Source organism: Martes martes (genome assembly GCF_963455335.1).
Source record: "Martes martes genome assembly, chromosome: 3".
Taxonomy (NCBI): Eukaryota; Metazoa; Chordata; class Mammalia; order Carnivora; family Mustelidae; genus Martes; species Martes martes.
In genome coordinates, this window is record NC_137890.1 from 83125677 (window position 1) to 83197765 (window position 72089).

The following is a 72089-nucleotide window of genomic DNA, read 5'->3' on the forward strand; positions in this document are numbered from 1 at the left end:
GGGGATTCCTCCTCCTAGTCATTTTGGTGAGAGATGACTGGACAGATGTAGCTGGATGTATCGACCGTGGTGCAGTCAAGGTGCACCCTGGAACACTTCTGAGCACTCAGGATTCCCCACCCAAACGAGAGAAAAAAGAAAAGAAAAAGAAAAAAGAGAGAGAGACAGGAAAAAAAGGGAAGATAAAAGAGAAGGTTCAGCCCAAATGGGCCCCAGGGTAAGATTTATGACGTATACAAACAAAAACAGACAAACAAAAAGACTGATAAAAGTATATGACGAGAGAAAATATATAGGCAAAAAAAGTAAGAACCTCGTCAAAAAGAACCCCAAGTATAATATTTATATACTATCAGGACAAACATAAATACACAGAGACACTGGCAGAAGAAAAAGATGGGAGCATGGTTATAGATTCTTGGTGTGGGCGAGGAAGGTTATTTTGATTCTTCCTGGATGTATCTTGATATCTTTGTTAAAGGACTCAACTTTCCTAAGATAAAAGGGGGATTAAAAATTAGTTTACCTATAGGGGTAGCATTGATTGGAGAAAGGGGGTTACCTTGAAGTTTAACTCTATATGAATATTAGAAAATAAAAATAAAAAAGGAATAAACTGGACTAAACTAAACTAAAATTTTTTTAAAAAATTAAAAAATAAAAAAGCAAAAGAAAAACACATGTGTATGTATCAAAAAATTCAGGTTAGAAGTTTATTATGGAATTTGATGTTCTGGACATCTCACTGTGATGGTAAATAGGTTAAAAAATTATCTATATAAAAAAAGAAAAAAAAATGAACCAGAATAGTGGGAATGAGTTAAAAGTAAATGTTGTATCTATGAAGTAGTGGTGGTTATTCTCTTGTAGTCTTTTTTTTTTTTTTCTTTCCTGATTTGTTTTCTGGGGGAGGGGGCTGCCACGTGGGTTTTCAGTCAGTGATGTTCCCTGAGTTAATTCCTCCAGCCCCCCTCAAGGGGGTGGGCTCTGAGGAATACAGTTTTTTTTCAGGCTTTTGTTCTCTGGAGGTTTTTGTTTGTTCACTTCTTTTCTCTTGCCTTGACAGCTTTTGATGGTTTTTGGAGGTTTAGAGGAAAACAAACTGCACCCCAACCTCCCTCTCAGAGAGAAGCCTCAGTCTGCTCCCCTGCAGGTGCTGCTGCCGCTGGGCCGCTGGCAGACAAGGTTCTGAGTCGCGGTCCCTGGGGACGCAGGATCTCCTGCCTGTATGCAAAACCACGGCGGCGGCGGCTGTCTGGACAGCTCCAGACCACCAGAGAGGTTCCAAGCAGCGATCACACACTGAGATTTTCCTGCTGGCTGGGGCTGGGACTGCCTGGTCTTTCCAGGTCTAAGGGTGCAGGGCTTGCGCGCACCTCTCCCAGGGGAGGTTGTGGGGTGCGGTCGTCTCCAGCTCTAGGACAGCGGGGGTCCCAGAGCACCAGGCTGGGCGTTCATGCACCTCTCTCAGGGGAGGGTGAGGCGCGTGCCCGCGTTATCTCAGGCAAGGTGCACTTTCTGCCATCTGGTGTGGCTCCCAGCCCCTCACAGGAGCCGGACTCCACTCGTTCTCGGGCACGCTGGCGGCTCAGGGACCAAGACCTGGTTTCTCCGCCGCACTCTCTGGCTCAGCGCCAGGGGAGGCTGTCCTGGGTCTGGGGACTTAAGCCCCTGTCCCTAGCTGCCCTGATTCCCACAATTTCCCCCTGCGATCCTTTGCTCTTTTGAGTGCTTTCAACCAGACTCCAAGTTAATGCTGGTCCCCAGATGCAGGGCACTCTCGTATTGGGGTATTATTTTCCAATTAGTTGCCTCTGGTGGCTCCCTCCCCCTTTTGTTTATCTTCCGATATCAATCCGACGTTCCCACTCCACTTTACCTGCCCACTGGCGTCTTCTGCCCCCCGTAGAGATCCAGACGTGTATAATTCTGTTCTCAGGCTGATTTCATGGGTGATCGGAGTTCTTTGGTAGGTAATCAGCTCACTTTAGGGTACAGGTTGAAAAGGCGCCTCCTCCTACTTCCCCGCCATCTTGTCTCCTGTAAATTACATTTTTAATTGATCCTTAGTTTTCGATTAAGTGCATATAGCTTGATTTGCTTAATCATTTTCCTAGTGCAGAACACAAATTATTTCCCTTTTTCAATTTTGCAAGTAACCCTTCAATGGACATGTCAGATTACAGAATTTTTCCTTAGGTTAGAATCTCTCAAGTGACATTACTTGGTCAGAGTTTGAACCTTTTGATTACTCGTTACACATGATTTTAACATTCACTGGTAGATCCTTCCTGAAACAACTCTTACTGTAGTATTGTAATGGCAATTTTCTATTTCCCTTATTTATTAGTTGTATTCTCCTTTTTAAAATTTATTCAGTCATTTATTCATATCAGTACAGACTTATGGATAGTTATTCTCTTCTTTGGGTTATAATTCAATAATATGGTTACTCAATTTTTTTACTAAAATTATTCCAAAATAGGGAGAATTGGCTTAATAGTAAGTAATAGTAAGTAATAGTGATATTATTAATATTAAGCAATACTAAGTCCTTAAATCCATGAAGAGCATACTTGCTTCATATATTTAGGTCTATTTGGATTTCTTTCATCAGTACTGATTAAAAAGCCATGCTGATGAAATACAGCCTATATTGGAGAGGGTATGTGCTATGGGGAGTGCTGTGAAATGTGTAAGCCTGATGATTCACAGACCTGTACCCCTGGGGCAAATAATATATCATGTGTTAATAAAAATTAAAAATAAAAATAAACAAACAAATAAAAACAAACAAACAAAAGAAATACAGCATACAGATCCTGATTATATTTCCTTAGATTTATACCTAGGGATATAAATTTTGACTACTATTATAAATGCTGTTATTTTATATCAAATTTGAATTGCTCAACCCTAGTATAAAAGTGCAATTTGTTTTGTTTCTTGCCCTTGTTGTCTTGGAACTTATTAAAATCACCTATTAATTCTAGGGGGAGTTTGTTTTGGGTTTTCTGGGTTTAGGATTTTCTATATAGAAAACAACACTTGGATTATTTAGTAAAACAACACATAGATAATTTAGTTTCTATCATTTTTTAAATTAATGAATTTATTTATTTTAATAAACATATAATGTATTTTTATCCCCAGGAGTACAGGATTGTGAATCGCCAGGTTTACACATTTCACAGCACTCATCATAGCACATACCCTCCCCAATGTCCATATCCCCACCACCCTCTCCCGTCCCCCCTTCCCCCAGCAATGCTCAGTCTATTTTTTGAGATTGAGTCTTTTATGGTTTATCTCCCTCCCAATCCCATCTTCTTTCATTTTTTCTTTTTCTATCCCCCCCCAACACCCCACATTGCATCTCAACTTCCTCATATCAGGGATATCATATGATAGTTGTCTTTCTCCGATTGACTTATTTCTCTAAACATAATACCCTCTTGTTCCATCCACGTCGTCGCAAATGGCAAGATTTCATGTCTTTTGATGGCTGCATAGTATTCCATTGTATATATATACCACCTCTTCTTTATCCATTCATCTGTTGATGGACATCTAGGTTCTTTCCATGGTTTGGCTATTGTGGACATCGCTGCTATAAACATTCGGGTGCACGTGCCCCTTCGGAGCACCACATTTGTGTCTTTAGGATATATACCCAGTAGTGCAATCACTGGGTCATAGGGTAACTCTATTTTCAGTTTTTTGAGGAACATCCACACTGTTTTCCAGAGTGGTTGCACCAGCTTGCATTCCCACCAGCAGTGTAGGAGGGTTCCCCTCTCTCCACATCCTCGCCAGCATCTGTCATTTCTTGATTTGTTAATTTTAGCTATTCTGACTTGTGTGAGGTGGTATCTCATTCTGGTTTTGATGTGTATTTCCCTGATGCTGAGTGATGTGGAGCATTTTTTCATGTGTCTGTTGGCCATCTGGATGTCTTCTTTGCAGAAATGTCTGTTCATGTCCTCTGCCCATTTCTTGATTAGATTATTTGTTCTTTGGGTGTTGAGGTTGCTAAGCTCTTTATAGATTTTGGATACTAGCCCTTTAACTGAGATGTCGTTTGCAAATATCTTCTCCCATTCTGTCAGTTGTCTCTTGGTTTTGTTAACTGTTTCCTTTGCTGGGCAAAAGCTTTTGATCTTGATGAAATCCCAATAGTTCATTTTTGCCCTTGCTTCCGTTGCCTTTGGTGATGTTCCTAGGAAGAAGTTGCTGCAGCTGAAGTCAAAGAGGTTGCTGCCTGCATTCTCCTCAAGGATTTTGATGGATTCCTTTCTCACATTGAAGTCCTTCATCCATTTTGAGTCTATTTTCGTGTGTGGTGTAAGGAAATAGTCCAATTTCATTTTTCTGCATGTGGCTGTCCAATTTTCTCAGCACCATTTGTTGAAGAGGCTGTCCTTTTTCCATTGGATATTCTTTCCTGCTTTGTCGAAGATTAGTTGACCATAGAGTTGAGGGTCTATTTCTGGGCTCTCTATTCTGTTCCATTGGTCTATATGTCTGTTTTTGTGACAGTACCATACTGTCTTAATGATGACAGCTTTGTAATAGAGCTTGAAGTCTGGAATTGTGATGCCACCGACTTTGGCTTTCTTTCTCAATATTCCTTTGGCTATTCGCGGTCTTTTCTGGTTGCATATAAATTTTAGGATTATTTGTTCTATTTCTTTGAAAAAAATGGGTGGGATTTTGATAGGGATTGCATTAAATGTGTAGATTGCTTTAGGTAGAATAGACATTTTCACAATATTTGTTCTTCCAATCCGTGAGCATGGAACATTTTTCCATTTCTTTGTGTCTTCCTCAATTTCTTTCATGAGTACTTTATAGTTTTCTGAATACAGATTCTTTGCCTCTTTGGTTAGGTTTATTCCTAGGTATCTTATCGTTTTGGGTGCAATTGTAAATGGGACTGACTCCTCAATTTCTCTTTCTTCTGTCTTGTTGTTAGTGTAAAGAAATGCAACTGATTTCTGTGCATTGATTTTATATCCTGACACTTTACTGAATTCCTGTACAAGTTCTAGCAGTTTTGGAGTGGAGCCTTTGGGTTTTCCACATATAGTATCATATCATCTGCAAAGAGTGATAGTTTGAATTCTTCTTTGCCAATTTGGATGCCTTTAATTTCTTTTTGTTGTCTGATTGCTGAGGCTAGGACTTCTAGTACTATGTTGAACAGCAGTGGTGATAACGGACATTCTTGCCGTGTTCCTGACCTTAGCAGAAAAGCTCTCAGTTTTTCTCCATTGAGAATGATATTTGCAGTGGGATTTTCATGGATGGCTTTGATAATATTGAGGTATGTGCCCTGTATCCCTACACTTTGAAGAGTTTTAATGAGGAAGGGGTGCTGTACTTTGTCAAATGCTTTTTCAGCATCTATTGAGAGTATCATATGGTTCTCGTTCTTTCTTTTATTAATGTATTGTATCACATTGATGGATTTGCAGATGTTGAACCAACCTTGTAGCCCTGGAATAAATCCCACTTGATTGTGGTGAATAATCCTTTTAATGTACTGTTGGATCCTATTGGCCAGTATTTTGGTGAGAATTTTCGCATCTGTGTTCATCAAGGATATTGGTCTGCAATTCTCTTTTTTGATGGGATCCTTGTCTGGTTTTGGGATCAAGGTGATGCTGGCCTCATAAGATGAGTTTGGAAGTTTTCCCTCCATTTCTATTTTTTGGAACAGTTTCAGGAGAATAGGAATTAATTCTTCTTTAAATGTTTGGTAGAATTCCCCTGGGAAGCCGTCTGGTCCTGGACTTTTGTTTGTTTGGAGATTTTTGATGACTGTTTCAATCTCCTTACTGGTTATGGGTCTGTTCAGGTTTTCTATTTCTTCCTGGTTCAGTTGTGGTCGTTTATATGTCTCTAGAAATGTATCCGTTTCTTCCAGGTTGTCGAATTTGTTGGCGTAGAGTTGCTCATAGTATGTTCTTATAATTGTTTGTATTTCTTTGGTGTTGGTTGTGATCTCTCCTCTTTCATTCATGATTTTATTTATTTGGGTCCTTTCTCTTTTCTTTTTGATAAGTCTGGCCACGGGTTTGTCAATCTTATTAATTCTTTCAAAGAATGAGCTCCTAGTTTTGTTGATTTGTTCTATTGTTTTTTAGTTTCTATTTCATTGATTTCTGCTCTGATCTTTATGATTTTTCTTCTCCTGCTGGGGTTAGGCTTTCTTTGTTCTCTCTCCAGCTCCTTTAGGTGTAGGGTTAGGTTGTGTATTTGAGACCTTTCTTGTTTCTTGAGAAAGGCTTGTATCGCTATATATTTTCCTCTCAGGACTGCCTTTGTTGTGTCCCACAGATTTTGAACTGTTGTGTTTTCATTATCATTTGTTTCCATGAATTTTTTCAATTCTTCTTTAATTTCCTTGTTGACCCATTCATTCTTTAGAAGGATGCTGTTTAGTCTCCATGTATTTGCGTTCTTTCCAAATTTCCTCTTGTGATTGAGTTCTAGCTTCAGAGCATTGTGGTCTGAAAATATGCAGGGAATGATCCCAATCTTTTGGTACCGGTTGAGACCTGATTTATGACCCAGGATGTGGTCTATTCTGGGGAATGTTCCATGTGCACTAGAGAAGAATGTATACTCTGTTGCTTTGGGATGGAATGTTCTGAAGATATCTGTGATGTCCATCTGGTCCAGTGTGTCATTTAAGGCCTTTATTTCCTTGTTGATCTTTTGCTTAGATGATCTGTCCAATTCAGTGCGGGGAGTGTTAAAGTCCCCTGTTATTATTGTATTACTGTCAATGTATTTCTTTGATTTTGTTATTAATTGGTTTATATAGTTGGCTGCTTCCATGTTAGGGGCATAGATATTTAAGATTGTTAAGTCTTCTTGTTGGACAGACCCTTTGAGTATGATATAGTGTCCTTCCTCATCCCTTATTATAGTCTTTGGCTTAAAATCTAATTAATCTGATATAAGGATTGCCACCCCAGCTTTCTTCTGATGTCCATTAGCATGGTACATTGTTCTCCACCCCCTCACTTTAAATCTGGAGGTGTCTTCGGGTCTAAAATGAGTTTCTTGTAGGAAGCATAATGATGGGTTTTGTTTTTTTATCCATTCTGATAACCTGTGTCTTTTGTTTGGGGCATTTAGCCCATTAACATTCAGGGTAACTATTGAGAGATATGAATTTAGTTACTGTATATTATCTCTGTTCCTTTCTTATCTACTAGTTTTAGGGTCTCTCTTTGCTTAGAGGACCGCTTTCAATATTTCCTGTAGAGCTGGTTTGGTGTTTGCAAGTTCTTTCAGTTTTTATTTGTTCTGGATGCTTTTTATCTCTCCTTCTCTTTTCAATGATAGCCTAGCTGGGTATAGTATTCTTGGCTGCATGTTTTTCTCCTTTAGTGCTCTGAATATATCATGCCAGTTCTTTCTGGCCTGCCAGGTCTCTGTGGATAGGTCCGCTGCCAATCTAATATTTTTACCCTTGTATGTTACAGACTTTTTTCCCGGGTTGCTTTTAGGATTTTCTCTTTGTCACTAAGACTTGTAAATTTTACTATCAGGTGACGATGTGTGGACCTATTTTTATTGACTTTGAGGGCGTTCTTAGCATCTCCTGGATTTTGATGTTTGTTCCCTTTGCCATATTGGGGAAATTCTCTCCAATAATTGTCTCCAATATACCTTCTGCTCCCTTCTCTCTTTCTTCTTCTTCTGGAATCCCAATTATTCTAATGTTGTGTCGTCTTATGGTGTCACTTATCTCTTGAATTCTCTCCTCGTGGTCCAGTATTTGTTTGTCTCTCTTTTGCTCAGCTTCTTTATTCTCTGTCATTTGGTCTTCTATGTCACTAATTCTTTCTTCTGCCTCATTTATCCTAGCTGTGAGAGCTTCCATTTTTGATTGCACCTCATTAATAGCTTTTTTGATTTCCACTTGGTTAGATTTTAGTTCTTTTATTTCTCCAGAAAGGGCTTTTATCTGTCCGGAGAGGGTTTCTCTAATATCTTCTATGCCTTTTTTGAGCCCGGCTAGAACCTTGAGAATTGTCATTCTGAACTCTAGATCTGTCATATTACCAATGTCCGTATTGATTAGGTCCCCAGCCTTCGGTACTGCCTCTTGTTCTATTTTTTGAGGTGAGTTTTTCCACCTTGTCATTTTGTCCAGAGATTTGCTTTCTCCTCCTCTGGAATTCCGCTGTTCTTGGTGAGTGAAGTTGGTCTTGGCTGGGTTTCTTGTTGATCTTCTGGGGGAGGGGCCTGTTGTAGTGATTCTCAAGTGTCTTTGCCCCAGGCGGAATTTCCCCGCCCTTACCAGGGGCCCGGCTAAGTAATCCGGTCGGGTTTGCTTTCGGGAGCTTTTGTTCCCTGAGTGCTTTCCGTAGAGTTCTGATGGATGGGAATGAAGATGGTGGCTCCAATCACTGGCCAGGAGGAGCCGAGAGCTTGGGGTCCTGCTCCTCAGTGCGCCTCAGAGAAAAGCACCCAACCGCCCCCACCATTCTGGCCTCCGGTTGTGCCTGGAGGAATGCGCTCAATTGCTCTCACTTGGAGAAAAGTGCCCTTTCGCTTCCTTTTCCTTGGCCTCTGGCCACGTTCTGAGCACACCCAGCCTGGGACCGGCTCAAGGTAACCCTGAGCTGAGAGCTCAGTCCTCGGCTTTGTCGCTGTAGCTGGCTTCCCTGCTCTAATACTTATGAGCTCTGCGACACTCAGACACCCCTGGTCCTTCTGTGACCCCGCGGGACCTGGGGTTACAGTGACCCACGTGGGCTTCCCTCCAGTTTAGTCTCTGGAGTGATGTCCGTGGAGCAGACTTTTAAAAGTCCTGATTTTGTGCTCTGTTGCTCTGCCACTTGCCGGGAGCCGGCTCCTCCCCCCGCAGTCTGTCTTCCTGTCACTTTGGATTCACTTCTCCGCAGGTCCTACCTTTCAGAAAGTGATTGATTTTCTGTTTCTAGAATTGTTGCTCTTCTTCTCTTCAATTTCCCTTTAGATTTGTAGGTGTTCACAATGGTTAGATAAGCTATCCAGCTGATCTCCTGCTACCCGATGTCATCTCAGCCTGCTACCTCTCCACCATCTTGACTCCCAACCAGTTTCTTCCATTTTAATCTGTATTCCTTTTTTTTTTTTTTTTGGTCTTATTACACTGGCTAGCACTCCCAGTGTTCAGTGGGAGTGATAAGAGAAAAGGCCTTGAAGTCTTAGAGAGAAAGTATTCAATCTTTCCCCATTTAGTATGAATTTAGCTTTAGGATTTTTTTTTTAATAGTTTCCCTTTTCAGGTCAAGAACATTCCTTCTGCTCCCAGTTTGCTCTCTTCATTTGTTTGTGTAGACTCTGCTATCATGTTCCTTCTGCCTGAAGAAGTTTTAAAATTTCCTATGTGGTATGTTTGCTGGAAATTAACTCCTCAATATTTGTTAAGAAAGTCTTTATTTTTCCTTCATGTTGAAAGATTCTTTGCTGGATATATTTTTTTCTCTCAGCTCTTTAAAGCCGTCACTCCACTGCAAACTGGTTTGCATGGTTTCTAATAATATTCTTCTTTAATTTTTCTTTATTTTTTACATTTCTTTTAAGTGTTCCAGAATTCATTGTTTATGCACCACACCCAGTGCTCCATGCAAAACATGCCCTCCACAATACCTACCACCAGTCTCACCCAACCTCCCACCCTCCTCCCCTCCAAAACACTCAGTTTATTTCTCTCATGGTTCATCTCCCCCTCCAATTTCCTCCAACTCCCTTCTCCTCTCTATCTCCCCATGTCCTCCATGTTATTCCTTATGCTCCACAAATAAGCGAAACCATATGGTAATTGACTCTCTCTGCTTGACTAATATTTTTGCTCTAATTCTTATCCTCATTTTTCTCTATGTGCTGCTTCTCTTTACTTTAGCTGCTTTCAAAGTCTTTGTCTCTGATTTTTCAACAGTTTCAGTATGACATGCCTACATGTGAGCTTTTTTTCTTTTATATTTATCCTACTTGAACTTTATGAATCTTTGTCTTAATATTGTCATTTATTTGGGGAAATTCTTGGGCTTCTTGCCTCAAATACTTTTTCTGCCCTGTTCTCTCTTTCCTTTCCTTCTAGGAATCTTATTATCCCATGTGTCAGATCATTTGAAATTAGTCTTGGATATTTGAGTTTCCTGTATCCCTGCAGATGCCTGTCTCTCTTCATATTTTGGGCCAGTATTTTGCTCTGCAACCTCAACTCCCAAATGGCTCCAAAAAAGTTGTGAATTTGAATCTAATTTGGCTATTTCATTGCAAGAGCTCATTTGTACCCCAGGGCAGAAGCTGCAGTCAGAATGCAGTCTTGGAAAATGATATTCTGGTCATATGACTTGTTTACAAATGAGGATACTGAGGCATAGAGAGGGGAAGTAAGTTTCATAACTCAAATTCTCATCACAATAAGATCACTAACTTTTTACCTCTCTAAGCCATGGTTAAATGCCTATTTCCCATTGGGGAGGGATTTTGGGCTAGTTTCTCAGGTGATCCAGTTCACAACTTAAAGCAGTTCACAAGGAGGGGAGAGGGTTGCAGGGGCCAATGTGAAGGCATGTAGCCAGATAATAGGGTGCCTTTGCTAGGTGCCCAGCAGTGAGACATTAGAGTCTAATAGAGAAGACAAGTAAAAAACTAAGTTAGCTTTCTGCCTGGCCAGGATGACTCTAAAGATACACCACATCATGTTACTCCCTGCCTTAAACTTTTTATTGGCTTCCTCTTTGAACTCAGAATGAGATCCAACTCTTCAGCCCACCTAGAAGTCCCCACAATATCTGGCCTCTGTCTCCTTTTGCCTTCACCCATGATATCACAGTGGCGCATTGTATTGGATCACTTGAGCCAAGGTTTGTAGGTCTCACAGTGTTCACATATGCCTTTCTCTCTACCCAGAACTCCTCCCCAACCCTTCCTGCAGATCGCCCCTATTCAGCTTTCAGGTCTCACTTATAACACTTTCCCTAACCACTTGGGTTTTCTCCCTTCATAAACTTCATCTCAACTTGTAATTATGCATACACATGTCCTTTTTTTCTGTTTGTGGGTCTTTGGGGGCTATGTCGAGGTCTGCTTGGTTCACCTGTGCACCTCTGGACTTCAATATTGTTAAATAATACTGATGATTGCAGTGTTATGTGTTATATGAGAAGACAGAGTGGTAGCAAAAATGGATTCAGAGTAGATAAATATGCACTGACCTGACTTACAAGAAGAAGTGGAGAGCTCCAAGGACAGGTCTTGCTGCTGTGCCCCATAGTGGCCTTACTTGTCATCAGTAATTTCCCACCTTTACACTTGTCCCCCTGGCACCCAAAGAAACTTCATCTCTCATAGCACAGTTCAATTGAGAGCCCCTGTGAGAACTTCCTCCCTCTGAAATCACTCATTTTTATGTGTGTGTATGTTTTTTGTTTATACCATTTGTATAGCATAGAGCACATTTCACTCTTGCTAGTTATTTAGGTGCTTGTTCCCTTGTTAGTTCACAATTGCTCTGATAGAAGGGGCTTTATTTTTTGTGTCTTTTATTTGAAATGGTTTCTTGCACATAATAGTTCCTAGTGAATGGCAATTTCTTTTTTTTTTTTAATTTAAATTTTAGTTAACGTACAATGTAATATTGGTTTCTGGAGTAGAATTCAGTGATTCATCACTTACATACAAAACCCAGGGTTTATCACAAGTGCACTCCTTTATACCTATCACCCATCTAGCTCACCTTCCACCCACCACCTTCAACTTAGAGCAGTTCACAGAACAAACCTCCAGTTTGTTCTAGATCATTAGGAGTCTCTTATGCTTTGTTTCCCTCTCTCCTTTCTTTCTTTTCCACTTTCCATATGTTCATCTGTTTTCTTTCTTTTTTTTTTAAATTTTATTTGATTTCTTCAGTGTTCCAAGATTCATCGTTTATGCCATGAGAGACTGTGGACTCTGAGAAACAAACTGATGATTTTGGAGGGGAGGGAGGTGGGGGGTTGGGAGATCCTGGCAGTGGGTATTAAGGAGGGCATGTATTGCATTTGTTTTCTTTCTTAAATTCCACATATCACTGAGATTATATGGTATTTGTTTTTCTCTGACGATTTTCACTTGGCATAATACACTCTAGCTCCATCCATGTCATTGCAAATGGCAATATTCCATTTTTTGATGGCTGGATAGTATTCTCTCTCTCTCTCTCTCTCTCTCTATATATATATATATATATATAATATATATATAATATATAATATATACAGTAATACTATATATATATCACATCTTCTTTATTAAATGGCAACTTCTTTGTTTTAACTTCATTTTATTTTTTCAGTATTTCAAGATTCATTGTTTATGTACCATACCCAGTGCTCCATGCAATACATGCTCTCCTTAATATCCACCACTAGGCTCACCCCTCAGTTTGTTTCTCAGAGTCCACAATCTCTCATGCTTCATCTCCCCCTCCAATTTCCCCCAATTCACTTTTCCTTTCCTTCTTCTAATGTCCTCCATGTTATTCCTTATGTTCCACAAGTAAGTGAAACCATATGATTTTTTCTGCTTGACTTATTTCACTCAGCATAATCTCCTCTAGTCCCATCCATGTTGATACAAAAGTTGGATAGTCATCCTTTCTGATGAAGGCATAATATTCCGTTGTATATATGGACCATATCTTCTTTCTATTCGTCCAACAGACCATTCGTCTATTGAAGGGCATCTTGGCTCTTTCTAGTTTGCTGATTGTGGCCATTGCTGCTATGAACATTGGGGTACAGATGGCCCTTCTTTCCACTACATCTGTATCTTTGGGGGAAATACCCAGTAGTGCAATTGCATGGTCATAGGGTAGCTCTATTTTCAATTTCTTAAGGAATCTCCACACTGTTTTCCAAAGTGGCTGCACCAACTTGCATTCCCACCAACAGTGTGAAAGGGTTCCCCTTTCTTTACATCCTCTCCAACACTTGTTGTTTCCTGACTTGTTAATTTTGGCCCTTCTAACTGGTGTAAAGTGGTATCTCAATTTTTTTTTTCTTTTCAGCGTAACAGTATTCATTGTTTTTTCACCACACCCAGTGCTCCATGCAATCCGTGCCCTCCCTAATACCCACCACCATTTGAGTCTCCCTGATGGTTAATGATGATGAACATTTTTTCATGTGTCTGTTAGCAATTTGTATATCTTCTTTGGAGAAGTGTCTGTTCACGTCTTCTGCCCCTTTTTTGACATGATTATCTTTTTTTTGAATATTGAGTTTGAGGAGCTCTTCATAGATCTTGGGTATCAGCCCTTTGTCTGTAGTGTCACTTGTGAATATCTTCTCCCATTCCGTGGGTTGCCTCTTTGTTTTGTTGACTGTTTCCTTTGCTGTGCAGAAGCTTTTGATCTTGATGAAGTCCCAAAAGTTCATTTTTGCTTTTGTTTCCTTTGCCTTTGGAGATGTGCCTTGAAAGAAGTTGCTGTGGCCGATGTCAAAGAGGTTACTGCCTATGTTCTCCTCTAGGATTTTGATAGATTTCTGTCTCATATTGAGGTCTTTTATCCATTTTGAGTTTATCTTTGTGTATGATGTAAGAGAACGGTCAAGTTTCATTCTTCTATACACAGCTGTCCAATTTTCCCAGCAACATTTATTGAAGAGACTGTCTTTTTTCCACTGTATATTTTTTCCTATTTTGTCGAAGATTATTTGACCATAGAGTTACAGGTCCATATCTGGACTCTCTGTTCAACTGGTCTATGTGTCTGTTTTTGTGAAATGGTAACTTCTGAAGTAGCTCTGAATCCAGAATTTTGGCAAATGCCTCTGTACCATCCCAGAAAAATCAGACAAAACAGCAGATAACTACAGGGCCTTTGAAAATGAAAAGTGCCTAATTTATAAATTCAGCCTGAGCATATAGAATCAAGGCTAATTAAAGGAAGAGGCCATGTGGGATTCTTTTTTTTTTTTTTTAAGATCTTAGTTAAGATCTTAAGATTTTAAGATCTTAAGTTCAAGCATGGGGCTTGAACTCACAGCCCTGAGATCAAAAGTAACATATTCCACTGACTGAACCATCCAGGAACCCCAGATTCTACAATATTCTTAAGTAAACATAAAGTAATACTTCCAGGATCATATTGTAACTCCCACTGATTGCCTAAAAGGCCCAGGTGCAGTGAGGTAGAAACTTCTTGAGTTCTTGGACAGTATAGGGAATATATTCTCTTTGTAACCTCATCAATGGGAATAACTGACTTACAAACCCACGCTTTTCAGAGAGTGAAAAGATAAGTATGATCATCTCAGGTTCCAATGTCAGGGATAGGTGGAGAATGAAGTTGGCTAAGCGAGCAGCTGTGCCTGCAGGTAATATGGCAGCTTGCTCTGAAACTGAGGCAAGCAGGGAGTTTCTGGGACTCCTCAGACCTCCTCAACTTTCTTTTGCTTCAGTTAGCCTCTTTACACACCCACTATCTGTCACTGCCTTCTATTCATTAATTCACCTGACAAACATTTACTGGAAAACATTGCCCACAGAGTGCCATACCCTGAGTTGTGACTGAGGGGTCAGCAGGTTTTCCTTGAGCAGCCAGAGGACCGACCACAGTGGGACTTACCTCTCTCTCCTCTGAGACCTCCTGTGAACTGCAGTCTAACTCCAGTTATTTGAATAAGAGTTTCCCTTTGTTAAAAAAAAAATACCACACTTTTACTCAAGTGGAATAGTAAAATATTTCATGTCTGTAGTAAAATAAAATACATTCACAAATTGGAAAACTCAAAAAACAAGATAAGATGTTCTGCCTCTGCTGGCACAAGTCTAACACACAGAGTAAGTGGAAAATGAGCGTGTAAATCTGAATGTACCTTTGAATATTATGCTTGGGGAAAATGACCTGTGAAAATAAAATAAGATTTTCAGATCTTTAGCCACAGCATTAAAATAGCTATCCATTGAAGTGGTGATCTTATGTAATTCCGTATCCCTCAACTACTTATCTTGTATTTACTCTGTGCCAAACCCTGTACTAGATCCAACAGGAGATGACAAGGTATATGACATAATTTATGTCTTTAAAGTATTTGTGACCAGCTAGTTGTGAAAAGAACTGGTAGAACTTATTCTACCAGATTTCTCTAACATGGAGAAATCAATAGTGGTAAGAGAATATTTAGAATTTTTGCAGGGCTCTGATTTCCTTCTTTCATCTTTCATCTTCCCCCAAATCCAGTAAAATAAGAGCACTTGGCCTTGTGGCAGCCATTGACAGAAATGTGATCTCAGCGAAGTGAGAAAAATAGGCCTATAACCCAGACTCTACTGCACCAAAAAGACCACGACCTTTCTCTGGAAATCATCGTAGTTATATGTGACACAGTGCTTGTGTTCCATGTCAGTGTTTTTACACAAGCCTACTGGTAGACATCCATAGAAAACTCTCATGTGGACTAAAACCAAGAAGTCAGCAGGACTGTGTTCCCTTCCGGAGGCTCTAGGGGAGAATCATTTATTTGCTTTCTCTAGCTTCTGAAGGCTGCCACATTTCTTGGTTTATGGTCCTCCCCTGAATCACTGTTTCTACTCCCATTATCACACCTCTTTCTCTGACCCTCCTGCCTCTATTTTTCCCTTTAAAGGATCCCTATGATTACATCAGACCCAACCAGATAATTCAGCATAATCTTCTCAAGATATTTAACATAGCCACATCTACAAAATCCCTTTTGCCGTAAAATGTAACATTGACAGGTTTGGGGAATTAGGACATGGACATCTTTTGGAGGAGAGGGACATTATCTTGTCTACCATACTCTAGAAGAAATGTCAGGAAAAAGTCTTTGTGACCTTAGGTTGGAAAGAGTCTTTAAAATGTGACATACAAATACATGACCTACAAAAATCAATGAATTGGGCTTCATCAAAATGAAAACTTCACTCTGCAAATAAAAAAATAATTGTTAATAAAATGAAAAGGCAAGCCACAGACTGGAAGAAACTTTGTAAAAGATGTATCAAACAAAAGGCTTATATCTAGAGTCTGTAAATAAGTCTTACAACTCAATAATAAGATTACAAAAGACAAAGACTACAATGCAATTTTTTTAATGGGCAAAAATCTGAAATTGGGGCACCTGGGCAGCTCAGTTGTTGAGCATCTGCCTTTGGCTCGGGTCATGATCCTAGAGTCCTTGGATCCAGCCCACTTCAGGCTCCCTGCTCAGCAGGAAGCCTGCTTCTCTCTCTCAAACTCCCCATCTTGTGTTTCCTCTTTTGCTATCTCTCTCTCTCTGTATGTGTGTGTGCTATAAATAAATATAAATAAATAAAATCTTTTTTTAAAAAATCTTTTTAAAAAAATTTTTTTAAAAATCTGAAAATTCAACTACTACCTCACCAAAGAAGCTGTACAGATGGGAAAAAAAGCATATGAAAAGATGTTTGACGTCATATGTCATTAGGAAAATGCAGATTAGGACCACAGTGAGACACCACTTCACACCCACTAGGATGGCTGAAATGAACAAAGCCCACTGCACCAGAAGTGGAGTGGTGGGGAGCAGCTCACTGTCTTACATTGCTGGGGGAGTGTAAAGGGAATGGAAAGGAAAGCTGTTTGCCATTTCTTAAGAAATTAAACCTATAGCCCTTCTATATGATGCAATCATTCCATTCCTCAATATTTACTCAAGAGAAATGAAAGCACATATCTATACAAAGACTTGTACACAAATGTTCACTGCAGTTTTATTTGAAAAGCCAGAAACTGGGGGCAACTCAAATGTGCATCAACAGATGAATGGATAAACAAGCTGTTCTATCTCTCTACAAGGGAACACTACTTATCAATAAGACAAATTATCCTGCAACATAGATGACTTTCAGAATAATTGTGCTGAGTGAAAAAAGCCAAACAAAAAGTACATACAATATGAGTCCATTTTATGGAATACTAGAAAATGCAAATTAATCCTTAGTAGCAGAAAGCAGATAAAGATCACCTGGGGATAGAGGAGGGTTGCCAGGGAGAGGTGAGAGGGGGATGAGAGGGAACAAAAAAGTACAAGGTATCTTTTGGAAACAAGAGAAGTGTTCATTATCTTGACTGTGGTCATGGTGTCCCAGATGTATGTAAAAACTTTAATTGTACATTTGCAATATGTACGGCTTATCTTATGTCAATTATACCTCAATAAAGCTGTAAAAAAATTAAATAGTCAAGGAAAAGTGAGTGAGCAAGACAGAAAACCAGAGCCTTGGGTTAGGCAATGCAGAAGTTACTAGGAGCTTCTGCCAAAGTGATTTGGGTGAGTGAGCAGCCAGCCAGCCAGACTATAGTGAGCAGAGTGACAGGAACTTCTGATTCTAGAATTATAGCAAATTATGTACTGCCCAAAATGCTCATTGCAACAAAAATATACAGAAACGAAGCATAACATTCCTTTAAATATATGCTCTTAAGCAAACCATTGCTGAATCCACACACAAAAGAGAGAAATTCCAAGGGAAAAATAGGGAAGCTCAAAAAGAATGAGTTATGGCAGTAGATAGAAACCCAAATATACCAGTGATCACAATAAATGCTCATTGGTTAAACTCTTTAGTTAAAAGTGACTGAAATGGGTGCCTCGGTGGCTGAGTAGGTTAAACATCTGGTTTCAGTTCAGGTCATGATCCCAGGGTCAGGGTCCCTGCTTAATAGGGAGTGTGCTTCTCCCTCTGTCTCTATCCCTGCTCATGCTCTCTCCTCTCTCTCTCTCTCTCTCTCTCTCTCTCACACTCCTTTTTTCACTCTCTTTCTCTCAAATAAATAAAAACTTTAAAAATAAAAAGTAAGTTGAGTGCTGTGAATTGTGTAAGACTGATGATTCACAGACCTGTACCCTGAATCAAATAATACATTATATATTAATAGAAAATAATAAATAAATAAAAGTGACTGAAATATTGGAATTTGAAAGCCCAGCTTTATTCTGTTTATGAGAAATACACCTAAGAGACATAGAGAGATTGAAAATAAGGGAATGCTTGAAATCAGGTAATGTGATGCCCCCAGTTTTGTTTTTCTTTTTCAATATTTCCTTAGCAATTCGGGGTCTCTTCTGATTCCATACAAATTTTAGGATGATTTGCTCCAGCTCTTTGAAAAATACCGGTGGAATTTTGATCAGAATGGCATTAAAAGTATAGATTGCTCTAGGCAGTATAGACATTTTAACAATGTTTATTCTTGCGATCCAGGAGCATGGAATGGTCTTCCATCTTTTTGTGTGTTCTTCGATTTCTTTCATGAGTGTTCTGTAGTTTCTCAAGTACAGATCCTTTACCTCTTTGGTTAGGTTTATTCCCAGGTATCTTATGGTTCTTGGTGCTATAGTAAGTGGAATCGATTCTCTAATTTCCCTTTCTGTATTTTCATTGTTAGTGCATAAGAAATCAACTGATTTCTGTACATTAACTTTGTATCCTGCCACATTACTGAATTGCTGTATAAGTTCTAGTAGTTTGGGGGTGGAGTCTTAAAGCTGTGATCACCAAGACAGCATGGTACTGGCATAAAAACAGACACACAGACCAGTGGAACAGAGTAGAGAGCCCAGCTATGGACCCTCAACTCTATGGTCAAATAATCTTTGACAAAGCAGGAAAAAATACACAGTGGAAAAAAGACAGTCTCTTCAATAAATGGTGCTGGGAAAATTGGACAGCTATATGTAGAAGAATGAAACTCGACCATTCTCTTACACTGTACACAAAGATAAACTCGAAATGGATAAAGAAACCTCAACGTGAGACAGAAATCTATCAGAATCCTAGAGGAGAACATAGGTGGTAACCTCTTCGATATCAGCCACAGCAACTAGAGACAAGATATGTCTCCAAAGGCAAAGGAAGCAAAAGCGAAAATGAACTTTTGGGACTTCATCAAGATCAAAAGCTTGTGCACAGTGAAGGAAACAGTCAACAAATAAAAGAGGCAACCCATGGAATGGGAGAAGATATTTGCAAATGACAGTACAGACAAAAGGCTGATACCCAGGATCTATAAAGAACTTCTCAAACTCAACACACACAAAACAGATAATCGTGTCAAAAAATGGGCAGAAGACATGAACAGACACTTCTCCAATGAAGACATACAAATGACTATCAGACACATGAAAAAATACTCATCATCACTAGCCATCAGGGAATTCAAATTAAAACCACATTGAGATACCATCTTATACCAGTTAGAATGGCCAAAATTAACAAGACAGGAAACAACGTGTGTTGGAGAGGATTCCCACTGTTGGTGGGAATGCAAGTTGGTGCAGCCACTTTGGAGAACAGTGTGGTGGTTCCTTAAGAAATTAAAAATAGAGCTTCCCCATGACCCTACAATTACACTACTGGGTATTTACCCTAAAGATACAGATGTAGTGAAAAGAAGGGCCATCTGTACCCCAATGTTCATAGCAGCAATGGCCACAATCGCCAAACTGTGGAAAGAACCAAGATGCCCTTCAGTGGACGAATGGATAAGGAAGATGTGGTCCATATACACTATGGAGTATTATGCCTCCATCAGAAAGGATGAATACCCAACTTTTGTAGCAACATGGACAGGACTGGAAGAGATTCTGCTGAGTGAAATAAGTCAAGCAGAGAGAGTCAATTATCATATGGTTTCACTTATTTGTGGAGCATAAGAGGTAACACGGAGGACATGGGGAGATGGAGAGGAGAAGGGAGTTGAGGGAAATTGGAGGGGGAGATGAACCATGAGAGACTATGGACTCTGAAAAACAATCTGAGGGTTTTGAAGGGGCGGGGGGTGTGAGGTTGGGGGAGCCTGGTGGTAGGTATTATGAAGGGTACATATTGCATGGAGCACTGGGTGTGGTGTATAAACAATGAATTGTGTTACGCTGAAAAGAAATAAAAAAATAAAAAATAAATAAATAAATAAAAAGAAAATAAAGGAATGCAAAAACCCAAAGAAAACTGGTATAGGTCTATTAATATTAGAGAAGATAGCCTTGAAAGCAAACAACTTCATTAGGGATAAAAAGGTTAATATGTAATAATAAAAAGAGCCACTCACCAGGAAGATGTACTATCATAAACTTGTTTATGTACCTACTAACATAATGCTGAAATATGTAAATCAAAAGATGACAGAGTTAAGAGTAAATTGACAAACATGCCACCTTTGTGGTTATGTTAAATGTTAAAATCATCCTTCTCTTAATAGCAGATGAAAAACTGGTCAAATTACTAAGGATTAATAGTGTTAATGAGGATGTAGCAGTTAAAAGCTTGAGTTAATGAACACTTATTAAACCCTGCATGAATTTATTAGAAAATACACATTATTTTCAAACACGCAGGAAACATTTATGAAATAAAACTTGGATTATGCCATAAAACCAGTTTCAACTAATTTCAAAGAATCAATATCATAGAGATCACACTCTGGTTATAATTAAATAGAAATCAGAAACAAAAAGATAACTAAAACATACATTTAAATAAATCATGAGTCAAGGAGGAAATTATAATGGCAATTAGGAAAAAAAATAGGAGAAAGTCCAAGTCTAAACACCTTGCACTAGTATTTGAAGTTTCATATAGTTACAGAAACAAGACAATTAGGAAGTGGTAGGACTGTGAAAAAATAAAGAGAAGATTTTCTGCTTAAAAACATTCAAACACACGCCAACCAAAAAACTTCAATGAAAGAATACTAGATTTAACCCCTAAGCCTTCCCTTTAGGGTAACCCTGAAATTATATGGAATCATGCTGAGAAATTATTTGAGAATTACTCCTGAGTCAAGTCAGGAAGAAAATATCCTTTCTTTTTTTTAGATTATTTATTTATTTATTTGACACACACAGAAAGAGAGAGAGAGAGAGCACACGCACAAGCATGGGGAGTGGCAGGCAGAGGGAGAAGCAGACTCCCCACTGAGCAGACATGGGGCTTGATCCTAGGATGCTGGGATCATGACCTGAGCCAGAGACAGACACTTATGTGACTGAGCCACCCCAGTGCCCCCCAAATATTCTTTCTTCATAAGATTTAGAACCTAATATTCAACAAAATCAAATGCTTTTTTTAAAAGGCAGCTACTTTTCATATTGCAGCATTCGTACATTTTAAGGAATATTAAACCTGCTATTCCAGTGCTCTTGCACAGATGACACCAATTTTGTAATATACAAAATTTATTTTATATTTTTTCCCCAAAGTCTTTTATTTTCATTGAGACAGAGTGAGACCTTTTGCCAAAATAACCTGGAACTCAAAGAATTGCCTGACCATCTACAACACCCAGCCAGGGAATCCAGTTTCTTGGTGGCAGTACATCCCCTTACTTGCAGGGTTCTGGGAGGTGATGTTGAGCAGAGTAGGGGCAGGAATGAGACCTATGGCATCTGGGGATATTCATTTTCCAGATCACTGGTCATTTGGAACGTGGGACTGCGGAATTCTCTGGGCCTGAAACTCGTGAGTATTGATGCCACTATAAGTCTGTAAAGAGATGTTGAGCTATGACAGTGCTGAAAGGGCCACTCACGTGCTCTGTTGTCAGGAAGTCAGTTCCTGATTTAATACCACAGTTGGTGAGATGAGGGAATGGAGGTGTTCCAAAGGCCACACTGAGGGAGCAAGAGCTTGCTGCAAGGCTGTCAGTGGGCCTCTGTGGTTGCCAAGGCATGTGTACCTCCACACTTTGCCCTTCCTGGCAGGGCTGTGGGCGGTGCCCAGCACCTGGGACATGGGTGACTGTGCCCCTGCATACTTGTTGGGAACCCTGGGAGACCCAGGCTTCCTAAGTCCACATCTTCCCTGGATACCACACAGCAAGCTCACAGCCCTCCTTTCCAAATGGTTTTATTTTAAATGTTTCCTTTCCTATTTCTGATTCCTTTCTGCTTTGCAACAAATTTGAAACTATAGTATCATCATTCCTGATGTTCTGAATCTATCTAGTGCCTTAGAAGCTTCACACTGCAAGATTTGGTGTTTGTTTTTCTCCACTCGGTTAAGGAGTAATTAAAAACATTTGCTTTGGGAAATCTCTTATGACAAGTCCTGAGAAACCATGCTTAGGAAGAGCTGGTTGAGTAAATGGCTTTTGTACAAAACCTGACTACAACTTGGCCAAGTGCTTGCTCCACTCCTGATCTAAGGAGTCTTTGGGGAGTTGATGATTGAAAGTTGGGGGCAGAGGTGCCTGGATGGCTCAGCCGATTACACGGCTCCTTTGGTTCAGGTCATGATCCCAGGGTTCTGGGGTTGAGACACGCATCGTGCTCCCCACTCAGCAGGGAGCCTGCTTCTCCCTCTTCCTCTGCTTGTGCTCTTTCTCTCAAATAAATAAATAAAATCTTAAAAAAAGAAAAAAAGAAAGTTGGGTGCAGCATTATCACCACATTCAAGGTATTGTTTAATACTTGCTACAACCGTGATACATGGATGAAACTGTAAAATATTATCCTGAAAGAAACAAGTCAGACCCTGAAGAGTACATACTGCATATTCTGGTCATTTGAAATTCCAGGAAAGGCAGACCTAGACTGTGTGACAGAGAGCAGGTCATTGGGGAGGTACAGAATGACTGGGAGGGGCAAGGGGCTTTTTTTCTTTTTTTTTTTTTTTTAGGAAATAAAAATACTCTAGTTTTTTTCATGATAGTAGTTACATGGGTGTCCACATTTGTCAAAATGCATAGATCCATCCACTTTAAACAGATGCATATAAATTTATATCTCAACAAGTTGATTAAGAAATATGTAATGACAGGGATGCCTGGGTGGTTCAGTCAGTTGAGCATCCAACTCTTGACTTCAGTTCAGGTCATGATTTCAGGGTGATGGGATAGAGCCCCAGGTTGTTCTCTGTGCTCAGCGGGGAGTCTGCCTGGGACTCCCCCCTCCCTCTGCGCCTCCCTCCATTCTCTCTCTCTCTCTAAAATAATTTTTTAAAAATGCATAATGACAAAAGGAAAATTTGCAAATACTTACACAGTTCTCTATTTTTCTTCCTATTCTCAAAACTGTCTTGGGCATTTATAATATCACAAAATGTGTTTGAAATAATATCGCAAAAGGCATTTGAAATTCAATAACTCTTGTATTTTTTTTTTTTTTTACTCCAGGAAACATAACTCGGAAAACACTTCTAAGTGTAAGAGTGCTGACTTTAATCCAGTTGGTTACATAACAACAAGCAACACAAAACAAACATATATTAATGTGTTCTTTCCTGCTGAAAACATTAGGCAGAGATATGCTTTTCATCATGACTCACACAACACATTTATACTTACTTCAGCCGCACATGCTCATTTGTCCTATTCTGATTTTTTAATAGGGTCACCTTTAACTATGTGCTATATTTTCTCCTTACTGTTTGGGTTTGGCTTCATTCCTTATTTCCTGTGTTAATAAAAGGTAGCTCTTCATCTTTACCTCTCTCTTCCTAGGTGCACATGGGGAACTAATGAGATGTTTCTGAACCTTCTTCCTCCTTCTGACAAAGGCTGGTGCAGTGTAAACATGTGTGCAAATATCCTGAGGCCTTGTCTCTGACTCCTCTCTTCTTGCCCTTCCAGACTCCAGAGCCAGGTGCACACCTGCCAGGTGAAGACAAGACTGAAGACAAGCAGCTCCCCACTTCTCCTGCAGAACCAGAGGAATGGGGATGGAGCCAGGAAACAGACCACAATGATTTTGAGACACTGTCCCACCATAGCGAAAGTTATTCAGACACAAAAACCGACCCCTTCGAAAGTGCTTCTGACACAGAGTCCCTGCCTGGTGACCTCACGGGGGGACTCTGCCTTCCTCTAAGTGGTACCTCTGTGGACAGAGAAGGACACTGGGGATGCCCTGACATTCCAGCAACCACACCTCCTCACAAGCAGCGTTCAACTGGTGTCCCTGGGCTTGACCCAAAGGAGAACGTAGAGTTGTCCCTTGACCTCAAGGAAGAGTCTTACAAAAGTGGGTTTCAAGCCTTTGCTGCAGTTGCTGGAGAAGAGAAGACAGAACACCTCCAGGACAATGGCATGGCCAGCCTACAGCTAGAGTCTTTGCTGGGAGGGTCTCCTCATCACACAAAGTGCTGCTCACAGGATACCACAGGCAGCTACAGTCTCCAGCCCGCAAAAGTGGTGACTGCACAAGACTTCAGGGGATTCTCTATTTTTTCTCTTCAGAAATCCAGGTCTGAGAGTTGTCTGGGCATCCCAGTAGTCTGGCCCTTCCTTCTCTGGTGCTGTGAACTGGGCCAGAGCTGGCCACATATCCATAACAGGACCAGGGGTCCAGGGCTGCCTTACAGAGGTCCACTGCACAACACCACCCCTTTGGGAGCCAGGACAAAGAAGAGAAATATTCTAGGCCCCAAAGACAACATAGACTTGCTCTGTGCTGAGCCTTGCTCTAATGTCCCTTGCCAGATTCCTTTGGGGACCTCTTACCTTGCATATGGCAAGCTTCACCATAGTGCCCCAGAAAGTATTAATGACAAGGACAGGACATCTCCAGAGCACTGCTATCAGCACATGAAGACACTGACAAGAGCCCATTCCATAGCAGTGTTTCCCTTAAGATACCCTGAGAATCCTCCAGGACAGAATTTTGTGAAATTTGGGACTCATTTGAAGGAAGGGATGGGAGCAGAACAAGATCCAAGAGCACAAAACCCTCTTCACCCTGTTCCTACCCAGATGTCTCCTTTGCCTTCTGTATCCCAAAGAAGGGCCCCTTACTTGCAGGTCCAGGATAAACCCAGAGCTCCTAGCTGGAAAAGGGCCTTTCAGAACACACCCTGTGAATTTCTCTGGCTGGAAAACCAGTTGGGACAGGATTCAAGATCCTGCCCAGTCTCTTCATGCCTTACTGCAGAGTCTGTGAGCCTTAACAGAGAGGAAGTGCCAATGCCCACACAGTGCAAGTCAGAACACAGCCCAGAAAGCTTACAAGAGGAACCCCAAAGCACTGGCCCTTCACCAAACAATGCTGATGTGAGTGACAGACAAAACTACCTTCAGGACATTTCTGTTGAGGCAGGAAACCAAACGAGTAATTACAGATCAAAGTACATTCTCAGTACGAAAAGAAAGCCACCTGTTAGGGCCAAGTTCCCACGTCATTCTAGCAATAGTGGGTCACAGGTGAGGAACAGACACTGGATGCATTGCTGCGAAGGGAGTCATTATTTAGTCACTCCAGAGACTACCCTGAAAACAAGTACAACAGATACTTCAAAGGAAGTGGAAGACGTGATGGTTCTAGACCCCAACTTCACCGAAAATGCCTTGCAGAAATTTTCGGAAACCACAGCAGCCACTGTGCCTCATTGCAGCGGTGGGGATGAGTGTGACCAGGGACTGGAGGGTGGTGCCCAGGACTCTCCTGAGGGCCTGAAACTAGAGCCCAAAGTAGACACCTCTAGGGGCAGGTGCACACTCATCATTATAGCTGTTGAGCAGAAAGGTCTGCAGGCCACCAGGAGGAAAGCAGGTCCTCTTCCAGAAACACAGTCTGAATTTCTGGAGCAAAGACCAGCATCTCCCTGCAGTGCTGGAGCAACCCCCTGTGAATCTCCCAGGGCTAGGAAACCACAAACTTGTGGCAGTGAGTATGTGCTGCCTGCTGCCACTGGACTGGGAGGTGATGATGGAACTCTTTGTCAGGGGGCCAAAGCCGCAGAATTTGAGGTAGTTCTGCTCCCCCAAACTGCCTCCCGAAAGAGGCCCCTGGGCAAAGGGACTTGTTCCCAGGAGCCCACCCAGGGCAAGAGGAGCACAGGGGATGTTGCAGAAAAAAACCTGCCTAGGGCAAACAGGAAGCATGCTGCTAGGTCGCTGGGCCCTGGTCCTGAAGACATACACAAGGCCTGGATCCTTCACCCCATGGGGAGCCAAAGAGCACAGAGCCCCGAGGCCAGGACTGGGGCTGGGGAAGTGGATGGGGTGGAGAAGGGCTCTGGCACCCCTGCCTCTGCCAGCGCCCAAGCTAGTCCACAGCCCGACCCACCCTGCCATTCCTGCAAGGCTTCACAGGAACCCGGGAAGCGCCTGACGTTTCCCAAGGTGACCTCCATCAGGAAAAGCAGGCTCTTGGTTGCCAAGACCCCAGGAGGGGATGCCAGTGCTCAGGGACCCCGGCATCTGCAGCCCGCCAGGCCCACCGCAGCCAGCACATCTGCCTGGACCGCGGGTCCTTCGGGCCTGGAGGAACTGCATGGGGATGGTGCAGGATCTGTGGCCTGTTGGCAGAACACAATTAGTGGGGATGAGCCTCCTATACACCAAGTGGGCATGAGCGCCTCTAGGAAGGCCATCCCCCGGGGTGCAGGGGGCAGAGCTGCAGGTCTGAGAGAAGTGGACAATGTGGAGACACCAGGGAACCTCGGTAGCAGAACCCTATCCTCTGAAAGCTGTGATGCTAAGAAACTCAAAACTCCAGAGAAAAGGTTCAGGGCAAGGTTGGCCTTAGCTCATAAGACCTTTGCAAATTTTTTTGAGTCAAAAGTTTTAGAAAAAGAGAACACTGATGAATGCTCTCCAGGTTCTTTCAAGGGGCAGAAGGAGAAGAGCAGGCCGCGGCAGAGCTCCTGGCGTGCATTTCTGAAAAGCAAAGATGCAGAAGGCCCCAAAAGGCCCACCTTAGTAAGTCTGGTTCCAGGACAGGAAATCTTGAATCCCCTCAGACCTTCTCCACCAAGGAACAACAGTCACTGTGAGGAGCAGGTAGAAGACAAGGAAAGCTGTGTTTTTGGAGATCCCTGGTCACCTCCACATTCTCCCACACCAGTGTCACCCAGCAATTTGGTTTCTCCAGATAACAGGAGAAAAAGTGAGCCAACCATCAAATTCACCAGCCCCCAGGAAAGTAGTAGGTACCTAAGTTCAGGTATCTTTCCTGAGAAGTCCTGGTTGATGTTACCCACCAGCCCTCATGCCCAGCAGGCTGGGATCAGCTGCCCTCTTCCTTCCAGTTCTGCCTGTTGCCTGGCATATGGAAGCCAAGGCATGCCTTGCAAACCCATGAGTCCCAAGCCCCGGAGTCCTAGGCCTGGTGTTCATTGGGCAGATTTCCACTACCCTGGCAGGAACAGTGCCATCTCCATGGTTTCTCTTGGAAGCTACATTGATGTGGATAACAGCCCAGAGACTTCTGAAAGGTCCAAGACCCCCAAGGCCCGGGCAAGCCTCCTACTTTCTCTGCAGACACTAGACCAGGATGACCAGAAGGAAGAGAGTGGGAAAAGAGGCTGGCATCACCATGGTCTGAGCATAGCACCCTCACTCAAGGACCTTCCTCGAAGTGAGGTGAGTTCCCCGTGACTAGCACCAACTTGTTTATTTACCTCTGAATGCAAGAGGAGGGAACCACATGGGAAATTTTCCTAAAAGAGGGGAGAGGTGAAGCAGGAAGGCCAATCTACCTTGCATGGAGACTGTACCATTTAACACTCCCAGAGTACCTTAATCAACATAGTGTGTGACCAACTTCTGAGAATTTGCCAAACTAACTAGTAGGAAGTGACATTTCACTATAATTTTGTGCTTCTAGGCTTTTTTTTTCCTTGTATAAATTCAGCCATTTAAATTCCCTTTTCTATCAACTGCCTATTCTTCTATCAGGTGGTTGTTGCAGACTTTCTTATCAGCCTTCATCATTCCCCACTGTGAAATTTTTTAAAAAAAGAAATTCCCCTTTGTTGTCTTCTAATATTCTTAATGTGTTTATTTTTTAAAATTTAGGTCTAATACCATTGAGCTTATTTCAGTATAAAGAGATAGTTGTTGATGCTTCTGAATTTCCTAATAAAATAAAATGGCCTCTCCCCCAAAGCTAAGACCCGGAGCAGGATAACATGTATTGGGTCAGGCACAAGAAAGGGTATGCAGGCTTGGGTTTTCTCATGAGTCACTGCTCTCAGGAGGAGGTAGGTTTTTTGAAATTCCAGAAAGAATACCCTTGGGGCTGTGAAAGAAAACCTCCCTATGCCCTATCCACCCCTGCATCTGTGTGCCCCTGCCCCTCCACTTCTTTAGAAAAATGGTATTGTGTTTCCCTTATGCCCAGCACTGTGCTGGTGTGAAAGGACCTCAAATTCAACGTTAGTCTCCAGACAGAGCCAGGCAGTGCACATCCAGCTACACACTGCCTGCTGGTTGCTGGTGAGCCCCTCCCCTGAGCGACCCATCTGTCTGGAACCAGTAATGCTGGGCTGGGTCTGTGCTCTCCCTCCTCCATAGGTCAGCCATCCAGGTACTCCTGTGGGTCTCCTGTCTCAGAACACATGCATTTTTCCTGTGTTCATGTATTTGCTGCTCTCTTGTCTTTCTACATGTTCTGATGTGCACACATACTAGGCTTTCCCTCTCCTCCCATAAGATGTGAAAGACAAAGAGAAATAGTAACTAACATGGGTCACCCACTTCATGCCTGTCCCTTTCCTGGGCACCTTCCAGGTTTTTGCCTCAGGCCCACTACATCTGCTCCTTCCCTTACATAACACCTGGACAGACTGTGTGGGTCTTAATAAGCAGGGATGTGATTGCAAAGTGCCCGGGAAATGACTAGGCATGAAGTGAGCATTAGATAAATGTTAGTTCCTGTTCCTCTTTGTCTTTCACATCGTACTGGAGGAAAGGGAAGGCCTAGTGGGCTTGCACATAAGAACATGTAGGAAGGGGCTTTTCTGGGTGGCTCAGTTGGTTAAGCGGCTGCCTTTGGCTCAGGTCATGATCTCAGGGTCCTGGGATAGAGTACCATTTGCTCAGCGGGGTGTCTGCTTCTCCTTCTGTGCCCTCCCCCTGCTTATGCTCTCTCTCTCCCCAAATAAATAAATAAAATCTGAAGAAAGAAAGAAAGAAAAAGAAAGAAAGAAAGAAAGAAAGAAAGAAAGAAAGAAAGAAAGAAAGAAAGAAAATAAATGTAGGTAAACAAGAGAGCAGCAGATACCTGAACACAGGAATGGAAAGGGGAGAAATGCTTTCAAGTTTGCTCTAGCTGAAGCCCCTGAGCAATCATGGAACAAGAACCTCAACTTGGAGATATGAAGGCTCCCTCTTGTGGCTGCTCCTGGGAGAGCAGGCAATGATTGTAGGAGTAATTAGCAAGGAATTAGTCAGAATTCCCATTTATTCCTTCCACGGTGCACTTAAAGAACAAGGGTTCTTTTATTCCAGTACCCTAAGACAACCATCCTTTTTTTATATGGCAAAGTTCAACCGTAATGTTTTTATTTTTTTTTATTTTATTTTTTCAGTGTTCCAAGATTCATTGTTTATTCACCACACCCAGTGCTACATGCAGTACATCCCCTCCTTAATACCCACCACCAGGCTCACCCATTTGTTTCTCAGAGTCCACAGTATCTCATGCTTTGCTAAGACAACCATTATTAATATTTTAAGTTTTCTTCCAGCTTCTTTTCTGTAAGTATGTTTTATATATTTATGATGTTTGCGATAATGCCATCTATAGTCTTTAATTTTCTATGAATTTGCATCCTGCACTTTGTTTCTTTAAAACTCTTTTAAGTTAAGAAATTCAGAGGTCATACAGAAAAGCATAATGCACAAATGTGTAGATAATATATTCTTGTAAAACAAAAACCAAGTAAGCACCACAAGAATCACTATACCACCCCAGCTCCCGTCCCTTCCTGTTCAGAGTGTCCTCTCTTCTCTCTGACACTAACCACTGCCAGCCTTTATGGTATTCACTCCCTTGCCTTTCATTATAACTTTACTACTTAACTTTGCACCACCAAACCACATAGTTTATTTTTGCCTGTTTTTGAGCTTTACTTAAATAAAACCTTATTTGATTTCCTTTAAACCTATTCATTCTATTGTCTGCCTTCTTTTGCTCTAATTTTGTTAAGACTCATTCTTACCCTGTGTATCTAATGCTCTTTCATTTTTTTGTTATAGAGAATTACTTTGAATCAGCATATTACACTGTGTTTATTAGTAAGCTATTGCTAGACTTTGGGGCTTTCTCCAGTTGCATCTGTTGTGAACAGGGATGCTAGGATCATTTGTGCCTGGGTGCCTACTGTGCCTGCACATGCATTTCTCCCCAGTGCATTCAGAGGAGTGAGATGGCTGGCTCATTGGGGGATGCAGATCTTCAGCTTTACTAGACACTGTCAAACGTTTTCCCAAAGTGATTTGCCAATTTATACTCCTTCCTTGAGATTTCTTTTGCTCCATATTATCATTAACATTTGTTTGGTATTGTCAGTCTTGTTAATATTAGCCATTCTCCTAGGTACAGGTAGAGGTTGTCTCTTTGTGGTTTTAATTGGCATTTCCTCTATATCTATACTTATACGCTTATATGGCAATTTGGATATCCTGTCTGGGGACATGTCTGACCTAATCTCTTGCCTATTTGTCTGTGAAGTTGCCTTTTTCTTGCTGATGGTGTTTATTCTAGATACAATCCTATAATTGATTAAATATGACACAAATATCATTTCTCATTCCATGGCTTATCTTTTTCCTTCTATAATGGTACCTTTTTTAAAAAATATTTTATTTATTTATTTGACAGACAGAGATCTTAAGTAGGCAGAGAGGCAGGCATGGAGAGAGAGGAGGAAACAGGCTCTCTGCAGAGAGCCTGATGTGGCGCTCAATCCCAGGACCCAGGGATCATGACCTGAGCCAAAGGCAGAGGCTTTAACCCACTGAGCCACCCAGGCACCCCTGTAATGATATCTTTTGATGACCAGAAGTTCTTAATTTTGATGTTTTCACGTATATCCACATTTTCTCGACCCCAAATTTAGGGGGTCGAGAAACTTTTTTATTAAAGTTTACTAAAGTTTATTAAAGTTTACTAAAACTTTTTTATTAAAGATATTTATTTATTTATTTATTTATTCATTTATTTATTTATTTATTTGACAGAGAGACAGAGAAAGAGCATGAGAGGGGAGAAGGTCAGAGGGAGAAGCAGACTCCTTGCTGAGTAGGGAGCCCGATGCGGGACTCTATCGTGGGACTCTGGGATCACAACCTGAGCCAAAGGCAGTCGTTTAACCAACTGAGTCACCCAGGTGCCCTCCCCTAAATAACTTTTAACAAAGATTTCCTAGTCTTATTTTTTTCTTACATTTAGATTTCTGAGATGGCTAAAACTGGCTTTTGTGTTCCTTTGGTTGGTTTTTCTGTCTTTGTGCCAGTTCAGTGTCTCATCAGTGTAGCTATATAGGAAGTGTTGCTGTGCAGCTGGTCAGATCCTCCCACCTGGTTCTTCTTCAATATGAACACTTACTGAGTGCCAGCCATTCATCAGGCAATATTCTAGGTGCTATGAATACAATGTGGAAGAATACATAAAGATCTCTGTCCTCAAAGGAGGCATGATGGGAGTAAATAAATAATTGAGCAAATAAGATTATTTCAGATATTGAAGAGACTGTAAAAAACAAAAATGTAATTAAGAAATTGGAAAGGCTAATGGGATAGAGATTTTGGCGCTATGAGGGTCAGGCTCCCTTAGCTTGGAGTCTAAGGAGTTGAGCCAAGCCTTGGGTGATGAGAAGCCAGAAAATGAGGCCTCTCAGGACCAGTCCAACATTTCAGTGACATGGAAGACTCCCCTTGATGAGAGACTGCCATATAATCAAGCTCCCCACAATGTTACCTCATACATGGGACAGCACAGCATGTTTGTGTAATGGAAAACAAAAGGAGGCAACATTTGGGTGTGAAAAGTGCCACTTACTTGTAGACATTTCTTCCCTTTTTAATTCAAGTTTAGGGGCAAAGAATCTATGATTCAAGGCACACAAGTTCTGCATCTTATCTATAAACTAATTTGTGCATACATGGGCTTGCACTCCTGGCTAAGAGAGTTTAAGGAAGAAGACCAAGATCAAGAGGGAGCAAGATGAGAAAGAACTGTGGATGGATGAGAGAAATGGAGAAAAGCTATAAGTTTTGAACAACTGTGCATTCTTGATTCCTACTCTGTTACTTCCTAACCATGAACCTTGCTGTAAGACCTCACTGGGGCTCTGTTTCCTTATTTGTAAGGGTCGGGCAAGGTAATCTCTTAGGCCTCTGCTAGGTAGAATATCAACTTTCTGAATGAATGCTGGAGAGTTTTCCTGACCTTCCCCCATGGTCTTTTCTGACTTTGAAAGCAACGATCCAAAATATGGCTTCTACTGAGAGATTTTAAATGAGCTGGATAGGAGGGAATACTTTGTGAACATTTTCTAACCTTTCTGATGGGAATGTAAAATAGTATAGCCACTCTGGAAAAAAAAAAGTCTGACAATTTCTAATTAAACCTAACCTGGGTTTACCATATGACCCAACAATTACCCTCGTGCACATTTATCTCAGGGAAATGGAACTTAGTTTACACATAAACCTACAAATAAATGTTCATAGCAGCTTTATTCATAATAACCCCAAAGTGGAAACAACCTAGATGTCCTTCTGTAGGGGAATCATTAACAACTGGTTAACAAACTGTGCTACATCCCTAAAAAATTGAACCATTGACATATGCAACAACTTTGATGGATTTCAAGGGAATTCTTCTGAATGAAAAGAAAAGCCAGTAGAAAAAAGTAATGTACTGTAGAAACCCATTTATATAACATTCCTAAAATGAAGAAAAAAAATATGGAGATGAACAGATTGGCCGGGGCAAGATGGCAGAGAGGTAGGAGAGGCTATTACAACTGGTCCCCTAAAGTGAGCTGATTATCTACCACAATGCTCTGAAAACCCAAGAAATCAGCCTGAAATGTAGGATTATACACTTCTGGATCTCTGCCGAGGCAGAAGACACTAGTGGTGAGAAACGTTTCAGGGTATGCCTTGCCTGGATCCTAGTTGATACATTCAGCTACACATCCCCTCAGCCATCTCTCACCAAAATGAGAAGGAGTAAGAATGCCTAACAGAGGAAAAATTCAGAGACTGTGCCCTCTCCAGCAGAGCTGTTGGATATGGACATAAACAGTATGTCAGAAGGGGAATACAGGGTAACAGTTAACCAGGCAATGGCTAGTTTGGAGAAAACCATTAACAACAACATGGAATCGATTAGGGCAGAAGGGGAAGCCACCAGGGAAGAAGTTAAAAATGCTCTCAATGAGTACCAATCTAATCTAAATTCTTTAACAGCTAAGCTAACTGAAGCAGAAGATAGAATTAGTGATCTAGAGGACAAACTGATAGAGAAAAAAGATCTGGAGGAGGCCTGGAACAAACAGCTTAGAAGCCATGAAAACAGAATTAGGGAAATAAATGATGCCATGAAACGTTGCAATGTCACAATTATTGGAATCCCTGAGGGAGAGGAGAAAGAAAGAAGATTAGAAGATATAGTTGAATAAATTCTTCATGAAAATTTTCCCAATCTGGCAAATGGAACCAGCGTTTGTGTCCTAGAGGCAGAAAGGTCTCCCCCCAAGATCATAGAATCTAGAAACACCTCCAGACAACTGACTGTGAAGCTGATGAACCATAATATTAGACAGGAGCTCTTGAGAGCAGCTAGGAGGAAGTGATTCCTTACGTACAGAGGAAGGCCCATGAGAATAACATCAGACCTGTCCACAGAAACCTGGCAAGCCAGAAAGGGCTGGCAAGACATATCCAGGGCACTAAATGAGAAGAACATGCAGCCAAGAATACTTTATCCAGCAAGACTGACTTTCAAAATGGATGGAGAGATAAAGAGCTTCCAAGACCAGGAAGGTTTAAGAGTATGTGACCACCAAGCTGGCACAACAAGAAATATTAAGGGTGTTCTATAAAAGAAGAAAGAACCCAAGAGTGTCCTAGAACAGAAATTTATGGAGACAATTCTATAGAAACAAGGACTTCACAGGCAACACGATGTCAATAAAAACGTATCTCTCAATAATCAATCTCAATGTGAATAGCCTAAATACTCCCATAAAATGGCACAGGGTTGCAAATTGGGTAAAATGACAAGACCCATCCATGTGTTGTCTACAAGAGACCCATTTTGAACCTAAGGATACATCCAGACTGAAAGTGAAGGGATGGAGAAGCATCTTTCATGCCAGTGGGCCTCAAAAGAAAGCTGGAGTAGCTATTCTCATATCAGATAAATTAGATTTTAAACTAAAAACTGTAGTCAGAGATACTACATCATTCTTAAAGGGCCCATCCACCAAGAAGATCTAACAATTGTAAATATTTATGCCCCCAAAAAGGAAGCAGCCAACAGTTGGTCTTACCAACAGGTAAGACAACTGTTAATCAAAATAAAGAGTCATATTGATATGAACACATTAATAGTAGAGAATCTTAACACGCCACTCTCATTAATAGATCATCCAAGTTGAAAATCAATGAAGAAATAAGAGCATTGAGTGACACATTGGACCAGATGAACTGCATAAATATATACAGAACATTCCACCATAAAACAACAGAATACTCATTCTTCTCAAGCACACATGGAACTTTCTCCAGAATAGACCACATACTGGGTCACAAATCAGGACTCAATCAATACCAAAAGATTGAGATTATTCCCTGCATATTCTCAGGCCACAATGCTTTAAAACTGGAACTCAACCACAAGAAAGACATTGCAAAGAATTCAAACACCTGGAAGCTAAAGACCACCTTTCTTAAGAATGTTTGGATCGACCAGGAAATCAAAGGAGAACTTCAACAATTCACGGAAACCAATGAGAATGAAGACACTTCAGTCCAAAACCTATGGGATACAGCAAAGGCAGCCTTAATGGGGAAATACATAGCCATCCAAGCCTCCCTCAAAAAAAATTGGAAAATCCAGAATACAATAGCTCTCTTTACCCCCTTAAAGAACTGGAAAATCAACAACAAATTAAGCCAACTCCACACACAAGAAGGGAAATAATCAAGATTAGAGCAGAGATCAATGAGATAGAAACTAGAGATAGAGTAGAACACATCAACAAAACTAGAAGTTGTTTTTTTTTTTTTTTGAAAGAATCAACAAGATTGATACATCACTGGCCAAACTAATCCAAAGGGAAAGAGAGAGGACCAAAATTAATAAAATTATGAATGAAAAGGGAGAGATCACGACTAACACCAAAGAAATAGAAACAATCATCAGATATTATTATCAACAGTTATATTCCAGGAAGTTAAGCAACCTGGATGAAATGGATGAATTCCTAGAAACCTATAAACTTCCAAAACTGAGTCAGGAAGAAATTGACAACCCGAATAGACCAATATCCAGTAACGAGATTGAAGCAGTGATCAAAAACCTCCCAAAAAACAAGAGCCTAGGGCCTCATGGATTCCCGGGGGAATTCTACCAAACATTCAAAGAAGAGATAGTACCTATTCTCCTGAAGCTATTTCAAAAAATAGAAACAGAAGGAAAACTTCCAGACTCTTTCTATGAAGCCAGCATTACCCTGATCCCCAAACCAGGCAAAGACCCCACCAAAAAGGAGAATTTCAGACCAATATCCCAGATGAATATGGATGCTAAGATTCTTGACAGATCCTGCCTAATAGGACCCAACAGTACATTAAAAAGATTATCCACCATGACCAGGTGGGATTTATCCCTGGGATGCAGGTGTGGTTCAACATTCGCAAATCAATCAATATGATAGAAGAGATCAATAAGAGAAGAGAGAAGAACCACATGGTCCTCTCAATTGATGCAGAAAAAGCATTTGACAAGATATAGCAACCGTTCCTGATTAAAATGATTCAAAGTACAGGGATAGAGGGAACATTCCTCAACTTCATAAAATCTATCTATGAAAAACCCACAACAAATATCATCCTCATTGGGGAAAAGCTGACAGCCTTCCCTTTGAGATCAGGAACATGACAAGGATGCCCATTCTCACAACTCTTGCTCAACATAGTACTAGAAGTCCTACCAATAGCAATCAGACAACAAAGAGAAGTAAAAGGTATTCAAATTGGCAATGAAGAAGTCACACTCTCTCTCTTTGCACATGACATGATACTTTATATGGAAAATCCAAAGGACTCCACCCCAAAACTACTAGAACTCATACAGCAATTCAGTAATGTGGCAGGATACAAAGTCAATGTACAGAAATCAGTTGCTTTCTTATACACTAACAATGAAAATACAGAAAGGGAAATTAGAGAATCGATTCCATTTACTATAGCACCAAGAATCATAAGATACCTGGGAATAAACCTAACCAAAGAGGTAAAGGATCAGAACACTCATGAAAGAAATAAAAGAAGACACAAAAAGATGGAAGACCATTCCATGCTCATGGATCAGAAGAATAAACATTGTTAAAATGTCTATAGTGCCTATAGCCATCTACACTTTCAATGCCATCCAGATAAAAAATTCACCAGCATTTTTCAAAGAGCTAGAACAAACAATCCTAAAATTTGTATGGAACCAAAAGAGACCCCGAATTGGCAAGGAAATGTTGAAAAAGAAAACCAAAACTGGGGGCATCACATTGCCTGATTTTAAGCTTTACTACAAAGCTGTGATCACCAAGACAGCATGGTACTGGCACAAAAACAGACACATAGACCAGTGGAACAGAGTAGAGAGCCCAGATATGGACCCTCAACTTTATGGTCAAATAATCTTCGACAAAACAGGAAAAAATATACAGTGGAAAAAAGAGTCTTTTCAATAAATGGTGCTGGGAAAATTGGACATCTATGTATAGAAGAATGAAATTCGACCATTCTTTCACACCATACACAAAGATAAACTTGAAATGGATTAAAGACCTCAACATGAGGCAGGAATCTATCAAAATTCTAGAGGAGAACATAAGCAGTAACTTCTTCGACATCAGCCATAGCAACTTCTTTCAAGACACATCTCCAAAGGCAAAGGAAACAAAAGCGAAAATGAACTTTTGGGACTTCATCAAGATTAAAAGTTTCTGACATTGGGGAGGGTATGTGCTATGGTGAGTGCTGTGAAGTATGTAAGTCTGACGATTCACAGACCTATACCCCTGGGGCAAATAATACAGTATATGTTAATAAAAAATAATAATAAAAGAAACTAATAAAAAATGAAAAAGGAGGAAAAAAATCAAAAGCTTCTGCACAGCAAAGGAAACAGTCAACAAATAAAAGAGGCAACCCACCAAATGGGAGAAGATATTTGCAAATGACACTACAGATAAAGGGCTGATATCCAAGATCTATAAAGCACTCCTCAAACTCAACACACACAAAACAGAATATCATATAAAAAAAAATGGGCAGAAGACATGAAGAGACACTGCTCCAAAGAAGACATACAAAAGGCTAACACACACATGAAAAAATGTTCGTCATCATTAGCCATCAGGGAGATTCAAATCAAAACCACTTTGAGATACCACCTTACACCAGTTAGAATGGCCAAAATTAACAAGACAGGAAACAACATGTGTTGGAGGGGATGTGGAGAAGGGGGAACCCTCTCACACTGTTGGTGGGAATGCAAATTTGTGCAGCGACTTTGGAAAACTGTGTGGAGATTCCTTAAGAAATTAAAAATAGACCTTCCCTATGACTCTGCAATTGCACTACTGGGTATTTTCCCCAAAGATACAGATGTAGTGAAAAGAAGAGCCATCTGTACCCCAATGTTCACAGCAGCAATGGCCATAGTCTCCAAACTGTGGAAAGAACCAAGATGCCCTTCAACGGACAAGTGGATAAAGAAGATATGGTCCATATATACTATGGAGTACTATGCCTCCATCAAAAAGGATGAATACCCAACTTTTATATCAACATGGACAGGATGGGAAGAGACTATGCTGAGTGAAATAAGTCAAGCAGAAAGAGTCAAGTATCATATGGTTTCACTTACTTGTGGAACATAAGGAATAACACGGAGGATATGGGGAGATGAAGAGGAGAAGGGAGTTGGGGAAAATTGGAGGGGGAGACGAACATGAGAGACTGGGGATTCTGAGAAACAAAACTGAGGGTTTTGGAGGGGAGAGGTGTGGGGTGTTGGGTGGGTATTATGGAGGGCACCTATTGCATGGAGCACTGGGTGTGGTGCATAAACAATGAATTCTGAAACACTGAAAAGAAATTTAAAAAAGAAAAAAACCAAACAGATTGGCCATTGCCAGAGGTTGAGGAGAGGCCTGTGGATGTGGTAATAAAAGAACAAAAGGATCCTAAAGTGCTGACATATCTTGACTTCATGTTGGTAGGTTCCTGAACCTACGTAAGTGATAAAATGGCACAGAACTAACAGAACTAAATAACACACACACACACACACACACACACACACACACACACACACACACACACCCCTGCAAGGAAAACTGGGAAATCTGAATAGGATCTGTGGGTTGTGTCAATATCCTGGCTGTAATATGTAACATTCTATAAGATGTTACCATTCTGAGAATCTGAGTACAAAGTACGCAGGATTTCTCTATACTATTTCTTACATCTGGGTGTATATCTACAATTATATCAAAATTCAAAGTTTAACTTGAAGAAAATATTTATATCATTAAATTAATACCTGGATGATATTCAGCAGTATATATGCATTAGAAATCTCAACCAGTTCTCTATTGTTTTGAACAATTATGTTGCTTCCCACTTTTTAACATAAATAAGGCTATATTGAACATCTTTGCAGATAAGCTTCTCCAAATGTTTTATTCTCCCTCCTTTTTACTTCCTTTACTTTTTAAAGTTATCAAAATAATGCATGCACATAGTTATAAAATCAAATGTTACTTAGATAATGTTTTTCTTTTTTTAATTAACATATAATGTACTATTTGTTTCAGGGGTACAGGTCTGTGAATCTTCAGTCTTACACAATTCATAGCACTCACCATAGCACATATCCTCCCCAATGTCCATCACCCAGCCACCCAATCCCACACCCCTCCCTTCCAGCAACCCTCAGTTTGTTTCCTGAGATTAACAGTTTCTTGTGGTTTGTCTCCCTCCCCAGTCCCATCTTGTTTAATTTTCCCTCCTTTCCCCCCAAAACCCCCCACCCTGCCTCTCAACTTCCTCATATCAGAGAGATCATATGATAATTGTCTTTCTCTGACTGACTTATTTTGGTTAGCATGATACCCTCTAGTTCCATCCAAGTCATTGCAAGTGGCAAGATTTAGGGGATTTTGATGGCTGCATAGTATTCCATAATGCTTTTCAAATGTTAACACACATATCAACCACCTGGGCTCCGTTGAGGTACAGGTCCTGATTCAGATGTTTGAATGAGGCCTGAGGTTTGCATTCTGGCATGTATCCAGGGACTGTAACTGCTGGTCCTCCCCCTCACTAGCAGTAGTGAGAGGTTAGAAGGTTAGAAGAGGTTAAAAGACATCCTTTGGAAATAACAGCCAGCTGACTCATTCCTCCCTGCCCAGAGACAACCAAGTTAGGTTTTAATAGTAATTTCAAACTGCTATTTTGACTTATTATTTTTAAATACTATGTATTAACTTCCAGTTATGATAGTCATGAAGATTCAGCATCTTGCATTCCATCCGGTCTCCTTTTCCATCCTCCTAATACCATCCTTCTAGTATATAGTTAAGTCACTAACAAGTGCTTCTATCCTTATGGATGTGAAAATATTCTTCAGTGTAAACCCAAGTGGTAGGCTTCAATGGCATTTTTTGTTTTTTTTTTCCCTATAGTTAATATTTGTTGAATTTTTCATATGTGTGATTTTTCTATAAATCTATCCTTAAATCTGACTGTAAGATCACTTATCAACTATTTTTCAAATATTCAAACATGTCAGCATTCTATCAAGTCTCTATTTTCTCCTAGAGACCTTCCTTCCAGAACCCTCTGACCTCCTGCTATACTTTGGACTAGTTGTTCCCAGGAATTCTACATAGCTTTCTTCTCTAGTTTCCTGTTTCTTGGATCCTGGGTCTTCCTCTACTCCTTTATTGTGTACAAGAACATCCCCTACTAGCTTCCTAAGAAAAGGTATGTAAGAGGGATTGTTTTTTAGTTTTTGCATGTCTGGAAAAAAATACCCTTTTAATTTTTATACTTGATGGATAGCTGGGCTTTGTATAGAATTTCCTTCTAAAAAGTGAAGACGTTTCAACGCTATGTTCTAATATTAAAATTGCTGGTGAGAAGAGTGATAATGTTGTTCCAGGCGGTCCTGCATGGCTTGGTTCATTTTGTTTGTTTTTCTTTAGAAGCTTTTAGGGTTCTTTCCTTTATTCCTGGTATTATGAAATTTCTTAGTGAAATTCTGGATGTAAGTTTCTTTTTACTCATTGTGCTAAACATTCAGTGTACCCTTTAAATCTGAAGTCTCTTAACCTTCAGTACCAGAAAAAAAATTGGGTATTATTAATTATTAATTAATTAGGTATAATTAATTTGATAATTTCCTTCTCTCCTTTTACCCCTGGAGCTCCTGTTAGAGGTTGTAATTCCTTGACAAATCTTTAATATTCTTACCATTTCTGTGTTTCATCTCTATATCTTTGTTTTATTATGGAGGGAGGAGAGATTTTTCTCAAACATATTTCCAGCCCTCCTATTGAATATTTTCAATGTTCTCTAATTTTATTTTGTAATAAAAATGGCTTTCTCCTCGTTATATGACTAATATGTGCTCATTACAAAGAATTCCAACAATACATAAAAATAGAGAGAACACAAGAAATTCTCTGTAATCCTACCACATTATGGTAATCATGGTAATGGTGACCATTATTTTATTCTTCATTTTATAGAAACACAAATGTCAAAAATGTCACACCTATAATTTGATACAAACAGAATATTACTCCTGCTGTTTTTAATCATAGATGCTACCAGTGTCCCTCTTACCACCTCAGCATCACTTCACTGTGGTCCCCCATTAGCCCATGCCTACAGACTAGTGAATGACATTCTATATTTTCTCCAGACTCTTATAATCATGTATAAATACATATACGTATACATGCATACACACCTATACAAACACCCTTTCCTGTATCTTAAATTTATCCCTTAACAACATTCATGGAAATATTGCCAAGGTACTTGTAAGTAATGGTTGCATAATATTCCATGTTGTGAGGGGATCAAAATTTGCTCCCTTTTTCACCCATAGATAGCTACACACTTTTCCTGTTCCTGGAAACTGCAAATATTCTTTTAGTAAACACTATTTTATAATAACCTTACAGACTAGTAGAAAGTCTTGAATGAAAATCCCAAAGATCATAAACATTTTTATATTTTAATAGATTCCAGATTCTCTTCCAAAAAGGCTATAATATTTCATTTTTCCAGGGGCATCTCGGTGGCTCAGTCTGTTAAGCATCTACCTTTGGCTCAGGTCATGATCTCAGGGTCATGGGATAGAGCCCCACATCAGGCTTCCTGCTCAGCAGGGAGCCTGCTTTTCCCTCTCCTTTTGCTGCTCCCCTTGCTTGTGTGCACTCTCTCTCTCTGTCAAATAAATAAACAATATCTTTAAAAAATTTTGTATTTCCAATAGCATTTTATATTTCTCCACAATCTCCATAAGTAATGAACATTATAATCTTATAATCCTTGTTTTGGTTTGACATTGTTGCCATTGTTTTAAAATTTTATTTTTTTAAGTTTTTAAGCACATATTTATTTAATTAAAGTTGCTTTTTCTTGTTCCTTCTTGCTCTTTTTTAAACTTTTTATTTTAAAACAATTATAGACTCACAGGAAGTTGAAAAACAATATAGAGAGGTCCAGTATGCCCTTCCTTCATCCAGTTCCCCAATGAACATCTTTTTTTTTTTAAGATTTTTTAATTTATTTGAGAAAGAGAGAGAGAGAGTATGCATGTGCATGAATGGGAGGCACAGAGGGAGAGAGAGAAGCAGAGTCCCTGGTGAGCAGGGAGCCTGATTCAGGACTCGATTCCAGGACCTTGGGATTATGACTGGAGCCAAAGGCAGATGCTTAAGAGACTGAGGCACCCAGGTGCCCCCCCCCAAATGTAACCCCTTATGTAACTATAGAATAATATCAAAGCCAGCAACTGACATTGGTAGGATGGGTGTATGACTGTGTCATTTTATCACAGATGTAGATTTACATGACTACCACTATGAGCCTGGTAGACACTATTCCATTACCTCATGCTACACTTCTTTACAGTCACACCCTCCCCCGACTTCCCTGACTACTTGCAACCATGAATCTAATCTCCATCTCTATGAGTTTGTCATTTCAAAAATGTTGCCTTTTGAGAATGGCTTTTTTCATTCAGTATAAATCCATGGATTTTTATTAAGCTGTTATGTGTATCCATAGTTATTCCTTTTTATTTCTGAATACAATTCCATGGTGTATCTTTACTGTTTTTCTCCTGAACCAGTTACCTATTGAAGGACATTCGGGTTGTGTCTAACTTGGGGCTATTGCAAGTAAAGCTTCTATAAACATTTGTGAGCAGGTCTTTTGGGTGGATAAAAGTTTTCATTCCTCTGGGATAAATGCCCATCAGTGTGGTTTTTAAGTTGTATGATAAGTATATTTTTAGTTTTTTAAGGAAGTACCAAATTCTTCCAGAATGGCTATACCATCTTACATTTCCACCAGCAATATATGGGAGATTTGGTTCTCTGCATCCTTGCCAACATTTGGAATTTTGCTGTTTTTCATTTTTCAGGTACTAATAAGCATGTGGCACTATCTCACTGTGATTGTGATTTACATTTCCATAAGGGCTAGTGACATTGAACATTTTTCATGTGCTTATTTGCTTAGCCCACTCAGGCTGCTATAACAAGATACCACAGACTAGGTAGCTTAAAAGACAACAGAAAATTTATTTTTTGCAGTTCTGGAGGTTGGGGAATCCAAGATCAAGCGCTGGCAGGTTTGAAGTCTAGTAAGAGCCCACTTCCTAGATGGTCCTCTTTTCATTGTAATGTCACAAGCAGAAAGGAAAAAGGGCACTCCCTGGGGCCTCTTTTATAAGGGCACTAATCCCATCCAGGAGGGATCTACTGTCATGGACTAATCACCACCAAAGGCCCCACCTCCCCTGGGGGTTAGGATTTCAATTTATGAATTTGGGGGGGACAGATAGTCAACCTATAGAATTTCCCATGCATATAAATATATCTTCTTCAGTGAAATGTCCTTTATGTCTTCCTCATTCTTTAATTGAATTGTTACCTTTTACAGTGGAGTATTGAGAGTTCTTTTTTTTAATGAGATATACTCGACATAACACCACATAAGTTTAAGGTGTATAATGTGTTATTTGATGAAATTATATATTGCAATTTGATTACCACCTTTAGCTAACACCTCCATCAGGTCATGTAATTCTCATTTCTTTTTTGTGATGAGAACATTTAAGATCATGTCTCTTTGTAACTTTGAAGTTTATAATATGCTATTTTTATTGTCATTATCATGATCATTATTCTGTACATTAGATCTCCAGGATTATTCATCTACCAGGTACAAGTTTGTAACCTTTAACCACATCACCCAATTCTAATACTCCCCAGTCCTTTGTAGCCACCACTCTACTCTCTGACTATGAATTCAGCTTTTTAAGATTCCACATGTGAGTGATATCATACAGTATTTGTCCTTCTCTGTTTAACTTATCCCACTTTTCCACAATGCCCTCAAGCTCCATCCATGTTGTCACAAATGGCAGGATGTCCTTCTTTCCCATGGCTGAATATTATTCCATTGTCTATTATATATATACCACATCTTCTTAATCCATTCATCCATTGAAAGAAACCTGTTGTTTCCATATCTTGACTATTATGAATAATGCTGTAGTAAACATGGCAGTGCATATATCCCTTCAATATCCTATTTCCATTTCCTTTGGATATATACCCCAAAGTGGGACTGCTGAATAATATGGCAGTTCTATTTTTAATTTTCTGAGGAACCTCCATACTGTTTTCCATAGTAGCTGTACCAATTTACATTCTCCACATTCTTGCCAGTACTTGTTATCTCTTATCCTCTTGATGATAGCCATTCTAACAGGTGATATCTTGTTGTTTTGATTTACATTTCCATGAGCATTATTTCATGTACTTGTTAGCCACTTGTTAGGCATTTGAAAAATGTGTTCTTTCAGTTCTTCTGTCCATTTTTTCAAAATTGGATTGTTTGGTTCTTTTTTTATTGAGTTATAGGAGTTCTTCATATATTTTGGATATTACCTCTTATCCAATATATGGTTTGTAAATATTCTCTGTCATTTTGTAAGTTGTCTTCTCATTTAGTTGTTTCTTTTGCTGTGCAAAGACTTTTGAGTTTGATATGGTCTCACTTGTTGACTTTAGCTTTTATTGCTTGTGCTTTTGGTGTCATATACAAAAAATCATTGCTGAGAACAATGTCGAGGAGCCTCTTCTTTATGTTTTCTTCTAGGAGTTTTACTGTATCAGGCCTTTTGCTTACATGTTTAATCCATTTCAAGTTAATTTTGTGAGTGGTGTAAGATGGGGCCCAATTTCATTTTTTTAAAATTTTATTTATTTATTTGAGAGAGGATGAGTGAGAGAGAGCATGAGAGAGATCAGAGGGAGAAGCAGACTCCCCAAAGAGCTGGGAGCCTGATGCGGGACTCGATCCTGGAAGCCGGGATCATGACCTGAGCCAAAGGCAGTCGCTTAACCAACTGAGCCACCCAGGCACCCGGTCCAATTTCATTTTTATGTGTGTGGCTGTCCAGTTATTGGAGAGACTGTCATTTCCTCACTGAATGTTCTTTGCTGCCTTGTCAAATATTAGTTGACCATGTAGGTGGGGGGCTATTTCTATCCTCTCTATTTTGTTCCATTGGTCTGTGTGTCTTTTTGTGCCAACACCATCCTTTTATTACTATAACTTTGTAGTATAATTTGAAATCCGGAAGTGAAATCCCTCTACCTTTGTTTTTTCTCAGGATCATTTGGGCTATTGGGGTGTTCCATGGTTTAATACAAATTTTTAAATTGTTTTTTCTATTTCTGTGAAGAATACCATTGGAATTTTTAAAGGGAATGTATTGAATCTATAGGTGGTTTGGGGTATATGGACACTTTAACAATATTAACTATTCCAATCCATGAACGGGAACTGTCTTTCCATTTATTTGTGTCTTCCCTAATTTCTTTCATCAATGTCTTATAGCTTTCATTGTGCAGATATTTCAGTTCCTTGGTTAAATTTATTCCTAAGTATTTTATTGTTTTTGGTGCTATTGTGAATGGGATAGTTCTGTTTCTTATTCAGATGTTTCATTATAAGTGTAGAGAAAAACAACTGATTTCTAGGTGTTGATTTTATGTCTTGCAAATTTATTGAAGTTATGAATGGTCTCAACAGTTGTTTAGGTGAGTCTTGGGGGTTTTATATATATATAAGATGTCACCTGCAAATACTGATGGTTTTACTTCTTCTCTTTCTGTTTAGATACTTCATTTCTTTTTCTTGCTTAATGGCTCTGGTTATGACTTCCAATATTATATTGAATCAAAGTAGGAGAATGGACTCCTTGTCTTGTTCCTGATCTTGGAAGAAACTTTTCAGCTTTTCACTGTTAAATATGATGTTTGCTATGGTCTTGTCATACATGCCCTTTATTATGTTGAGGTACATTCTCTCTATACCTGCTTTGTTGAGAATTATTTCATTTTGGGGATACCTCGGTAGCTCAGTTTGTTAAGCGCCTGCCTTCGGCTCAGGTCATGATCCCAGGGTTCTGGGATTGTGTCCTGCATTGGGCTTCTTGCTCAGCAAGGAGCCTGCTTCTCCCTCTGACTGCTGCTCCCCCTGCTTGTGCTCTCTCTCTCTGACAAATAAATTTAAAAAAATATTTTTTAAAAAAGAATTATTTCGTTCTTTTAAAAAAAATTACCCCTGTGAACTTCTCATTTTATTCATGTATTATTTTCTTAATTTCTTTTTTTTTTTTTAAGAGAGTACAAGCACATGAGCTGGGAGGAGGAGTGAGGGCAGAGGGAAAGGTAGAGAATCTTAAGTAGACTCCATGCCCAGCATGAAGCCCAACACAGGGCTAGATCTCATGACCCTCATATCATGAGCTGAAACCAAGAGTCAGACATATAACTGACTGAGCCACCCAGGCACCTCTCTTTTCTCGGTATCTTTGAATTGCCTTTCTGTGTTTCCTAGTAGTTCACTGAGGTTCCTTAAAAGTTATTTTAAATCTTTACCAGGGAAATTCGGACTTCCATGACTTTGGGGTAGATTATGGAATATTACTGTGATCCTTGGGAGTGTTATTTTCCTTTACTTTTTCATGTTCCTTGAAGTTTTTAATTGCTATCTTCACATGAGAAGTTGCAGTCACCTCCTCCAGTATTCACTTACTGCTTTCAGGATAGAAATACCTGGTGTCAGCTCTGTTAGTGATTCTGAGGATTTCTCAGTCTCTATTAATATACATGTTCCATTCTTTTTATTCCCTCTTCTGACACATTTAAGTTTATATGAATTCTACTGATCCCTCAAAGCAACAAGCTCTGCAGTCCCCCATTTGTTTTCCAAAATGTGGTGCTAAAACTCAAGCTTGTGTTCTGTCCCTTGCTTACAGATTGGTCTGGCTCTCTACATGAACTCACTAGCCACATTTCCATCCTTTTTATTTCAACCTACCTGCATCATTATATTTGAAATGAGTTTCTTACAACCAGCATATATTTGGTTGTGTTTTTTAATCCACTTTGAACTTCTCTGTTTATAATTGCTCTTTTAAACATATATTATTAACTGTTTATATTTAAAATAACCTTTTTTCTTTTTTTAATTATGTTATGTTAGTCTATTCAAAGTAATTCTTAAGGTTTAAGTCTACCTTTTTATTTTTATTTTTTGGTTTCTGTTTGTTGTTTCTGTGTTCTTTTTCCCTCAGTCCTATGGGTTGCTTGAATATTTTTGAGAATTCCATTTTTATGTATCATAGCATGTTTGCATCTCTTTTTGTAATTTTTTTTGTAGTTGTCTAGGTATTACATTGTATATATACAACTTACCAAGGTTGATGGGTATGGACATTTTACCAGTTCAAGTAATGTTTATAATATAATTATCTTAAATATTTCCTCTAAATACATTGAGAATCACATCAGGTAATGTTATCATTTTTGTTCCAAACATCAAAACATAATTTAGAAATCTCAACAGGAGAAGGAATGTCTGTTATATTTATCCATATTTTTACCCTTTACATTGTTCTTTTTCTTTCTGATGTTTGTTGCAAGATTCTTACTTTTATCATGTTTCAATACTTTCTTTAGCTATTTTTAATTGAAGTATAGTTGATATACAATATTATATTAGTTTCAGGTGGACAACATAGTGATTTGACAATTACATTATGAAATTCTCACCACAATAATTGTAGTTACCATCCCTCACCATATAAAATTGTTACAATATTATTGACTATATCCCCTATACTCTACTTTTTATCCTCAGGATTTATTTTATAATTGAAAGTTTCTATCTCTTAACCCCCCTCATCTATTTTATCCATCCCCCCCACCCTCCTTTTCTTTGGCAACCACCAGTTCTCTGTATTTATGAGTCTGTTACTAGTTTTTGTTTGTTCATTTGTTTTCTTTCTTAAGTTCCACAAATATATGTGATATTATATGATATTTCTCTTTGTCTGACTTATTTCACTTACAATAACACCCTCAAGGTCCATCCATGTTGTCACAAATGACAAGATTTCATTCTTTTTTAAGGTTGAGTAATATTTTGTTGTGTATATACACCACATCTTCTTTAACATTCACCTATGGATGACATATGGGATGCTTCTATACCTTGGCTAATATAAATAATGCTGCAATAAACACAGAGGTGCATATATCTTTTCAAATTAGTGTTTTCATTTTCTTCAGGTAAAAACTCAGAAGTGGAATTTCTGGATCAAATGTTAGTTCTATTTTTAATTTTTTTTCTCATTCAGTAAACATTTTCTTTTTTTTCATTATGTTCAATTGGCCAACGTATAGTACATCATTAGTTTTTGATGTAGCATTCAATGATTCATTAGTTGCATATAGCACCCAGTGTTCATCATATCATGTGCCCTCCTTAATACCCATCACCTGGTTACCCCATCCCCCTACACCACTCCCTTTTGTGATACTCAGGTTGTTTCCTGGAGTCAGAAATGGACCCTCAAATCTATGGTCAACTAATCTTTGGCAAAGCAGGAAAGAACACCCAATGGACAAGAGACAGTCTCTTCAATAAATTGTGCTGGGAAGATTGAACATCCACGTGCAGCAGAATGAGACTGGACCTTTCTCTTACACCATACACAAAGATAAACTCAAAATGTATGAAAGACCTAAATATGAAAGAGCAATTCATCAAAGTCCTAGAGGAGAACAGAGGCAGTAACCTCTCTGACATCAGCCACAGCAACTTCTGGCAACACATGTCTTTAAAGGCAAGGGAAGCAAAAGCAAAAATGAACTTCTGGGACTTCATCAAGATATAAATCTTCTGCACAGCAAAGGAAATAGTCAACAAAATGAAAAGACAGCACACAGAATGGGAGAAGATATTTGCAAATGATGTTAACAGATAAAGAGCTAGTAAGAACTAATCAAACTCAACACCCAAAAAACAAGTCCAGTCAAGAAATGGGCAGAAGACATGAACAGATACTTCTCCAAAGACATACAAATGGCTAACAGACACATGAAAAAATGCTCCACATCACTATCCATCAGGGAAATACAAATCAAAACCACCATGAGATACCACCTCACACCCATCAGAATGGCTAAAATCAACAAGACAGAGAACAACAAATATTCGTGGGGATGTGAAGAAAGGGGAAATCTCTTACATTCTTGGTGGGAATGCAAGCTGGTACAGCCACTCTGGAAAACAGTATGGAGGTTCCTCAAAAAGTTAAAAATAGAGCTACCCTATGACCCAGCAATTGCACTACTGAGTATTTACCACAAAGATACAGATGTAGTGAAAAGAAGGGATACCTGCACCCCAATGTTCATAGCAGCAATGTTCACAATAGCTGAAATGTGGAAGGAGCCAAGATGCCCTTCAACAGATGAATGGATAAAAGTGTGGTTCATTTATACAGTGAAATATTACTCACCCATCAGAAAGGATGAATACCTACAATTTGCATTGGCATGGATGGAACTGGAGAGGATTATGCTAAGTGAAATAAGTCAAGCAGAAAGACCACTATCATATGGCTTCATTCATATGTGTAATATAAGGAATATTTTTAATTTTTTGAGGAACCTCCATATTGTTTTCCACAGTGGCTGCACCAATTTACCTTCCCACCAACAGTGCATCAGGATTCCCTTTTCTTCACACCTTTACCAATGCTAAATTTTTGCCTTTTTGGTAATAGCCATTCTGATGCGTGTGAAGTGATATCCCAGTATGGTTTTTATTTGCACGTCCCTGATGATTAATGATATTGAACATCTTTTCATGTATCTCTTGGCCAACTGGATGTCTTCTTTAGAAAAATGTTTATTCAGGTCCTCTGCCCATTTTTAAATTGGATTATTTGTTTTGTGTGTGTGTGTTGAATTTGCATGAGTTCTTTATGTATTTTGGATATTAACCCCTTACCAGATATATCATTTGCAAATATCTTCTCCCATTCAGCGGGTTGTCTTTTCGTTTTGTTGTTTCCTTTGCTATGCAAAATCTCTGAAGTTTGATGTAGTCCCAATTGTTTATTTTTGCTTTTGCTGCCCTTGCCTGAGGAGAAAGATTCAGAAAAATATTACTAAGGCCAATATCCAAGAGTTTGCTGCCCATGTTTTGTTTTGGGAGTTTTATGGTTTCAGGTCTGACATTTAGGCTTTTAAACCATTTTGTGTTTATTTATGTGTATGGTACAAGAAAATGGTTCAGTCTCATGTTTTGCACGTACCTTTCCAGTTTTTCCCAACACCATTCATTGAAGAGACTGACTTTTCCCATTGCATATTCTTGCCTCCTGTGTCATAGACTAATTGACCATGTAAGTGTGGGTTTATTTCTGGACTTCATATTCTGTTCCCTTGATCTATATGTCAGTTTGTGTGCCAGTACTATGCTGTTCTGATTACTACAGCTTTCTAGTGTATCTTGAAATCTCCAGCTTTGTTCTTCTTTCTGAAGATTGTTTTCACTTACTCAGGGTCTTTTGTGGTTCCATACAAATTTTAGGATTTTTTTGTTGCAGTTATTTGAAAAATGGTATTAGTATTCTGGCAGAGTTTACATTGAATCTGTAGATAGATTTCGGTAGTATCGATATTTTAATAAGATTAATTCTTATTATGCATAAATGTGGGATACCTTTCTACCTATTTGTGTCATCTTTAATGTCTTTCATCAGTGTCTTCTAGTTTTCAGCATACAGGTCTTTCACCTCCTTGGTTAAATTTATTAGTAGGTATCTTATTCTTTTTGAGGTAATTATAAATGGAAGTATTCTCTCAATTTCTCTTTCTGCTAATTCATTATTTTTATAGAAATGCAACAGAGTTCTGTTAATTAATTCTGTGTCCTGTGAATTTACTGAACTCATTTATCAGTTCTAATAGTTTTTTAATGAATTTTTTAAATTAAATTTTTAATTTATTTTCAGCATAACAGTATTCATTGTTTTTTCACCACACCCAGTGCTCCATGCAATCTGTGCCCTCCCTAATACCCACCACCTGGTTCCCCCACCCTCCCACCCCGCCCCTTCAAAACCCTCAGGTTGTTTTTCAGAGTCCATAGTCTCTCATGGTTCACCTCCCCTTCCAATTTCCCTCAACTCCCTTCTCCTCTCCATCTACCCTTGTCCTCTATATTATTTGTTATGCTCCACCAATAAGTGAAACCATATGATACTTGACTTTCTCTGCTTGACTTATTTCACTCAGCATAATCTCTTCCAGTCCTGTCCATGTTGCTACAAAAGTTGGGTATTCATCCTTTCTGATGGAGGCATAATACTCCATAGTGTATATGGACCACATCTTCCTTATCCATTCATCCGTTGAAGGGCATCTTGGTTCTTTCCACAGTTTGGCGACCGTGGCCATTGCTGCTATGAACATTGGGGTACAGATGGCCCTTCTTTTCACTCCATCTGTATCTTTGGGGTAAATACCCAGCAGTGCAATTGCAGGGTCATAGGGAAGATCTATTTTTAATTTCCTGAGGAATCTCCAGACTGCTCTCCAAAGTGGCTGCACCAGTTTGCATTCCCACCAACAGTGTAAGAGGGTTCCCCTTTCTCCACATCCTCTCCAACACACGTTGTTTCCTGTCTTGCTAATTTTGGCCATTCTAACTGGTGTAAGGTGGTATCTCAATGTGGTTTTGATTTGAATCTCCCTGATGGCTAGTGATGATGAACATTTTTTCATGTGTCTGGTAGCCATTTGTATGTCTTCATTGGAGAAGTGTCTGTTCATATCTTCTGCCCATTTTTTAATATGATTATCTGTTTTGTGTGTGTTGAGTTTGAGGAGTTCTTTATAGATCCTGGATATCAACCTTTTATCTGTACTGTCATTTGCAAATATCTTCTCCCATTCCGTGGGTTGCCTCTTTGTTTTGATGACTGTTTCTTTTGCTATGCAGAAGCTTTTGATCTTGATGAAGTCCCAAAAGTTCATCTTTGCCTTTGTTTCCTTTGCCTTTGGAGACATATCTTGAAAGAAGTTGCTGTGGCTGATATCAAAGAGGTTACTGCCTATGTTCTCCTCGAGGATTCTGATGGATTCCTGTCTTACGTTGAGGTCTTTTATCCATTTCGAGTTTATCTTTGTGTACGGTGTAAGAGAATGGTCAAGTTTCATTCTTCTACATATAGCTGTCCAGTTTTCCCAGCACCATTTATTGAAGAGACTGTCTTTTTTCCACTGCATATTTTTTCCTGTTTTGTCAAAGATTATTTGACCGTAGAGTTGAGGGTCCATATCTGGGCTCTCTACTCTGTTCCACTGGTCCATGTGTCTGTTTTTATGCCAGTACCATGCTGTCTTGGTGATCACAGCTTTGTAGTAAAGCTTGAAATCAGGTAACATGATGCCACCAGTTTTATTTTTGTTTTTCAACATTTCCTTAGCAATTCGGGGTCTCTTCTGATTCCATACAAATTTTAGGATTATTTGCTCCAGCTCTTTGAAAAATACTGGTGGAATTTTGATCAGAATGGCATTAAAAGTATAGATTGCTCTGGGCAGTATAGACATTTTAACGATGTTTATTCTTCCGATCCAAGAGCATGGAATGGTCTTCCATCTTTTTGTGTCTTCTTCAATTTCTTTTAGGAGTGTTCTGTAGTTCCTCGAGTACAGATCTTTAACCTCTTTGGTTAGGTTTATTCCGAGGTATCTTATGGTTTTTGGTGATATAGTAAATGGAATTGATTCTCTAATTTGCCTTTCTGTATTTTCATTGTTAGTGTATAAGAAAGCCACTGATTTCTGGACATTGACTTTGTATCCTGCTACATTACTGAATTGCTGTATGAATTCTAGTAGTTTGGGGGTGGAGTCTTTCGGGTTTTCCATATAAAGAATCATGTCATCTGCGAAGAGAGAGAGTTTGACTTCTTCCTTGCCAATTTGGATACCTTTTATTCCTCTTTGTTGTCTGATTGCTGTTGCCAGGACTTCTAATACTATGCTGAACAAGAGTGGTGAGAGTGGGCATCCTTGTCGTGTTCCTGATCTCAATGGGAAGGCTGCAAGCTTTTTCCCATTGAGGATGATATTTGCTGTGGGTCTTTCATAGATAGATTTGATGAAGTTCAGGAATGTTCCCTCTATCCCTATACTTTGAAGCGTTTTAATCAGGAACGGATGCTGGATTTTGTCAAAAGCTTTTTCTGCATCAATTGAGAGGATCATGTGGTTCTTCTCTCTTCTCTTATTGATTTGTTCTATCACATTGATTGATTTGCGAATGTTGAACCATCCTTATAACCCAGGGATGAATCCCACCTGGTCATGGTGGATAATCTTTTTAATGTGCTGTTGGATCCTGTTTTCTAGGATCTTGTTGAGAATCTTAGCATCCATATTCATCAGTGATATCGGTCTGAAATTCTCCTTTTTGGTAGGGTCTTTGCCTGGTTTGGGGATCAGGGTAGTGCTGGCTTCATAAAAAGAGTCTGGAAGTTTTCCTTCTGCTTCAATTTTTTGAAACAGCTTCAGGAGAATAGGTGTTATTTCTTCTTTGAAATTTGATAGAATTCCCCAGGGAATCCGTCAGGTCCTGGGCTCTTGTTTTTTGGGAGGTTTTTGATCACTGCTTCAATCTCGTTACTAGATATCGGTCTATTCAGGTTGTCAATTTCTTCCTGGTTCAATTTTGGGAGTTTATAGTTTTCCAGGAATGCACCCATTTCATCTAGGTTGCTTAGCTTATTGGCATATAACTGTTGATAATAGCTTCTGATGATTGTTTCTACTTCCTTGGTGTTAGTTGTGATCTCTCCCTTTTCATTCATAATTTTATTAATTTGGGCTTTCTCTCTTTTCTTTTGGATTAGTGTGGCCAATGGTTTATCTATCTTATTGATTCTTTCAAAAAACCAGCTTCTAGTTTCGTTGATACGTTCTACTGTATCTCTGGTTTCTACCTCATTGATCTCTGCTCTAATCTTGATTATTTCCCTTCTTACGTGTGGAATTGGTTTGATTTGTTGTTGATTCTCTAGTTCTTTAAGGTGTAGAGACAGCTGGTGTATTCTGCATTTTTCCATTTTTTTGAGGGAGGCTTGGATGGCTATGAATTTCCCCCTTAGGACCGCCTTTGCTGTATCCCATAGGTTTTGGAGTGAAGTGTCTTCATTCTCATTGGTTTCCATAAATTGTTTAAGTTCTTCCTTGAACTCCTGGTTGATCCAAGCATTCCTAAGCAAGGTGGTCTTTAGCTTCCAGGTATTTGAGTTCCTTCTGAACTTTTCCTTGTGATTGAGCTCCAGTTTCAAAGCATTGTGATCTGAGAATATGCAGGGAATAATCTCAGTCTTTTGGTATCGGTTGAGCCCTGATTTGTGACCCAGTATGTGGTCTATTCTGGAGAAGGTTCCATGTGCACTTGAGAAGAATGAGTATTCTGTTGTTTTAGGGTGGAATGTTCTGTATATATCTATGAGGTCCATCTGGTCCAATGTGTCATTCAATGCTCTTGTTTCTTTATTGATTTTCTGCTTCAATGATCTGTCTATTTCTGAGAGAGGCGTGTTAAGATCTCCTACTATTAATGTATTCATATCAACATGACTCTTTATCTTGATTAATAGTTTTCTTATGTAATTGTCTGCTCCCATATTGGAGGCATAGATATTTACAATTGTTAGATCATCTTGGTGGATAGTCCCTTTAAGAATGATGTAGTGTCCTTCTGTATCTCTGACTACCGTCTTTAGTTTAAAATCTAATTTATCTGATATGAGAATCGCTACCCCGGCCTTCTTTTGAGGCCCATTGGCATGAAAGATGCTTCTCCATCCCTTCACTTTCAGTCTGGGTGTATCTTTAGGTTCAAAATGGGTGTCTGGTAGACAACATATGGATGGGTCCTGTCGTTTTATCCAATCTGCAACCCTGTGTCGTTTTATGGGTGCATTTAGGCCATTCACATTGAGAGTGATTTTTGAGAGATACGTTTTTATTGACATTGTGTTATCTTTGAAGTCTTTCTTTCTGTCGATTGTCTCTATATTTCTGTTCAATGCTATTCTTAGGATTTTTCCTCTTTTATAGAACGCCCCTTAATATTTCCTGCAGTGTTGGTTTGGTGGTTGCATAGTCTTTTAAGCCTTGCCGGTCTTGGAAACTCTTTATCTCTCCATCCATTTTGAATGTCAGTCTTGCTGGATAAAGTATTCTTGGCTGCATGTTCTTCTCATTTAGTGCCCTGAATATATCTTGCCAGCCCTTTCTGGCTTGCCAGGTCTCTGTGGACAGGTCTGACATTATTCTGATGGGCTTTCCTCTGTATGTAAGGAGCTTCTTTGTCCTAGCGGCTTTCAAGAGATTGTATCTACAATTATGATTCCTCAATTTTACTATGAGGTGCCTGGATGTTTTTTTTGAATTTATAATCTTGGGGGGGGGACCTTTCTACTTCTAGTACATGAACACTTGTTCCATTCGCAAGATTGGGAAAATTTTCATGAAGAACTTGTTCCACTATATCTTCTAGACCTCTTTCTTTCTCCTCCCCTTCAGGGATTCCAATAATTCTGACGTTGGAACATTTCATGGCATCATTTATTTCCCTGATTCTGTTTTCGTGGCTTCTAAGCTGTTTGTTCCAGGCTTCCTCCTGATCCTTTCTCTCTATCTGTTTGTCCTCCAGATCACTAATTCTATCTTCTGTCTCAGTTAACCTAGCTTTTAGAGAATTTAGATTAGATTGGAACTCATTGAGAGCATTGTGAACCTCATCCCTGGTGGCCTTCAGCTCTGCCCTAACATTATGAACATCCTCCCTGGTCACTTTCATTTCTGCCCTAATCAATTCTGTTTGGTCATCCATGGCTTTCTCCAACCTAGCTATTGCCTGGATAATTGTTAGCCTGAATATTGGACTTTCTGACATATTGTCTATGTTGATAGCCGTTAGCTCTGTTGCAGAAGGCCCATCCTCTGTATTTTTTGACATATTGTCTATGTTGATAGCCGTTAGCTCTGTTGCAGAAGGCCCATCCTCTGTATTTTTCTTCTGTTGGGGATTCCTCCTCCTAGTCATTTTGGTGAGAGATGACTGGACAGATGTAGCTGGATGTATCGACCGTGGTGCAGTCAAGGTGCACCCTGGAACGCTTCTGAGCACTCAGGATTCCCCACCCAAACGGGAGAAAAAAGAAAAGAAAAAGAAAAAAGAGGGAGAGAGAGAGACAGGAAAAAAAGGGAAGATAAAAGAGAAGGTTCAGCCCAAATGGGCCCCAGGGCAAGATTTATGACGTATACAAACAAAAACAGACAAACAAAAAGACTGATAAAAGTATATGACGAGAGAAAATATATATATATATATATATATATATATATATATATATATAAAAGCAAAAAAAGGAGGAGCCTTGTCAAGAAGAACCCCAAGTATAAGATTTATATACTATCAGGACAAACATAAATACACAGAGACACTGGCAGAAGAAAAAGATGGGAGCATGGTTATAGATTCTTGGTGTGGGCGAGGAAGGTTATTTTGATTCTTCCTGGATGTATCTTGATATCTTTGTTAAAGGACTCAACTTTCCTACGAAAAAGGGGGATTAAAAATTGGTTCACCTATAGGGGTAGCATTGCTTGAAGAAAGGGGGTTACCTTGAAGTTTAACTCTATATGAATATTAGAAAATAAAAATAAAAAAGGAATAAACTGGACTAAACTAAACTAAAAATTTTTTTTAAAAATTAAGAAAATAGAAAAGCAAAAGAAAAACACATGTGTATGTATCAAAAAATTCAGGTTAGAAGTTTATTATGGAATTTGATGTACTGGACATCTCACTGTGATGGTAAATAGGTTAAAAAATTATCTATATAAAAAAAGAAAAAAAAATGAACCAGAATAGTGGGAAAGAATTAAAAATAAAAGTTGTATCTATGAAGTAGTGGTGGTTGTTCTCGTGTAGTCTTTTTTTTTTTTTTTCCTTTCCTGATTTGTTTTCTGGGGGAGGGGGCTGCCACGTGGGTTTTCAGTCAATGATGTTCCCTGAGTTAAGTTCTCCCGACCCCCTCAAGGGGGTGGGCTCTGAGAAAAACAGTTTTTTCAGGTTTTTGTTCTCTGGAGGTTTTTATGTTTGTTCACTTCTTTTTTCTCGCCTTGACAGCTTTTGATGGTTTTTGGAGGTTTAGAGGAAAGAAAACTGCACCCCAACCTCCCTCTCAGAGAGAAGCCTCAGTCTGCTCCCCTGCAGGTGCTGCAGCTGCTGGGCCGCTAGCAGAGCAGGTTCTGAGTCGCGGTCCCTGGGGACGCAGGATCTCCTGCTTGTACGCAAAACCAAGGCAGCTGTGGCTGTCTGGGCAGCTCCAGACCACCAGAGAGGTTCCAAGCAGCGATCGCACACTGAGATTTTCCCGCTGGCTGGGGCTAAGAGCGCCAGGCTTGTGCGCACCTCTCCCAGGGGAGGGTTTGGGGCGCGGCGTCTCCAGCTCTATCGGCTCTATCGGCTCTATCGGCTCTATCGCCGCGTGGGTCCGAGAACACCAGGCTGGGCCTTCGTGCACCTCTCTCAGGGGAGGGTGAGGCACGCACGCTTCTCCAGTAAGGTGCGCGTTCTGCCATCTGGTGTGGCTCCCAGCCCCTCACGGGAGCCGGACTCCACCCGTTCTCGGGCGCACTGGCGGCTCAGGGACAAAGACCAGGTTTCTCCGCCGCACTCTCTGGCTCAGCGCCAGGGGAGGCTGTCCTGGGTCTGGGGACTTAAGCCCCTGTCCCTAGCCGCCCCGATTCCCACAATTTCCCCGCGCAATCCTTTGCTCTTTTGAGTGCTTTCAACAAGACTCCAAGTTAATGCTGGTCCCCAGATGCAGGGCACTCTCATATTGGGGTATTATTTTCCAATCGGTCGCCTCTGGTGGCTCCCTCCCCCTTTTGTTTATCTTCCGATATCAGTCCGACGTTCCCACTCCACTTTACCTGCCCACTGGTGTCTTCTGGCCCCCGTAGAGATCCAGACGTGTATAATTCTGATCTCAGGCTGATTTCATGGGTGATCGGAGTTCTTTGGTAGGTAATCAGCTCACTTTAGGGTATAGGTTGAAAAGGCGCCTCCTCCTACTTCCCCGCCATCTTGTCTCCTAATGAATTTTTTATGGTTTTCAATATATAGTATCATTTAGTCTGCAAATTGTGACAGTTTTACTTCTTCTTCCTTACTAATCTGAATGCCTTTTATTTCTTCTTGTCTGATTGTTGCATATTTTAACCATTTTTAAGGGCATATCTGATGTTAAAATATTCCCTGTTTTCCTTTCTCTGAGAATGTCTTGATTTTTCCTTCATTCCTGAAGGATATTTTCACTGCATATAGGATTCCGCATTAACAATTGTTTTCTTAAAAAATGACCTTGAAAAATGTTGTACCTCTTCTTTCTGGATTCCAGAGTTTCCTATGATGTCATTTAAATTGCTTTTCCCGTATAAGGAAGTTGTCTTTTCTATCTTACTGCTTTCTGCCTTGCTTGTGCTGACTGAAGAAATGTCTGATACTAAATAGAGAGACATTTGGAGAGCATCTTATTCATTTGTATAGAACAAGGTTACTTTACAAGGATGCAAACTGAATAAACTTAAACTCTACTGCCCAATACTACAAAGAGAATTATAGATTTGTACTAGAACTTTCTCCAAGTAAAAACGTCAAGATTCTCCAAAATAAAAATGAAAAATCAGAGAACGAGTTTAATGCTGAGTAGCATGTTTATAGTGAAGTGCTGAAGTAGGACCTGAAAACAAATCATTCCAGAGAGCTAGGACTCTATTCCCACCACAGCCTTCTCATCCCTGTCTACTTATTAATAAAAACAGCAGTATTGGCTACTATATATTGATGCAATGTGTATGTGACAGACATTATGCTAAGTGTTGTATGGATGCTCTCATTTAGTTCTGATAACTTTTCTGAGAAGTATTAGCATTCCCATTTTAAGGTGGAGAAATAGAGAGGAAGTTAAGGAAAGTTTCCCAAAGCAACTCTGTTGCTAAGAGCCACAGCCAGGATTCAAACTCAGCTTAACTAACCCCACAGTCTACTCCCAGACCCTCCACCCTAGGACATATGAGGAGCAACAGAACAGCCTGATCTGCCTTGCCTCTCTCTTACTTGCCTGTCTCTCTAGTACAGTGATTCTCAAACTAGCCATGTAACATAATCTCTAGAGGGCATTATGAACAGACTACTGGCCCCACTTCTAATTCAGAAAAGTCTTGATCGGGCTTGAAAATATGCACTTCAGCAGGTTCCCAAGAAAATGAGTTATCCATTGCTACATAACTGGCTTGACTTAGCTGGGTGTTTTGGGCTCAGAGTCTTTCACAAGGCTGTAGTCAGTGTTTTGGCAATGGTAGCACTCATCTCAAGGCTGGACTGCAGGATGTCTGGCTTACACACATGCTCTGTGACAGGTCACAGATCCTTGCTGGCTGTTTGGAGACATCAGTTTCCTGCCACATGAGGCTCTCCATAAAACTCTTCACAGTATGTCACTTGGCTTCCTGCAGAGCAATGTATCCAGGAGGGGCCCCCAAAATGGAAGCCACAGCCTTCCTATAACATAATCTCAGAAGTGGCATCCCATTCCTTCTGCCATATTCTGTTCATTAGAAGAGAGTCACTAAGTCCAGCCCACTCTCAAGAAGAGAGGCTCAGACAAGGGCCTGCACCAACCAGGTGAGGTCTTTGGGGATCATCTTAGAGGCTGTTCACCATACTGGGTGCTGCTGCTTGACTAGAGCCACACTTTGCAAACTACTGCTCTATTTAATAGTCTCAGAACAAGACCATTTTTCCTGATAACAAAGCTCTTTGGTACGTAAATGGATATATGACTCTAGTAGCCTCCCAAGGTAGGAAAAGGTGTGGGAAGGGAGTTAACTCTTTTCTACTGAGCATACAGGAAAAATCAAGGTAAAGTTTTGCATTTAGAACACTCAATCTTCAGCCCGCATTCTCTCTAACAGCCCATAACCAAGCTATGAAAGTGCTCATGTTCTAAAATTATGATGAAAGGAAAGTTGAGGATAAAGCTCTCATGATAGCATGAAGAGGCCCCAGCCAACAAATCAGGTACAGGCTGGTAGAAGAGTAGGGAGTGGTGTGATGGAAAGTCCAAGTCACCTCCTAACTTGAAAACAAGTGAGTTCAACTTTAGTGGCAGTAAGTTGCATTCTTATGGAAGCGCCAGTATCAGGTTGGCTTGATTTCCTTCCAGAAGGCTTAATGTCATTTACTTGCTGAATGGCAAGGGCCCATCTTCTTTATCTAGTGTACCTAAAGTGCATAAAAGGGAGCCTTGCATACAGATGTGCTCAATTAACATTCATTCCTTTTGCGGGGAATTTGAGAGTTAGGAAAGAGTCTGAGGTGTTGTTCTTCCTTATTTTGGAGTCATTCTATCTACCTATGAAACAACAGGAATTTATACAATGTAGAATAGTGAGTGGACATGGGGTTTAGAATCACAATATGATGACACACAGAGCTGTGTGAACTCAGGCCATTGCTGAAGCTCTCCGAGACTCTATCTGTAGGATATAGATAATATACCAACTCTAACTAACTCACAGTGGAGTTGGAGAAAGAAAACTAAATGAAAGCACTTTTTAAACTTAGAGGAATAAACAAACAAACAAACAAAGCAATATTTGGGAGCTAAAACAAAAACAAAATAAAACAAAAAACAGAATAAACAGTGAATTTAAACTTTGGGTGCGTATTAGAATCACCTGGAGAGATTTGAAAAGTTCGAGTTCCCAGGCTGTACCCCAAAACCATAAGCAACAATTATGCTCCCTTCTCTTCCTCCTCCTCTGCCTTCCTCTCTCTCCCCATGAAAGTGGGTGCATATATACATGTACATATTTATATGTATATTATTTGAGGTAAACTCCTAAAATAGTTAAAAGAAATTTCACCTTTTTTTCTGCCAAATAATATACACAAAGTATTGAGGATGACATTCCAAAGGAGTATGTGAAAGAGGTGTCCTCCAGGGTGGGGTGCAGGTGGGAGTTATGAGACTTGAAGAACACCTGTAAATGAAAGAGCTTCATTTCTCAGCGCCTGTGGGTTGATCATAACAGAAAGGATGGCCATATCAGCACAAATCTGAACTATTCTGTTAGGAGGGACAAACTTTATTTTGAATTCAGTTAGAGTGCCTATGTAGATAACTAAACTGGGACAGAGTGGGGGCAGCATAGGTAGATGAAGCTGTGTGTACGCTGAGTTAATGTCTGAGCCAAGAAATAAGTAAGAAGTGCCTGAGTGTGTTTGTGTTCAAATTCTGTTCTTAGGGGATATTGTTTAAGCAAGAGCATTTACCCCAACTATTTACCTTTAAAAAGTATTTCTAATAAGCATGCCAAGTTCAGTAATTACTTTCAAGACTTTCTTTGATCAAGGTGGAACACTTGATTTTTTAAAATAGTCTTAAAAGTATAGATTTTAGCAGAAACAAGATTTGTTTATTCCTAATCTTCACGTTTTCCAAAATTACTGTGAACAAAGTATTTCAACTAGAATCTGTATTTGGAGGTTAACCAAAAGATGGGGTAATACTAAAAAAAAAAAATGGACAGGACTGGAAGAGATTATGCTGAGTGAAATAAGTCAAGCAGAGAGAGTCAAGTATCATATTGTTTCACTTATTTGTGGAGCATAACAAATAATATAGAGGACAAGGGTAGATGGAGAGGAGAAGGGAGTTGAGGGAAATTGGAAGGGGAGGTGAACCATGAGAGACTATGGACTCTGAAAAACAACCTGAGGGTTTTGAAGGGGCGGGGGGTGGGAGGTTGGGGGAACCAGGTGGTGGGTGTTAGGGAGGGCACAGATTGCATGGAGCACTGGGTGTGGTGAAAAAAACAATGAATACTGTTACGCTGAAAATAAATAAAAAATTAAAAAAAAAAAAACTAAACAGAAAAAGGACACTGTGCCCAGTTGATATGTTCTCCTCTCTGCTCTCCAGAACCACATGCAGTGGGAAGAACAACAAGGCAAGAAGTTCATTTGCTCCCACAGTCAGAAAGCTTTTCACATTGAGCCAGTTCAGAGGGCATGGACCCTCCCCTCTGTCTCTGCAGAGGATGTACCCAGGGAGATTCCTTTACAACCCAGGAGCATCATTCTTCAGTGCCCAAGCATCAGTTTAGATGGCCTGTGGCTGGAGAAGACACAGAGAAGGAGGTTGAAGAAGCAGGTTCAGGAAAGGAAGATGCAAAAAGGGATAGCACATAAAGATGGAGTCCAAATAAGCTGTTCACATGCCATGTGTCATCAGACTTGGCCTGGTATCCCCTCTTCCTCTGCAGCTCCTTGCATTTCCTGTGACTCTTTCCTGTGCTATAGCTTGTTACCCTTGGGCCCTCTGGATACAGCACAGTGATGCCCCTCTCCAGCCCCTCCGCCCTAGCACAGCCTGCAGGAGACACTTTTCATAGTGGCATGTCCCAGAGCTAAAGATTGTGGATCCTCTTTCCTCTCTGCAGTATGTCTTGCCTGTGTCCTGCCCTTTGCAAGGTATTGGAGCAGAACTGAGGAAGGCAGGGCCAACCCTCAAGTCTGTCTGTAGTAATTACCATTTAGTGAGGTGTGCCAAGCACTGTGTTAGACACTGGTCAGTATTAGCTCTACTACTAATAAAGGAGCATGACATTCTGATATATTCTTAATTAAGTTAATTAAAATTATATTAGATCAAAAGAATATTGTCCCTAGGGACATTCCAACACCATGATTTTTGCATGAAACTGTCAGACTATTAAAAAATGACTTAATAGTGCATACACCATATCTTTTACCTAATCGCAGACTCTGTTTCTTGTTCTTTCCTTTATAAAATAGCAGTTTTATACACTTCCCTGAGTCTCCCTCCTCCATGAATACCCACCCTTTTTTTTAAATAAAATGAAATTCACAAAACATAAAATTAACCATGTTAAAGTATACAATTCAGTGGCATTTAGTAGATTCACAAGGTTTTGCAAGCATCACCTCTATGTAGTTCCAAGACATTTTCATCATCTCTAAAGGAAACTTCATACCCATTAAGCAGTCACTACCCATTTCACATCCCCAGACCCTGCAAGCACTAATCTACTTTCTGTCCCTAAGGATTTACCTACTCAGATATTTCATGTAAGTGGAATCATATAACACACAACCTTTTGGGTCTGGCTTTTTTCACTTAGCATAATCTTTTTGAAATTCATCTATGTTATAGCATATATCAGTACTTCATTCCTTTTTAGGACTGAATAATATTCCATTATACAGATATGTTTGTTTTATTTCATTTATCCATTCATCCATTGATAGATATTTGGGTTGTCTCCCCTTTTGGCTATTATAAATAGTGCTGTCAGGAACATTTGTGTACAAACTTTTGTTTGAATACATGTTTTCTATCCTTTTGGGTATATATCTAGAAGTGGAATATGGCATATGGCAATTCTATGATTAACTTTTTGAGGAATTGCAAAGCTGTCTTCTATACCATTCACACCATTTTACATTTTTGCCAGCAGTGTTTGAGGGTCGCAAGTTCTCCACATCTTCATCAACAGTTGTTTTTTGTCTTGTATTATTTTGTTTAAGTTATACCACCTAGTGGATCTGAATGGTACTGCATTGTGGTTTGATTTGCATTTTCCTAATGACTAATGTTGAACATGTCTTCATATGCTTGTTGGCCATTTGTATATCTTCTTTGGAAAAATTTCTATTCAAGTTGTTTGCCCACTTTGTAATTGGGTTGTTTGTCTTTTTGTTGTTGAGTTGTAAGGATTCTTTATATATGTGGATACCAGCCCCTTTTGAATAAATTATTCGCAGATATTTTCCCCCATCTGTAGGTTGACTTTCACTTCCTTAATAGTGTCTACTGATGCACAAAAGTATTTAATTTTATATAACCCAATCTATGTTTTCTTTTGTTCTTGTGAATTTAGTGTCATGTCTGAGAATCCATTCCCAAATCCAAGGTTATGAACATTTACTTCTATGCTTTTCTCTAAGAGTTTTTATAACTCTTGCTCTTACATTTGGGTTTTTTATTTATTTTGAACCAATTTTTGTGTTTTCGGTGAGGTTGAGGTCCAACTTCAGTTTTTTCCATGTGAATTTCTTGTTGTGTCAACAACATTCATTTGTTGAAGAAACCATCCTTTCCCTCACTGAATGGTCTTGGCGCCCTTGTAAAAAAAAAAAATCAAATGACCTTAGATATATATGTTTATTTCTGGGCTCTCAATTCTGTTCCATTGGTCTGCATATCTATGTTTATGCCAGTACCAGACTATTTTAATTACTGTAGTTTGTATTCAGTTTGGAAATTGGGATGTATGAGTTCTCTTTACTACTCATATATATGGCGTGGAAGGCTGTTGAGATTTTGTTAAGATTACACTGAATCCATAGATCACTTTGGAGAGTATTGCCATCTTAACAATATTAAATCTTTGAATCCATGGACACAGGTTATTGTTCTGTTTTTTAGGAGTTCTTTAACTGCTTTTAAATTTAAAAAATCTTGTTTTTATTTTTACTAATTTATTTGAGAGAGAGAGAGATCACAAGTAGGCAGAGAGGCAGGCAGAAAGAGGGGAAGAAGCAAGCTCCCTGCAGAGTAAAGAGCCTGATGCAGGCTTTGATCCCAGGACCCTGAGATCATGACCTGAGCCAAACGCAGAGGCTTAACCCACTGAGCGAGCCAGGCGCTCCTTTTAACTGTTTTTAGCAATTTATTTTATAGTTTTCAATGTACAAGTCTTGCACATCATTGTTAAAATATTTCTTAAGTATTTTTTCAATTTTTTTAATTGACATATAACTGACATACAACATTATATTAGTTTTAGATGAACAGCCTAGTGATTCAAGAGTTACATATAAAATGCTCACCACAATGAATGTATCACTACCTGTCATCATTCAAGATTAGTGCAATATTATTAACTATATCCCCTGTGATGTACTTTTCATCCCCATCTCTTATTTATATTATACCTGGATGTCTGTAAATCTTAATCTCCTTCACCTATTTTGTCCACCATTCAACCTCCCCTCTGGCAACCACCAGTTTGTTTTCTGTATTTATGGGTCTTCTGCTTTTTGTTTGTTTGTGTTCATTCATTTGTTTTGATTTTTAGATTCCACATATAAGTGAAATTGTATGGATTTTTTCCTTCACTGTCCGAGTTATTTCACTTAGCATTATACTTTCAAGGTCCATCCATGTTGTCATGTCACAAATGGCAAGATTTTAGTCTTTGTATGGCTGAGTAATGTTCTGTTATAAATAAAGATATGGCATATATGCCATATCTTTATACATTCATCTATTGATAGACACTTAGGTTGCTTCCATATCTTGGCTACTGTAAATAATACTACAATAAACTGGGGTGCATATATCTTTGAATTAGTGTTTTTGTTTTCTTTGGGTAATACCTAGTAGTGGAATTACTGGCTTGTATGGTATTTCTATTTTTATTTTTTTGAGGATTCTCCATAGTGTTTTCTGTAGTGCTTGCACCAACTTACATTCCCACTAATAGATCACAAGTGTTCCCTTTTTTCTACATCCTTACCAATAATTTTTATTTGTTGTCTTTTTGATACTAGCCATTCTGACAAGGTGACAGATACCTCGCTGTGGTTTTGATTTGCATTTCCCTGAGAATGAGTGATGTTGAGCATCTTTCACGTGTCTTTTCAGTGTGTCTTCTTTTGAAAAATGTCTATTCAGGTCCTCTTGCCTAGGGTAATATGGACCTCATAAAATAAATTGGAAAGTGTTCTTTCCTGATCTATATTCTTGAAAATATTGATAAAATTGGTTTTCTTTGCTCTGAAGTCTACTTTGATATTAACATATGCAATTCTTTTTTTTTATTATTTATGTTTACCTTTTACTTTCAAACTGTCATTAATTTGAAGTGAATTTCTTGTAAGCAACAATGTTGTTTTTTTTTAAGATTTTATTTATTTATTTGACACAGAGAGAGATCACAAGTAGGCAGGCAGAGAGAGGGGGAGAAGCAAGCTCCCTGCTGAGCAGAGAGCCCGATGTGGGGCTCGATCTCAGGACCCTGAGATCATGACCTGAGCCGAAGGCAGAGGCTTAACCCTTTGAGCCACCCAGGCACCCCAATGTTGGATTTTTTTAATCCATTATGCTTATCTCTGTCTTTTAATTGGTGTATTTTGATCATTGACATTCGAAATAATCATTGTGTTAGGGCTTCAGTCTGTCATTTTATTACTAGTTTCCTGATTGTTTCTCCTGTTTTCCAGTACTCTTTTCTTACTTTTCTGTCAGTTACACAAATATTTTTTAGGATTCCACCATAATTTATTTGTAGTGTTTTTTTAAAGATTTATTTACTTATTTTAGAGAGAGAGAAAGAGCTTGCATGTGAGAGTTGGGGAAGGGGCAGAGGGAGAGTCTCAGGTAGGCTCCCCATTGAGTGTAGAGCCTGACATGGGCTTGATCTTACCAGCCATGAGATCATAACCTGAGCCAAAACTAAGAGTCCCACGCCTAACTAACTGAGCCACCCAGGTGCCTCCTGTGCTATTTTTGAATATATGGTTCTGTATGGTTTTCTCAGTGTTTGCTAAAAGTATTATTGTATACATTCATAACCAATCATTGTGTACTGTTATCAACATTTTATCACTTCCAATAAATCTTATGTCCATTGAGGTTCATTTATCCTCCCTACTTGTAAAGTATTGTTGTCTAAAATGTTTTCTCTATAAACGTTGAGCACCATATCAAAGATTTTTAAATTTTGTTTTAGTCATCAAAAATGATTTGACATTCACAAGAAGTAAGATATAGTCTATTATATTTACCCTAATTTTTACCTATGCCATTGTTCTTTCTTTATGAAAGTCCAGACTTTTTTTGTCATAATTTCCTTTCTCTTTAGAAAACTTCCTTTACCCACCCTTAAAGGGTAAGTTTGCCAACAATAAATCTTTCACTTTTCCTTCAACTAAAAATATCTTTATTTTCCCTTCATCCTGAAGGAAAAAAAATATAAGTTTGGGAGTTGACAGTTCTTTTCTTTCAGTACTAAAAATTTGTTGGGCCACTTCCTTCTGGCCTACCTGGCTTCAGATGACAAACCCATTGTCATTACAGTTGGTGTAACCATATAAGTAATGAATCTTTGCTCTCTGGCTGCTTTCAAGTTTGTTTGTTTGTTTTTTTTTTAATTCTTTTCAATTTTCAGAGGCTTAACTATGATATGTCTTAGAACTTATTTCTTTGGGTTTATCCTATTTGTGGTCCACTCAATGTCTTAGTTAGCTTGGGCTGCTACAACAATATACCACAGACTAAGTGGCTTAAAGAACAAATATTTATTACTCACAGTTCTGGAGGCTAGAGGTCCAAGACCAAAGTGGTGGCTGATTTAGGGTCTAATGGAAGCCTGCTCCCTGTTTTGAGATGGCTTCTTGCTATATCCTCACATAGCAGAAAGTAAGATCATCTCTCTTGTGTCTTTTCTCATTAGGGCACTAATCCCATTTATAAGGGCTACACCTTCTATTACCTTCAGATACCATCACACTGGGGGTGAGGGCTTTGAAATGAATTGAGAGGGGACACAAACATTCAGTTCAATAGCACTAAGTGTTTTGAATTTGTAGTTTTATATAATTCACCAAATTTGGGAAGTGTTCAGCCATTATTTCTTTAAATATTGTTTCAATCCCATTTGTATCTCTTCTCCTTTAAAGACTCTGCTCTTTTGTTATTCACCCACAGATCTCTGGGACTCTATTTATTCTGTTTCTATTTTCTCTGTTGTTCAGAATGAGCAAATTCTATCGATCTACCTTCAGGTTCAATGACTTTATCCTCTGTCATCTCCACTCTACTACTCTACTTTTTGTAACCTAGCAGGGTTTTTGTATCAGTATTGATTCCTGTTTGGTTCTTTGTACAACTTCTTTGCCTGTTTTTTTTTTTTTTATTTGTTTCAAGAAAATGTGTAACTGATTATTCAAGTACTTTTATAATGATTGCTGTATTTACACTGTCAGATAATTCAGTATCTGATTCATCTCAGTGTTGATATGTTGCTTTTTCTCATTCATTTTGTGAGTTTCCTCTTTCTTTGTATAGTGAGGGATTCTCTGTTGTATCATGAATATTATGTGATGAGACTCTGCATTGTATTTTACTTTCTTATTCTTATTCTTATTCTTATTCTTATTCTTATTCTTATTCTTATTTTAACAGTCAGTCCCCCTGACAAAAGTGGGGCTCTCATTGCTTCATTGCAGTTGGGTAGGGTAGTTCATCTCGCTCCTTAGGACTGCTTACAACTTCCTGGTAAAAGTGGGGCACCAACTCTACCACCTCATTGCTTCCAACATGTAAGTTGCCTCCCTGCTGGGCCCTGCCAACACACCCAGAGAGGAAACAAAGTAGAATGCCAGTTGGTCCTGCCTCTCTTCAGTTCCCCTGCCTCATTGCTACCCAGTGGGTCTGGAGGTTCATCTTTCCTACCTTTCTGACACAGGGACAGGTAGATATTAAAGTGGTGACAAGGGCAGGTAGATTTACATGATGTCATTCCGTCTCATTCATGCCAACTGTGGTAGACAATCACCCTGGCTGCACCCCACTGGCACCAGAGCAAATGTGGTAAAAACCTACTGGTGCTGCACCCCACCTCACATTGTCCTCTTGTCTAGTTCTTGTTACATGAGGGTGAGGCTCAGCTCTATGCTGGACCCACTGACACTACCCTGGCAAACAAATTGGATCACCACTGCTTGCTTCCACCAGGCAAGGGATGGAAGGTCAGCTCCCTGCTTGGCCTGCTAATACTACCTACTGAGGAAATTAGAGTGCCACCTGGAAAAGAATGGAAACTTCCCACTCATTTTCATAGACACCACTGAGAGTGGGGACAACTAGAGCATTTCCTACTTCTGGTGGGTGCATGTTGGGAATATAACTCCGTGTTCAGCCCAGGGAAACCACCCGAGAAGGGAATTAGAGCATGCCATCTGCTTCTGTGAGATAGGAAAATGGGGTGAAAGATTAGCTCTCTGCTTGGCCCCACCTTCATTTCATGTTCTCTGTCCCTCTTGGTCCAATGATTTTGTTGTGATAATATTCTCAAAAGCCTTTGGGTATCCCACGTTTGTGATGGGGATTCACTCCATTAACCAAGAGGTTCTTCCAAAGATCTTTCATCTCTCTATTTTTGGCTTTTTCTGATATGACTAAGAAGATTTTGAGACACATGCCTAGTGTCTTCAAAGATTGTTTTTTTTCCAATTTTTTAATTTAATTTTTAAATTTTTTAATAAACATATAATGTATTTTTATCCCCAGGGGTACAGGTCTGTGAATCACCAGGTTTACACATTTCACAGCACTCATACCACATACCCCCCCAATGTCCATATCCCCACCACCCTCTCCCATCCCTCCGCCCCCCGCAAACCCTCAGTCTGTTTTTTGAAATTGAGTCTTTTATGGTTTGTCTCCCTCCCGATCCTATCTTCTTTCATTTTTTTCTTTTCCCACCCCCAAAGCCCCCCATATTGCATCTCAACTTCCTCATATCAGGGAGATCATATGACAGTTGTCTTTCTCCGATTGACTTATTTCGCTAAGCATAATACCCTCTTGTTCCATCCACGTTGTCACAAATGGCAAGATTTCATGTCTTTTGATGGCTGCATAGTATTCCATTGTGTGTGTGTGTGTGTGTGTGTGTGTGTGTGTGTGTGTGTGTGTATATATATATATATATATATACCACCTCTTCTTTATCCATTCATCTGTTGATGGACATCTAGGCTCTTTCCATAGTTTGGCTATTGTGGATATTGCTGTGATAAACATTCGGTGCACGTGCCCCTTCGGAGCACCACGTTTGTATCTTTAGGATATATACCCAGTAGTGCAGTCGCTGGGTCATAGGGTAGCTCTATTTTCAGTTTTTTGAGGAACCTCCACACTGTTTTCGAGAGTGGTTGCACCAGCTTGCATTCCCACCAGCAGTGTAGGAGGGTTCCCCTCTCTCGGCATCCTCGCCAGCATCTGTCATTTCTTGACTTGTTAATTTTAGCCATTCTGACTGGTGTGAGGTGGTATCTCATTGTGGTTTTGATGTGTATTTCCCTGATGTCGAGTGATATGGAGCATTTTTTCATGTGTCTGTTGGCCATCTGGATGTCTTCTTTGCAGAAATGTCTGTTCATATCCTCTGCCCATTTCTTGATTGGATTATTTGTTTGGATGTTGAGTTTGCTAAGCTCTTTATAGATTTTGGATACTAGCCCTTTAACTGAGATGTCGTTTGCAAATATCTTCTCCCATTCTGTCAGTTGTCTTTTGGTTTTGTTAACTGTTTCCTTTGCTGTGCAAAAGCTTTTGATCTTGATGAAATCCCAATAGTTCATTTTTGCCCTTGCTTCTGTTGCCTTTGGCGATGCTCCTAGGAAGAAGTTGCTGTGGTTGAGGTCAATTAGGGAAATTCTCTCCAATAATTCTCTCCAATATACCTTCTGCTCCTCTCTCTCTTTCTGCTTCTTCTAGAATCCCAATTATTCTAATGTTGTTTCTTCTTATGGTGTCACTTATCTCTCAAATTCTCTCCTCGTGGTCCAGTATTTGTTTGTCTCTCTTTTGCTCAGCTTTATTCTCTGTCATTTGGTCTTCTATATTACTAATTCTTTCTTCTGCCTCATTTATCCTAGCAGTAAGAGCTTCTATTTTTGATTGCACCTCATTAATAGCTTTTTTGATTTCAACTTGGTTAGATTTTAATTCTCTTATTTCCCCAGAGAGGGCTTTTATCTCTCCAGAGAGGGTTTCTGTAATATCTTCCATACCTTTTCCGAGCCTGGCTAGAACCTTGAGAATCATCATTCTGAACTCTAAATCTGTCATATTACCAATGTCCATATTGATTAGGTCCCCAGCCTTTGGTACTGCTTCTTGTTGTTTTTTTTTTTTTGTTTGTTTGTTTGTTTTTGTGGTGAGTTTTTCCGCCTTGTCATTTTGTCCAGATAAGATTTGCTTTCTCCTCTTATGGAATTCCACTGTTCTTGGTGAGTGAAGTTGGTCTTGGCTGGGTTTCTTGTTGATCTTCTGGGGAAGGGGCCTGTTGTAGTGATTCTCAAGTGTCTTTGCCCCAGGTGGAATTGCCCCACCCTTACCAGGGACCAGGCTAAGTAATCCGGTCGGGTTTGCTTTCGGGAGCTTTTTTTCCCTGAGCGCTTTCCATAGAGTTCCAGAGGATGGGAATGATAGTGGCAACTTCCCAATCTCCGGCCCGGATGAGCCGAGAGCTTGGGGTCCTGCTCCTCAATGCACCCTCAGAGAACATCGCCCAATCACCTCCATCTCCCTGGCCTCTGGTCGCGCTTGGAGAAAAACGCTCAATTGATCATGCTTGGAGAAAAGCACTCGGTCGCTTCTGTCTCCCCAGCCTCCAGCCACGCACTTGGAGAAAAGTGCTCAGTCACTCTGTCTCTCTGGCCTCCAGCTGCGCTCCGAACTCACTCAGCCTGTCCCCAGTTCAAAGTAACCCCGAGCTGAGAGCTCACTCCTCAGCTTTGTCGCTGTAGTTGGCTTCCCCGCTCTAATACCTGGGAGCTCTGTGACACTCAGACACCCCCGGTCCTTCTGTGACCCCATGGGACCTGGGGTTGCAGTGAACCCGCGTGGGCTTCCCCCCGGTTTAGCCTCTGGAGTGATGTCCCTCAGTGGAGCAGACTTCTAAAAGTCCTGATTTTGTGCTCCGTTGCTCCACCACTTGCCAGGAGCTGGCTCCTCCCCCCACTGTCTATCTTCCCATCACTTTGGATTCACTTCTCTGCAGGTCCTACCTTTCAGAAAGTGATCGATTTTCTGTTTCTAGAATTGTTGCTCTTCTTCTCTTCAATTTCCCATTGGATTTGTAGGTGTTCGCAATGGTTAGATAAGCTATCTAGCTGATCTCCTGCTACCTGATGTCGTCTCAGCCTGCTACTTCTCCGCCATCTTGACTCCTCCCCCCAAAGATTGTTTTGTATAACTGAATACTCTTTCAATCTTTCTGAGGCATTAGCAAAAGATGATGTCTAGACACTCTCAGCTTTTTCTCTAGACCTACTTTTCTGAAACTGACCTCTTAATTTTAGTATTTTTGCCATCTGGATAAGCTGAGAATTTCCCAAATCATCAAGCCCCTGTTACTTATTTTTCAATAGTTCTTCCCTCAATTTCTCTCTTTCTTCTTGCATTTTATCATAAGCATCAAGAAGAAAACAGGCTATACTTTCAACACTTTGCTTAGACCTCCTCACCTAAATATCCAAGTTC